We start from the raw sequence: 71898 nt of genomic DNA on the forward strand, positions 1-71898 counted from the left end.
TTGCACATTGGAGGACCCCTGCAAAACCAAGCGTGAGGTTATGGCATTGATGTCATGTGTGCTATCCACATCCTGGTTCTGAACTGTGAAACGTCATGCGGTGCTGAACATTTTGAAACAGCTTGGCTCGTGGAATTACTCTTTGATCAAAACTGATACATTAATGAAATTGTTGCACTAATGAATTATTTGGAAACTAAAATCTGATTAAGGGAAAGTTACACACTTTTTTCTGTGCGCGCAATCAACAGCCTATTTGTGCATGCCCAACAGAATGCACATTGTGGTGCGGGGACTGCCATATTGTTTCATCATTTTCCCATAAGGTGTTGACATTTTTGCAGTTGTAAAGCTAATTTCCTGCAATTTTACACATTTTGCTATATGAGTGAGAGACTAATAAATTCAATGGGGGCCTGTCATGCCAAATACTGTCTTCCAATGCGTCGCAATAGGATTCGATCAACTATTAGCGTCCATTGCTATATCAACGGTGTGATTACCTAGTCATTGGATTTTTGGAGATCACAGCCTAAATTGTGTTCTTTTCTTCGTCGCTACGCAAACAAGGCTGATTTCTGCGACAATTTCGCTGTTTAAACAAGCTTTGTTTAGCTAATAACATGGAAACGTTCATTCAAACTACTTTTTGGGGTACCTCGTCAACATTACATGAAATCCATGTCTTAAACGTTGCTACGTTTCAGAAATGGCAACGAATACGTGTATTCTGCATAACACATTAAAGTTACTTACCTTATAGATCACAAAGTAAGCTGATGTCCACTCCATTCAGATGTAAATCCTTTTGATTCAGTCACTGGCTTGTCTGGCTGTCATGTTTATATTTTAACCTGCCCTTATCTACACTGAAATAATCTTATTTCAGTAGTCCACTATTATGATTCATCCAGCCCCCATCTAATTAATACACCCTTGTGGTTGTACATACATATATATATATATATCAACAATGAATAACCTGGAACAAATAAATACCATCAAAGGATACCTTACAGCTTCCAATAATGAAGACCTTGTGAAACCCAACCTGTCAATATTTTAATACATTAACTTTGATCGTTTTTGGTAGAGTTGTGTCATGAATTTCTTTTCACAGATTTTCTGTACACTCAAATGGCAATCATAGAATAAAATACTGAATTCTGGTTTGTGGAATATAGAGGAGGTGGTTGCTGTGTGGGTGGGAGGTTCTGCCTGTCCCTTGTTCTCAACGTTGAGAACAGGAGCAGAGTTAAAGGGAACAGGGTAGGAGACAGATGACACATAAACAACCAAACACACAGGTTACACTGAGAAAATGTAATGGATGGGTGCAGTGTTAGAAATGGGAGATATGTACTTCAACACTTTTGGAAGGTATTGCCTAACTTGTCCCACTCCGACTCAGAGCACAGAGAATCAAACTGATCCGAACTCACTGGTTCTGGTGGATGGGATACCTCCTGGGGGGCTCGGCTAGTCGATGGTCCTAAAGTCATTTGGAGAGATAAATTGAAGAGGTACATTTTATTACGCTCAGCATAACTACAATTTCTTGCTTTTCTCAAATGTCAACCAAAACTTAACTTACTTTGTCTATCGAGCTTCCCTGAAGTGTCGGGCGTCAGGGCTTTCAGTGGTCGACTGATTGTTGGCTTCCACCGAGGTAACCCTAGGAAGACAGAAAAAAATATCAGCATTAGGGAAACTAAAAGTAGCTTCAGGTTGTTTTGTATGCAAATAGTTGTGAGATCTTTTATATTCACTTTAACAGATGGTGACCCCAGCTAGGAGCGAAAGAGCAGCAAGCGTTTCCCCAGGTCTCGCCTTCCTTTCGTCCTTCTTCCAAACCAAGTAATTTGCCCAGACGTCGTAGCACTTGGTCCCCTTCTTGATTCTGCTCCGGTAGTTCTCCTTCTGTTTCTCCTGCGCCTCATCCATGTTCAGTCTCACCTTGATTGATAACAGGAATAAATAGAATTATATTTCCTAGGAAGGTGGTCCTCAAAAGGCGTTCTGATCTGGTTTGAAAACATACACCGGATCCCGTCCGTACTCGGTGGAGTCCTGGATGCTGCTGTCGTGTGCAAAGAGAGACTTACCTTCAGGTTGTTCTCGCATCCTTCCTGGTACCAATCAAGGGACTTGCCCATGGCAGTCTTGAGGGTCTGGTTGGTCCAGTCACCAAACCTGGAGGAGGGGGTAGGAAAGCGATATCTATTGACAATATAACATATTGACTTATGTACCATGGAAAACAAAAAAAAAAACATTCCAGCGTTCATGACCTCGGTCACTCAAGGATGACCGTGGGTGTTGAAGATGTCCACCATCGCCTTGGAGGTGGCCTCGCCAGTCTCGTCCTTGATGTATATCATACAAAACAATCTGTTTTTGGTTCCAAGCACCTTTAATGGTTTACAGAAGGGAATTGAGTTAAGCACGTCCTCTTTCTTCCCTTACTGACCCTAATGGGTATTGCCTCCACCCACTTAGTAAAGTGATCACCTTCACTTCATTACTATGATCATGGTGATGCAATTATACTAGCTAGCTGTGCACGGAGGGAATAAACACATCACACTGCGCATCATGCGATTCCATATGAAATGGATTTCTAAAGGATTTCTTTTACATCAGAAGATTTCACAAAGTGCAGAGACAATCTGATATCTTTCCGACAGATAAGACCTAAACCAGGCCAGAACTTGTCCGTGTAGACCAATTTGGGTTTCCAATCTCTCCAAAAGAATGTGGTGATCGATGGTATCAAAAGCAGCACTAAGATCTAGGAGCACGAGGAAAGATGCAGAGCCTCGGTCTGACATCATTAAAAGGTAATTTACCACCTTCACAAGTGCAGTCTCAGTGCTATGATGGGGTCTAAAACCAGACTGAAGCGTTTCGTATACATTGTTTGTCTTCAGGAAGGCAGTGAGTTGCTGCGCAACAGCTTTTTCAATTTTTTTTGAGGGGAATGGAAGATTCGATATAGGCCAATAGTTTTTATATTTTCTGGGTCAAGGTTTGGCTTTTTCAAGTGAGGCTTTATTACTGCCACTTTTAGTGAGTTTGGTACACATCCGGTGGATAGAGAGCCGTTTATTATGTTCAACATAGGAGGGCCAAGCACAGGAAGCAGCTCTTTCAGTAGTTTAGTTGTAATAGGGTCCAGTATGCAGCTTGAAGGTTTAGAGGCCATGATTATTTTCATCATTGTGTCAAGAGATATAGTACTTAAACACTTTAGTGTCTCCCTTGATCCTAGGTCCTGGCAGAGTTGTGCAGACTCAGGACAACGGAGATTTGGAGGAATACGCAGATTTAAAGAGGACTCCGTAATTTGCTTTCTAATGATCATGATCTTTTCCTCAAAGAAGTTCATGAATTTATTACTGCTGAAGTGAAAGCCATCCTCTCTTGGGGAATGCTGCTTTTTAGTTAGCTTTGCGACAGTATACATTTTTTTGGGGGGATTGTTCTTATTTTCCTCAATTAAGTTGGAAAAATAGGATGATCAAGCAGCAGTGAGGGCTCTTCGATAATGCACGGTACTGTCTTTCCAAGCTAGTCGGAAGACTTCCAGTTTGGTGTGGCGCCATTTCCGTTCCAATTTTCTGGAAGCTTGCTTCAGAGCTCGTGTATTTTCTGTATACCAGGGAGCTAGTTTCTTATGACAAATATTTTAGTTTTTAGGGTGTAACTCCATCTAGGGTATTGCGCAAAGTTAAATTGAGTTCCTCAGTTAGGTGGATAACTGATATTTGTCCTCTGATGTCCTTGGGTAGGCAGAGAGAGTCTGGAAGGGCATCAAGTTATCTTCGGGTTGTCTGAGAATTTATAGCACGACTTTTGATGCTCCCTGTTTGGGGTCTGAGCAGATTATTTGTTGCAATTGCAAACGTAATAAAATGGTGGTCCGATAGTCCAGGATTATGAGGAAAAACATTAAGATCCACAACACTTATTCCACGGGACAAAACTAGGTCCAGAGTATGACTGTGGCAGTGAGTAGGTCCAGAGACATGTTGGAGAAAACCCACTGAGTCGATGGCTCCGAAAGCCTTTTGGAGTGGGTCTGTGGACTTTTCCATGTGAATATTAAAGTCACCAAAAATTAGAAAATTATCTGCTGTGACTACAATGTCCGATAGGAATTCAGGGAACTCAGTGAGGAACGCTGTATATGGCCCAGGAGGCCTGTAAACAGTAGCTATAAAAAGTGACTGAGTAGGCTGCATAGATTTCATGACTAGAAGCTCAAAAGACGAAAACGTCATTTTTTTTGTAAATTGAAATTTGCTATTGTAAATGTTAGCAACACCTCCGCCTTTGCGGGATGCACGGGGAATATGGTCACTAGTGTAACCAGGAGGTGAGGCCTCATTTAACACAGTAAATTCATCAGGCTTAAGCCATGTTTCAGTCAGGCCAATCACATCAAGATTATCAGTGATTAGTTCATTGACTACAACTGCCTTTGAAGTGAGGGATCTAACATTAAGTAGCCCTATTTTGAGATGTGAGGTATCACCATCTCTTCCAATAATGGCAGGAATGGAGGTCTTTATTCTAGTGAGATTGCGAAGGTGAACACCGCCATGTTTAGTTTTGCCCAACCTAGGTCGAGGCACAGACACGGTCTCAATGGGGATAGCTGAGCTGACTACACTGACTGTGCTAGTGGCAGACTCCACTAAGCTGGCAGGCTGGCTAACAGCCTGCTGCCTAGCCTGCACCCTATTTCATTGTGGAGCTAGAGGAGTTAGAGCCCTGTCTATGTTCGTAGATAAGATGAGAGCACCCCTCCAGCTAGGATGGAGTCCGTCACTCAGCAGGCCAGGCTTGGTCCTGTTTGTGGGTGAGACCCAGAAAGAGGGCCAATTATCTACAAATTCTCTTTTGGGAGGGACAGAAAACAGTTTACCCAGCAATTGAGTTGAGACTGCTGTACAGCTCATCACTCCCCCTAACTGGGAGGGGGCCAGATACAATTACGCGATGCCGACATCTTTCTAGCTGATTTACACACTGAAGCTATGTTGCGGTTGGTGATCTCTGACTGTTTCATCCTAACATTGTTGGTGCCGACGTGGATAACAATCTCTATACTCGCCAGTTTTAGCCAGCACCATCTTCAGATTAGCCTTAACGTCGGTAGCCCTACCCCCTGGTAAAGAGTATGATCGCTGGATGATTCATTTTAAGTCTAATACTGCCTTAAGCATGCTGCAAGGAGGCATGAGAACTGCAGATGTGGCCAGGGCAATAAATTGCATTGTCCGTGCAGTGAGACAGGACCGACCTCGCAGTGGCAGACCACATGTAACACCTGCACAGGATGGCAACTGCCCGAGCTACACTAGGAAGGTACAAACCCTCCGACGGGCCGCAAAAGGCTGGACTGAGGTCTTGTAGGCCTGTTGTAAGGCAGGTCCTCAAATTACCCAGACATCACCTATGGGCACAAACCCACCCTCGCTGGACCAGACAGGACTGAAAAAAGCTCTTCACTGACTAGTCGCGGATTTGTCTCACCAGGGTTGATGGTCAGAATCGCATTTATCGTCTAAGGAATGAGCGTTACTCCAAGGTCCGTCATGGTCTGGGGCGGTGTGTCACAGCATCGGCGACTGAGGTTGTCGTCATAGCAGGCAATCAACGCTGTGCAGTACAGGGAAGACATCCTCCTCCCTCATGTGGTACCCTTCCTGCAGGCTCATCCTGACATGACAACCCCACCAGCCATACTGCTAGTTCTGTGGGTGATTTCCTGCAAGACAGGAATGCCAGTGTTAAGCGAAGTGCCCGGATCTCAATCCCATTGAGCACGTCTGGGACCTGTTGGATTGGCGGGTGAGGACTAGGGCCATTCCCCCCCCAGAATTGTCAAGGAACTTGCAGGTGCATTCGTGAAAGAGTGGGGTAACATCTCACAGCAAGAACTGGCAACTCTGGTGCAGTCCATGAGGAGAAGCACTGCAGTACTTAATGCAGCTGGTGGCCACACCAGATACTGAATTAATGTCTGTCATGTTCAGAAATATTTAAACATGTTTACTGAAAATTAACACAGTTGACAGTGAGACTACTTTTTGGGTCCTAAGAGAATTCTATTCTTCAAGAAACAATATCAAAGAATTGAAATGCCCACTGGACACCCAGACCGCATCTTCAAGAAACAAAGTCAATCAATGTTTAATAACGACTCATGAGACTAAATACGTACACCCGTTTTATTGACAACAAGCTACAATAATTCCACAACAAGTCAAACATATTTTACAGCAACAAATACCTTCAAAGTAATTCACTATAACATGAAACATTTGCAGTTAGGATGCTGACACCGGAGCAGCATTTTTGGTTTCAATTGATAGTTTGAAGGATTAAACAGGTTCTTATGGAGCACACGGAGGGATAGCTCTTCCCACATGATTCATCGTTCCAGCCGTTTTCAGCTTAAGAGGAAACACGAAATAGAAAAGTAAGTCACATTTATTTGTTAAACGTACTCTGAAAAAGTTGAATTTGATGAATGATAATGGGCTTACTGTACCTCCAAAGTTAATCTGAATACATGGCTCTCTGGCACCATAGTGGTTATTCGGCTCCCCTTCAGCCCAGCTCTCGTGATCAAATTTGGAGCCGTCACTCCAGAACCATAGCCTGTCCTGTGGGGAAGTAGTGAGATCTCAGATGTGCTTGCTGAACAACTTCTAAATTCCAACATACTCATGGTCTTTACTCCACCAAAACTGTAAAAGCCACCACTACCAAAAACGTGCAGACTGACACTGGAACTGTGGGTGAAAAAAACCCACAAGTGTTGATACCACAACCACATTTCTAAAAATCCCAATGCATTTCCATAGCCATAGACTTGACCGGTAAAAAAAAACCCAGCCTACAACCGTTTAAAGACTGAATCTGCATTAGGGGGGAAACAGCGCCACTGGCCACCATTATCATTTTTGGTCGCTGAGCAGCGTCGCGCAGCATGGTTAGAAACAAAATAGCAGTAACTTATTTGTTATATGTCGCAAACTGACGGGTCACCATTAAGGCTTCCAGATTTAAAACATGGCCAGACCGATATGGAATAGGTTGCCTTTTGATACCATGCTATAGTACTCACTCCAGCCCACTGTGTCAGTGGATACTGCAATGGGCATTCTTTTTGTACATCTGTAAGATCTTCCAAACCAGGTTCTTTTTTTATATAGACACTTTCTTAAAAACTACACCGACCTATCAACTTAACAAATGTCAGATACAACCTTAATCCCAAGGTCTCAAATGGAACAAGCCACCTAGTAAGTTGTTTCTGCGCCATAGCAAAGAGGAAGAGTCGAGAAGAGCGAGAAGGATAACTACGGCCAAAATCTGCCTTCTCAAGCGGGTAGCGTTTTTGTATGGCCGTCAATAAGATGTCGAATTTCATTGACGACAAATATAATGGCTTATTTGAGCAAATATACGTTTTGTAATGCTTAGGTTGTTACGAGTACTGATACAAGTAGCACACATGACATGCCAGAAACTGAGAAAACCATTTATATCAGAGTTGTGCCTGTCACACTGGAATCTGCTCTCTCATAGGCTAGAATGGTCCCACCTGATCTGCCCGACTGCATTCCATTGCAGACTCTACACATGGTTAGAGGCCAATGGAGTATCCGGTCAATATAATGGATCATCTGTGGCAATTGCTTTGGAGTTGAAATATCCAAGTATTCTTTCGAGATGATCAACTCAAATCTAGACCTACATCACACAGTATTTCTTTCACTTTTGACAATGACTTCACACGAGGCCTTAGTCACATGACATGCCTAAATACTTATAACCACTAGGCTAATAAATCACATGTGTGAACAAGTGTTGCGATTGTGTGTGTGTCCCGTTACTTGCTAAATGTCAATGAGCGTTGTCACCATCTTTCCTCTGCTGTACCTCAAACTGTGGTCATTACCAGCTGAGAAACTGGCGAGTTGATTACTCTTGGCACAGAGTTGTCTGAGCAGTGTCTTAACACCTACTCTGAGCTGATTATGACAACTGGGTACCTTTATTATGACAACTGGGTACCTTTTCCACCTTTGCCTGAACAGCATCATATCCGCCAATCCAGGTAAGAGGGAAACTGCCAGTATTGATCAACACCACCGCCTGTAGAAATCGGAACTCTTCATAGCTGTGCACAGATGCCAGGTTTGCGCCAAGGTACTTCACAGTGTTGCGCACAGGTTTCAGTTTTTCTCCAAGTAACTGACAGTGGCGCTAGAGCAAGCAGTACACAGAGACAAAGACATGTCATAATGGAAGTATTAGTCAGTTGTCCAGTCTGAGAATTTGTCTTCTGGACTCAAATATTGCCATCGGAACTAATGTTCTATTAACAGGCTCTTAGAGATTAGTTAACCCATGCCCTGTGGGTTCTAATAGACAACAGGGCCCAACTCCACACAAATATTGCAAAGCCTATAGACATTATTAATTACAGCATATTTTACATGAAGCGCCTGTTAAAATAAGGCCAAAGACCCTTAACTAAAAAAGCCAGTTCATTTCAATTGTAGAGGGTAAGCATTATACCTCTGCTTTGGGCCATGTCATTGCAGTTTTGACAAACATGAAGCAGCGTGAATTAAATTGGAACCAGCCTCTGGGGCATGGGTTTCTTTGTTCTGCTGCAAATTTCACCAAATCATCTGAAAGGAGAAGACAGGGAGTGTTACGAAATTGCAGCCGACTTTAAAGGATAGTCGAGACTGACTGACATACAAATCCCCTTGCATCATAAATAACATTTGTAGAGCAGTCATACCACAACAAAATATACACAATGAATGATGTAAAGCACACTCATTCCACAGAGCACCGAGTATCTACAGGTTTTAGAACTCCCCTCACCTGGTTGTCTTCATTGAAAGGTAAACCACCTGCATATACTAGGCACTCTGTGGAATGAGTTCGACACTCGTGATGTAAAGTGTGAAGCTGACTCTTACTTGCTATGTTCGCAGTCATTATGTCGCCCAGTGTAAAGGCAGCGCTGAGAAGCAGTAGAAGGGTCAACATCGCCATGGTGATAGTCTCCTGACACACACACACACACACACGAGAGAAGCCATCAGTGTTTCCCCAACCTCTGCTCGAGCACCCCAGTAAGTCCACTTATCACATTCAACTAATGAAGGGCTGAGGAATACCAGCTATCATCTCTTCCACCACATACAGTAGATTAGCCTGGCACACAGGAATGTTTGACTCCAAATGGCACTACATAGGGAATTGAAAGCATCTGATAGTCACCATCTACTTAAGTTAAGGAGAAGTCTATGCTCTTGGGTTCTCCCCAAAACAGCACCCTAGCTAACTAACCCCGATGCATGGCACACCTAGTAAGACACCATTTGGGATGAAATCTGATACAGTACTATGTTGAACTCTCACCTGCAGTCTGGTCATGTCAGCGCTCTGTTTGTGAGTTGAGTTCTACCGCTTCCTGCTCTCCTTTTTTAAGGACCCATCCAGTCAGACCCCTCCCTCTCTCATCCTTTAACCGTTCAAATAATCAACTAATCATCAAGCTTTTATCATTTGAATCAGCTGTGTTGTGTTAGGGTAAAAACCAAAACGTACACCCCTTGGGCATAGCCACGGGAAGAAGTTTGGTGGTGCAGGGTACTTTTAATGAACGTTATTTTCAATTGGGGTGCTGGAAAAATATCTTTGCCTGTGCTACAGGCGCTCTATTGGTCCACTATGATAGCACTACTTTTGTGAAAATGTAACAAATCTATAAAAAGTTAACATATATATAAATATATATTCAGTACCAGTCAAAAGTTTGGACACACCTACTCATTCAAGGGTTTTTTCTTTATTTTTACTATTTTCTTTGTAGAATAATAGTGAAGACATCAAAACTGTGAGATAACACATATGGAATCATGTAGTAACCAAAAGAAGTGTTAAACAAAACCAAATATATTTTAGATTCTTCAAAGTAGCCACCTTTTGCCTTGATGACAGCTTTGCACACTCTTGGCATTCTCTCAACCAGCTTCACCTGGTATGCTTTCTTAAAGGACATCCCACATACGCTGATCACTTGTTGGCTGCTTTTCCTTATCTCTGTGGTCCAACTCATCCCAAACCATCTCAATTTGGTTGAGGTTGGGTGATTGTGGTGGTCAGGGAGGTCTGATGCAGCACTACATCACTATACCTTATTGCCAAATAGCCCGTGCACAGCATGTTGGGTCATTTTACTATTGAAAAACAAATGACAGTCCCACTAAGCGCAAACCAGATGGGATGGTGTATCGCTGCAGAATGCTGTGGTAGACATGCTGGTTAAGCGTGCCTTGAATTCTAAATAAAACACAGACAGTGTCACCAGCAAAGCACCGTCACACCTCCTCCACCATGCTTCACGGTGGGAACCACACATGCGGAGATCATCCATTCACCTACTCTGCGTCTCACAACGACACACTAATCAGACCAAAGGACAGATTTCCACCGGTCTAATGTTCATTGCTCGTGTTCCTTGGCCCAAGCAAGTCTCTTGTTCTTATCGGTGTCCTTTAGGAGTGGTTTCTTTGCAGCAATTCGACATAAAGGCCTGATTCACGCAGTCTCCTCTGAACAGTTGATGTTGAGATGTGTCTGTTACTTGAACTCTGTGAAGCATTTATTCGGGCTGCAATTTCTGAGGCTGGTAACTCTAATGAACTTATCCTCTGCAGCAAAGGTAACTCTGGGTCTTCCTTTCCTGTGGCGGTCCTCATAAGAGCCAGTTTCATCATAGCGCTTGATGGTTTTTGCGACTGCACTTGAAGAAACTATCAAAGTTCTTGAAATGTTCCGCATTGACTGACCTTCATGTCTTAAAGTAATGATGGACTGTCATTTCTCTTTGCTTTTTTGAGCTGTTATTGTCAGATAAATGGACTTAGCCCTATTTGGTAAAAGACCATCTTCTGTATACCAGCCCTACCTTGTCACAACACAACTGACTGGCTCAAACACATTAAGAAGGAATGAAATTCCAAAATGCACACCTGTTAACTGAAATGCATTCCAGGTGACTACCTCATGAAGCTGGATAAGAGAATACCAAGAGTGTGCAAAGCTGTCATCAAGGCAAAGGGTGGCTAATTTGAAGAATCTCACATATAAAACAAATTTTGATTTGTTTAACACTTTTTTGGTTACTACATGATTCCATGTGTGTTATTTCATAGTTTTGATGTCGTCATTATTATTCTACAATGTAGAAAATAGTACAAATAAAGAAAAACCTTGGAATGAGTAGGTGTGTCTAAACTTTTGTCTGGTACTATATATGTATGCTCTTTACTTGTCAGTGTTCCAAATGGGGACATTATTTGTATTTTTACCTAAACATGCAAACACCATCAGATAGAATTCATAGCAGGCAGTCCACTGGGTTAGTCAGATTTCATTAAATATAACAGAACAGATGAACTGGCGAGACACTCACTCTCATGGAATGGGTTGCCAAAAAGAACTAAATGAAAGCCACACTCCCAGATCTGTTTATGCTGTTCTGCCAAGGCTATCACTGTTACGTTCACAGCAAAAATGCAGTCAAAATACAGTTGAAATGCAGCTGATATTTTGATGCTTCTAAATACCTGGATACCACCTGCATAAATAGCAATTTCTGTTAAGCTCGTTCCTACCCTGCTCCTGTATTTCTTTCGACCAGTAGCATTGCTAGTGCATCTCTCTCTCTACCAGAGTCTACCCCATTATAAGAACCCCAACAATAACTGCTAAAAGCCCATGTAAGCCTGTTGGCCGTTTGGCATGTAGGAGATGACGGAATTTGCTTTTGGAAAAAGTTGAGGCTTTTTGAGACTGGCTTGAACGGGTCTTAGCAGAGCATGTGTATGAGCATCAACAAGCCTTGTTACCATGTACCCTTTGAGAATGAATGAACCAATTGTTACTTCACACAAACATATGTACCAGATTCCTTTTGGGAAATTCATTTGGGTAGTTTTATTTGCACATTGGAGGACCCCTGCAAAACCAAGCGTGAGGTTATGGCATTGATGTCATGTGTGCTATCCACATCCTGGTGCTGAACTGTGAAACGTCATGCGGTGCTGAACATTTTGAAACAGCTTGGCTCGTGGAATTACTCTTTGATCAAAACTGATACATTAATGAAATTGTTGCACTAATGAATTATTTGGAAACTAAAATCTGATTAAGGGAAAGTTACACACTTTTTTCTGTGCGCGCAATCAACAGCCTATTTGTGCATGCCCAACAGAATGCACATTGTGGTGCGGGGACTGCCATATTGTTTCATCATTTTCCCATAAGGTGTTGACATTTTTGCAGTTGTAAAGCTAATTTCCTGCAATTTTACACATTTTGCTATATGAGTGAGAGACTAATAAATTCAATGGGGGCCTGTCATGCCAAATACTGTCTTCCAATGCGTCGCAATAGGATTCGATCAACTATTAGCGTCCATTGCTATATCAACGGTGTGATTACCTAGTCATTGGATTTTTGGAGATCACAGCCTAAATTGTGTTCTTTTCTTCGTCGCTACGCAAACAAGGCTGATTTCTGCGACAATTTCGCTGTTTAAACAAGCTTTGTTTAGCTAATAACATGGAAACGTTCATTCAAACTACTTTTTGGGGTACCTCGTCAACATTACATGAAATCCATGTCTTAAACGTTGCTACGTTTCAGAAATGGCAACGAATACGTGTATTCTGCATAACACATTAAAGTTACTTACCTTATAGATCACAAAGTAAGCTGATGTCCACTCCATTCAGATGTAAATCCTTTTGATTCAGTCACTGGCTTGTCTGGCTGTCATGTTTATATTTTAACCTGCCCTTATCTACACTGAAATAATCTTATTTCAGTAGTCCACTATTATGATTCATCCAGCCCCCATCTAATTAATACACCCTTGTGGTTGTACATACATATATATATATATATCAACAATGAATAACCTGGAACAAATAAATACCATCAAAGGATACCTTACAGCTTCCAATAATGAAGACCTTGTGAAACCCAACCTGTCAATATTTTAATACATTAACTTTGATCGTTTTTGGTAGAGTTGTGTCATGAATTTCTTTTCACAGATTTTCTGTACACTCAAATGGCAATCATAGAATAAAATACTGAATTCTGGTTTGTGGAATATAGAGGAGGTGGTTGCTGTGTGGGTGGGAGGTTCTGCCTGTCCCTTGTTCTCAACGTTGAGAACAGGAGCAGAGTTAAAGGGAACAGGGTAGGAGACAGATGACACATAAACAACCAAACACACAGGTTACACTGAGAAAATGTAATGGATGGGTGCAGTGTTAGAAATGGGAGATATGTACTTCAACACTTTTGGAAGGTATTGCCTAACTTGTCCCACTCCGACTCAGAGCACAGAGAATCAAACTGATCCGAACTCACTGGTTCTGGTGGATGGGATACCTCCTGGGGGGCTCGGCTAGTCGATGGTCCTAAAGTCCTTTGGAGAGATAAATTGAAGAGGTACATTTTATTACGCTCAGCATAACTACAATTTCTTGCTTTTCTCAAATGTCAACCAAAACTTAACTTACTTTGTCTATCGAGCTTCCCTGAAGTGTCGGGCGTCAGGGCTTTCAGTGGTCGACTGATTGTTGGCTTCCACCGAGGTAACCCTAGGAAGACAGAAAAAAATATCAGCGTTAGGGAAACTAAAAGTAGCTTCAGGTTGTTTTGTATGCAAATAGTTGTGAGATCTTTTATATTCACTTTAACAGATGGTGACCCCAGCTAGGAGCGAAAGAGCAGCAAGCGTTTCCCCAGGTCTCGCCTTCCTTTCGTCCTTCTTCCAAACCAAGTCATTTGCCCAGACGTCGTAGCACTTGGTCCCCTTCTTGATTCTGCTCCGGTAGTTCTCCTTCTGTTTCTCCTGCGCCTCATCCATGTTCAGTCTCACCTTGATTGATAACAGGAATAAATACAATTATATTTCCTAGGAAGGTGGTCCTCAAAAGGCGTTCTGATCTGGTTTGAAAACATACACTGGATCCCGTCCGTACTCGGTGGAGTCCTGGATGCTGCTGTCGTGTGCAAAGAGAGACTTACCTTCAGGTTGTTCTCGCATCCTTCCTGGTACCAATCAAGGGACTTGCCCATGGCAGTCTTTAGGGTCTGGTTGGTCCAGTCACCAAACCTGGAGGAGGGGGTAGGAAAGCGATATCTATTGACAATATAACATATTGACTTATGTACCATGGAAAACAAAAAAAAAACATTCCAGCGTTCATGACCTCGGTCACTCAAGGATGACCGTGGGTGTTGAAGATGTCCACCATCGCCTTGGAGGTGGCCTCGCCAGTCTCGTCCTTGATGGGTATCATACAAAACAATCTGTTTTTGGTTCCAAGCACCTTTAATGGTTTACAGAAGGGAATTGAGTTAAGCACGTCCTCTTTCTTCCCTTACTGACCCTAATGGGTATTGCCTCCACCCACTTAGTAAAGTGATCACCTTCACTTCATTACTATGATCATGGTGATGCAATTATACTAGCTAGCTGTGCACGGAGGGAATAAACACATCACACTGCGCATCATGCGATTCCATATGAAATGGATTTCTAAAGGATTTCTTTTACATCAGAAGATTTCACAAAGTGCTTATACACAGTGGATTTTGAGGGTGCAACAGGTCAGCACATCAGGAGTAAACGTCAGTTGGCTTTTCATAGCCGAGCACGGAGGTCGAGAGAGTCGAAAACAGCACGTCCGATGAACAGGTCCTTGTTCCATATCCGCAGGCAGAACAGTTGAAACCAGTTGGCTCTAATAAGTATATCTGGTACTCACGTCTATACCTAGCGAGAGTTTGGAAACGCAAAGCTACATTCTGCGATTCGAACCACCAAACGGCTGCCCCACTACTTGGTATACAGGGAACGGATGGGGTAGGGAAATGTAACACTAATATTCACCGACAGTGCTCTGACATCCATGTGATAATTTTCAACTTTTAAAACCTATACACACACTGTTCTTTTACGTTAGTGTTCGTGGAGTGAAAAACTCAGCAACAACAAAAAAACATCCCTTTTTCAGGACCCTGTCTTTCAAAAATAATTGGTAAAAATCCAAATAACTTCACAGATCTTCATTGTAAAGGGTTTAAACACCGTTTTCCCACACTTGTTAATGAACATGCACCTGTGGAACCTTCATTAAGACACTAACAGCTTACAGATGGTAGGCAATTAAGGTCAGTTATGAAAATGTAGGACACTAAAGAGGCCTTTCTACTGACTCTGAAGGACACCAAAAGAAAGATGCCCTAGACCTAGAACAAGCATCTCTGTTTTGTCTGAGTTTAAAAGTAGAACGTTTGCAGCCATCCACTTCCTTATGTCTGAAACACAGGCTTATAGTGAGGGCAATTTTGGGGCTTCACCATGTTTCATTGAAATGTACAGCTGTATGTCATCCGCATAGCAGTGAAACTTAACATTATGTTTTCGAATGACATCCCCAAGAGGTAAAATATATAGTGAAAACAATAGTTGTCCTAAAACGGAACCTTGATGAACACCAACATTTACAGTTGATTTGTCAGAGGACAAACCATTCACAGAGACAATCTGATATCTTTCCGACAGATAAGACCTAAACCAGGCCAGAACTTGTCCGTGTAGACCAATTTGGGTTTCCAATCTCTCCAAAAGAATGTGGTGATCGATGGTATCAAAAGCAGCACTAAGATCTAGGAGCACGAGGAAAGATGCAGAGCCTCGGTCTGACATCATTAAAAGGTAATTTACCACCTTCACAAGTGCAGTCTCAGTGCTATGATGGGGTCTAAAACCAGACTGAAGCGTTTCGTATACATTGTTTGTCTTCAGGAAGGCAGTGAGTTGCTGCGCAACAGCTTTTTCAAATTTTTTTGGGGGGAATGGAAGATTCGATATAGGCCAATAGTTTTTTATATTTTCTGGGTCAAGGTTTGGCTTTTTCAAGTGAGGCTTTATTACTGCCACTTTTAGTGAGTTTGGTACACATCCGGTGGATAGAGAGCCGTTTATTATGTTCAACATAGGAGGGCCAAGCACAGGAAGCAGCTCTTTCAGTAGTTTAGTTGTAATAGGGTCCAGTATGCAGCTTGAAGGTTTAGAGGCCATGATTATTTTCATCATTGTGTCAAGAGATATAGTACTTAAACACTTTAGTGTCTCCCTTGATCCTAGGTCCTGGCAGAGTTGTGCAGACTCAGGACAACGGAGATTTGGAGGAATACGCAGATTTAAAGAGGACTCCGTAATTTGCTTTCTAATGATCATGATCTTTTCCTCAAAGAAGTTCATGAATTTATTACTGCTGAAGTGAAAGCCATCCTCTCTTGGGGAATGCTGCTTTTTAGTTAGCTTTGCGACAGTATACATTTTTTTGGGGGGATTGTTCTTATTTTCCTCAATTAAGTTGGAAAAATAGGATGATCAAGCAGCAGTGAGGGCTCTTCGATAATGCACGGTACTGTCTTTCCAAGCTAGTCGGAAGACTTCCAGTTTGGTGTGGCGCCATTTCCGTTCCAATTTTCTGGAAGCTTGCTTCAGAGCTCGTGTATTTTCTGTATACCAGGGAGCTAGTTTCTTATGACAAATATTTTTAGTTTTTAGGGTGTAACTCCATCTAGGGTATTGCGCAAAGTTAAATTGAGTTCCTCAGTTAGGTGGTTAACTGATATTTGTCCTCTGATGTCCTTGGGTAGGCAGAGAGAGTCTGGAAGGGCATCAAGTTATCTTCGGGTTGTCTGAGAATTTATAGCACGACTTTTGATGCTCCCTGTTTGGGGTCTGAGCAGATTATTTGTTGCAATTGCAAACGTAATAAAATGGTGGTCCGATAGTCCAGGATTATGAGGAAAAACATTAAGATCCACAACACTTATTCCACGGGACAAAACTAGGTCCAGAGTATGACTGTGGCAGTGAGTAGGTCCAGAGACATGTTGGAGAAAACCCACTGAGTCGATGGCTCCGAAAGCCTTTTGGAGTGGGTCTGTGGACTTTTCCATGTGAATATTAAAGTCACCAAAAATTAGAAAATTATCTGCTGTGACTACAATGTCCGATAGGAATTCAGGGAACTCAGTGAGGAACGCTGTATATGGCCCAGGAGGCCTGTAAACAGTAGCTATAAAAAGTGACTGAGTAGGCTGCATAGATTTCATGACTAGAAGCTCAAAAGACGAAAACGTCATTTTTTTTGTAAATTGAAATTTGCTATTGTAAATGTTAGCAACACCTCCGCCTTTGCGGGATGCACGGGGAATATGGTCACTAGTGTAACCAGGAGGTGAGGCCTCATTTAACACAGTAAATTCATCAGGCTTAAGCCATGTTTCAGTCAGGCCAATCACATCAAGATTATCAGTGATTAGTTCATTGACTACAACTGCCTTTGAAGTGAGGGATCTAACATTAAGTAGCCCTATTTTGAGATGTGAGGTATCACCATCTCTTCCAATAATGGCAGGAATGGAGGTCTTTATTCTAGTGAGATTGCGAAGATGAACACCGCCATGTTTAGTTTTGCCCAACCTAGGTCGAGGCACAGACACGGTCTCAATGGGGATAGCTGAGCTGACTACACTGACTGTGCTAGTGGCAGACTCCACTAAGCTGGCAGGCTGGCTAACAGCCTGCTGCCTAGCCTGCACCCTATTTCATTGTGGAGCTAGAGGAGTTAGAGCCCTGTCTATGTTCGTAGATAAGATGAGAGCACCCCTCCAGCTAGGATGGAGTCCGTCACTCAGCAGGCCAGGCTTGGTCCTGTTTGTGGGTGAGTCCCAGAAAGAGGGCCAATTATCTACAAATTCTCTTTTGGGAGGGGCAGAAAACAGTTTAACCAGCGATTGAGTTAAGACTCTGCTGTAGAGCTCATCACTCCCCCTAACCGGGAGGGGGCCAGAGACAATTACGCGATGCCGACACATCTTTCTAGCTGATTTACACACTGAAGCTATGTTGCGGTTGGTGATCTGACTGTTTCATCCTAACATTGTTGGTGCCGACGTGGATAACAATCTCTATACTCGCCAGTTTTAGCCAGCACCATCTTCAGATTAGCCTTAGCGTCGGTAGCCCTACCCCCTGGTAAACAGTGTATGATCGCTGGATGATTCATTTTAAGTCTAATACTGCCTTAAGCATGCTGCAAGGAGGCATGAGAACTGCAGATGTGGCCAGGGCAATAAATTGCATTGTCCGTGCAGTGAGACAGGACCGACCTCGCAGTGGCAGACACATGTAACACCTGCACAGGATGGCAACTGCCCGAGCTACACTAGGAAGGCACAAACCCTCCGACGGGCCGCAAAAGGCTGGACTGAGGTCTTGTAGGCCTGTTGTAAGGCAGGTCCTCACCAGACATCACCTACGGGCACAAACCCACCCTCGCTGGACCAGACAGGACTGAAAATAAAAAGCTCTTCACTGACTAGTCGCAGATTTGTCTCACCAGGGGTGATGGTCAGAATCGCATTTATCGTCTAAGGAATGAGCGTTACTCCAAGGTCCGTCATGGTCTGGGGCAGTGTGTCACAGCATCGTCGGACTGAGGTTGTCGTCATAGCAGGCAATCAACGCTGTGCAGTACAGGGAAGACATCCTCCGCCCTCATGTGGTACCCTTCCTGCAGGCTCATCCTGACATGACAACCCCACCAGCCATACTGCTAGTTCTGTGGGTGATTTCCTGCAAGACAGGAATGCCAGTGTTCAGCGAAGAGCCCGGATCTCAATCCCATTGAGCACGTCTGGGACCTGTTGGATCGGCAGGTGAGGGCTAGGGCCATTCCCATAGCCCCAGAATTGTCCAGAAACTTGCAGGTGACTTCGTGGAAGAGTGGGGTAACATCTCACAGCAAGAACTGGCAACTCTGGTGCAGTCCATGAGGAGATGCACTGCAGTACTTAATGCAGCTGGTGGCCACACCAGGTACTGTCTGTTATGGTCATATACACTGCTCAAAAAATAAAGGGAACACTTAAACACAATGTAACTCCAAGTCAATCACACTTCTGTGAAATCAAACTGTCCACTTAGGAAGCAACACTGATTGACAATAAATTTCACATGCTGTTGTGCAAATGGAATAGACAACAGGTGGAAATTATAGGCAATTAGCAAGACACCCCCAATAAAGGAGTGGTTCTGCAGGTGGGGACCACAGACCACTTCTCAGTTCCTATGCTTCCTGGCTGATGTTTTCGTCACTTTTGAATGCTGGCGGTGCTTTCACTCTAGTGGTAGCATGAGACGGAGTCTACAACCCACACAAGTGGCTCAGGTAGTGCAGCTCATCCAGTATGGCACATCAATGCGAGCTGTGGCAAGAAGGTTTGCTGTATCTGTCAGAGTAGTGTCCAGAGCATGGAGGCACTACCAGGAGACAGGCCAGTACATCAGGAGACGTGGAGGAGGCTGTAAGAGGGCAACAACCCAGCAGCAGGACCGCTACCTCCGCCTTTGTTCAAGGAGGCGCAGGAGGAGCACTGCCAGAGACCTGCAAAATGACCTCCAGCAGGCCGCAAATGTGCATGTGTCTGCTCAAACGGTCAGAAACAGACTCCGTGAGGGTGGTATGAGGGTCCGACGTCCACAGGTGGGGGTTGTGCTTACAGCCCAACACCGTGCAGGACATTTGGCATTTGCCTGAGAACACCAAGATTGGCAAATTCGCCACTGGCGCCCTGTGCTCTTCACAGATGAAAGCAGGTTCACACTGAGCACATGTGACAGCGTCTGGAGACCCCGTGGAGAGCGTTCTGCTGCCTGCAACATCCTCCAGCATGACCGGTTTGGCGGTGGGTCAGTCATGGTGTGGGGTGGAATTTCTTTGTGGGGCCGCACAGCCCTCCATGTGCTCACCTGACTGCCATTAGGTACCGAGATGAGATCCTCAGACCCCTTGTGAGACCATATGCTGGTGCGGTTGGCCGTGTGTTCCTCCTAATGGAAGACCTCATGTGGCTGAAGTGTGTCAGCAGTTCCTGCAAGAGGAAGGCATTGATGCTATCGACTGGCCCGCCCGATCCCCAGACCTGAATCCAATTGAGCACGTCTCGCTCCATCCACCAACGCCACAATGCACCACAGACTGTCCAGGAGTTGGCGGATGCTTTAGTGCAGGTCTGGGAGGAGATCCCTCAGGAAACCATCCGCCACCTCATCAGGAGTATGCCCAGGTGTTGTGGCGAGGTCATACAGGCACGTGGAGGCCACACACACTGAGCCTCATTTTGACTTGTTTTAAGGACAAAGTTGGATCAGCCTGTAGTGTGGTTTTCCACTAGTTGTAAGTGTGACTCCAAATCCAGACCGCCATGGGTTGATAAAGTGGATTTCCATTGATTATTTTTGTGTGATTTTGTTGTCAGCATTCTCAACTATGTAAAGAAAAAAAGTATTTAATTCAGATCTAGGATGTGTTATTTTAGTGTTCCCTTTATTTTTTGAGCAGTGTATATTTAAACATGTTTACTGAAAATTAACAGTTGACAGTGAGACTACTTTATAGGTCCTAAGAGAATTCTATTCTTCAAGAAACAATATCAAAGAATTGAAATGCCCACTGGACACCCAGACCGCATCTTCAAGAAACAAAGTCAATCAATGTTTAATAACGACTCATGAGACTAAATACGTACACCCGTTTTATTGACAACAAGCTACAATAATTCCACAACAAGTCAAACATATTTTACAGCAACAAATACCTTCAAAGTAATTCACTATAACATGAAACATTTGCAGTTAGGATGCTGACACCGGAGCAGCATTTTTGGTTTCAATTGATAGTTTGAAGGATTAAACAGGTTCTTATGGAGCACACGGAGGGATAGCTCTTCCCACATGATTCATCGTTCCAGCCGTTTTCAGCTTAAGAGGAAACACGAAATAGAAAAGTAAGTCACATTTATTTGTTAAACGTACTCTGAAAAAGTTGAATGATAATGGGCTTACTGTACCTCCAAAGTTCATCTGAATACATGGCTCTCTGGCACCATAGTGGTTATTCGGCTCCCCTTCAGCCCAGCTCTCGTGATCAAATTTGGAGCCGTCACTCCAGAACCATAGCCTGTCCTGTGGGGAAGTAGTGAGATCTCAGATGTGCTTGCTGAACAACTTCTAAATTCCAACATACTCATGGTCTTTACTCCACCAAAACTGTAAAAGCCACCACTACCAAAAACGTGCAGACTGACACTGGAACTGTGGGGTGAAAAAACCCACAAGTGTTGATACCACAACCACATTTCTAAAAATCCCAATGCATTTCCATAGCCATAGACTTGACCGGTAAAAAAAACCCAGCCTACAACCGTTTAAAGACTGAATCTGCATTAGGGGGGAAACAGCGCCACTGGCCACCATTATCATTTTTGGTCGCTGAGCAGCGTCGCGCAGCATGGTTAGAAACAAAATAGCAGTAACTTATTTGTTATATGTCGCAAACTGACGGGTCACCATTAAGGCTTCCAGATTTAAAACATGGCCAGACCGATATGGAATAGGTTGCCTTTTGATACCATGCTATAGTACTCACTCCAGCCCACTGTGTCAGTGGATACTGCAATGGGCATTCTTTTTGTACATCTGTAAGATCTTCCAAACCAGGTTCTTTTTTTATATAGACACTTTCTTAAAAACTACACCGACCTATCAACTTAACAAATGTCAGATACAACCTTAATCCCAAGGTCTCAAATGGAACAAGCCACCTAGTAAGTTGTTTCTGCGCCATAGCAAAGAGGAAGAGTCGAGAAGAGCGAGAAGGATAACTACGGCCAAAATCTGCCTTCTCAAGCGGGTAGCGTTTTTGTATGGCCGTCAATAAGATGTCGAATTTCATTGACGACAAATATAATGGCTTATTTGAGCAAATATACGTTTTGTAATGCTTAGGTTGTTACGAGTACTGATACAAGTAGCACACATGACATGCCAGAAACTGAGAAAACCATTTATATCGGAGTTGTGCCTGGCACACTGGAATCTGCTCTCTCATAGGCTAGAATGGTCCCACCTGATCTGCCCGACTGCATTCCATTGCAGACTCTACACATGGTTAGAGGCCAATGGAGTATCCGGTCAATATAATGGATCATCTGTGGCAATTGCTTTGGAGTTGAAATATCCAAGTATTCTTTCGAGATGATCAACTCAAATCTAGACCTACATCACACAGTATTTCTTTCACTTTTGACAATGACTTCACACGAGGCCTTAGTCACATGACATGCCTAAATACTTATAACCACTAGGCTAATAAATCACATGTGTGAACAAGTGTTGCGATTGTGTGTGTGTCCCGTTACTTGCTAAATGTCAATGAGCGTTGTCACCATCTTTCCTCTGCTGTACCTCAAACTGTGGTCATTACCAGCTGAGAAACTGGCGAGTTGATTACTCTTGGCACAGAGTTGTCTGAGCAGTGTCTTAACACCTACTCTGAGCTGATTATGACAACTGGGTACCTTTATTATGACAACTGGGTACCTTTATTATGACAACTGGGTACCTTTTCCACCTTTGCCTGAACAGCATCATATCCGCCAATCCAGGTAAGAGGGAAACTGCCAGTATTGATCAACACCACCGCCTGTAGAAATCGGAACTCTTCATAGCTGTGCACAGATGCCAGGTTTGCGCCAAGGTACTTCACAGTGTTGCGCACAGGTTTCAGTTTTTCTCCAAGTAACTGACAGTGGCGCTAGAGCAAGCAGTACACAGAGACAAAGACATGTCATAATGGAAGTATTAGTCAGTTGTCCAGTCTGAGAATTTGTCTTCTGGACTCAAATATTGCCATCGGAACTAATGTTCTATTAACAGGCTCTTAGAGATTAGTTAACCCATGCCCTGTGGGTTCTAATAGACAACAGGGCCCAACTCCACACAAATATTGCAAAGCCTATAGACATTATTAATTACAGCATATTTTACATGAAGCGCCTGTTAAAATAAGGCCAAAGACCCTTAACTAAAAAAGCCAGTTCATTTCAATTGTAGAGGGTAAGCATTATACCTCTGCTTTGGGCCATGTCATTGCAGTTTTGACAAACATGAAGCAGCGTGAATTAAATTGGAACCAGCCTCTGGGGCATGGGTTTCTTTGGTCTGCTGCAAATTTCACCAAATCATCTGAAAGGAGAAGACAGGGAGTGTTACGAAATTGCAGCCGACTTTAAAGGATAGTCGAGACTGACTGACATACAAATCCCCTTGCATCATAAATAACATTTGTAGAGCAGTCATACCACAACAAAATATACACAATGAATGATGTAAAGCACACTCATTCCACAGAGCACCGAGTATCTACAGGTTTTAGAACTCCCCTCACCTGGTTGTCTTCATTGAAAGGTAAACCACCTGCACATACTAGGCACTCTGTGGAATGAGTTCGACACTCGTGATGTAAAGTGTGAAGCTGACTCTTACTTGCTATGTTCGCAGTCATTATGTCGCCCAGTGTAAAGGCAGCGCTGAGAAGCAGTAGAAGGGTCAACATCGCCATGGTGATAGTCTCCTGACACACACACACACGAGAGAAGCCATCAGTGTTTCCCCAACCTCTGCTCGAGCACCCCAGTAAGTCCACTTATCACATTCAACTAATGAAGGGCTGAGGAATACCAGCTATCATCTCTTCCACCACATACAGTAGATTAGCCTGGCACACAGGAATGTTTGACTCCAAATGGCACTACATAGGGAATTGAAAGCATCTGATAGTCACCATCTACTTAAGTTAAGGAGAAGTCTATGCTCTTGGGTTCTCCCCAAAACAGCACCCTAGCTAACTAACCCCGATGCATGGCACACCTAGTAAGACACCATTTGGGATGAAATCTGATACAGTACTATGTTGAACTCTCACCTGCAGTCTGGTCATGTCAGCGCTCTGTTTGTGAGTTGAGTTCTACCGCTTCCTGCTCTCCTTTTTTAAGGACCCATCCAGTCAGACCCCTCCCTCTCTCATCCTTTAACCGTTCAAATAATCAACTAATCATCAAGCTTTTATCATTTGAATCAGCTGTGTTGTGTTAGGGCAAAAACCAAAACGTACACCCCTTGGGCATAGCCACGGGAAGAAGTTTGGTGGTGCAGGGTACTTTTAATGAACGTTATTTTCAATTGGGGTGCTGGACAAATATCTTTGCCTGTGCTACAGGCGCTCTATTGGTCCACTATTATAGCACTACTTTTGTGAAAATGTAACAAATATATATATATATATATATACACAGTACCAGTCAAAAGTTTGGACACACCTACTCATTCAAGGGTTTTTCTTTATTTTTACTATTTTCTTTGTAGAATAATAGTGAAGACATCAAAACTGTGAAATAACACATATGGAATCATGAAGTAACCAAAAGAAGTGTTAAACAAAACCAAATATATTTTAGATTCTTCAAAGTAGCCACCTTTTGGCTTGATGACAGCTTTGCACACTCTTGGCATTCTCTCAACCAGCTTCACCTGGTATGCTTTTCCAACATTCTTATAGGACATCCCACATATGCTGAGCACTTGTTGGCTGCTTTTCCTTAACTATGCGGTCCAACTCCTCCCAAACCATCTCAATTGGGTTGAGGTTGGGTGATTGTGGAGGTCAGGGCAGTCTGATGCAGCACTACATCACTCTACCTTATTGGTCAAATAGCCCGTACACAGCCTGGAGGTATGTTGGGTCATCGTACTGTTGAAAAACAAATGACAGTCCCACTAAGCGCAAACCAGATGGGATGGTGTATCGCTGCAGAAGGCTGTGGTAAACATGCTGGTTAAGCGTGCCTTGAATTCTAAATAAAACACAGACAGTGTCACCAGCAAAGCACCGTCACACCTCCTCCTCCATGCTTCACGGTGGGAACCACACATGCGGAGATCATCCGTTCACCTACTCTGCGTCTCACAAAGACACACTAATCAGACCAAAGGACAGATTTCCACTGGTCTAATGTCCATTGCTCGTGTTCCTTGGCCCAAGCAAGTCTCTTTTTCTTATCGGTGTCCTTTAGGAGGGGTTTCTTTGCAGTAATTCGACATTAAGGCCTGATTCACGCAGTCTCCTCTGAACATGTCTGTTACTTTAACTCTGTGAAGCATTTATTTAGCTGCAATTTCTGAGGCTGGTAACTCTAATGAACTTATCCTCTGCAGCAAAGGTAACTCTGGGTCTTCCTTTCCTGTGCGCTTGATGGTTTTTGCAACTGCACTTGAAGAAACTATCAAAGTTCATGAAATGTTCCGCATTGACTGACCTTCATGTCTTAAAGTAATGATGGACTGTCATTTCTCTTTGCTTATTTGAGCTGTTCTTATCAAATAAATGGACTTAGCCCTATTTGGTAAAAGACCATCTTCTGTATACCAGCCCTACCTTGTCACAACACAACTGACTGGCTCAAACACATTAAGAAGGAAAGAAGTTCCACAAATTCACTTTAAACAAGGCACAACTGTTAACTGAAATGCATTCCAGGTGACTACCTCATGAAGCTGGATAAGAGAATACCAAGAGTGTGCAAAGCTGTCATCAAGGCAAAGGGTGGCTACTTTGAAGAATCTCAAATAGAAATAGATTTAACACTTTTTTAGGTTACTACATGATTCCATATGTGTTATTTCATAGTTTTGATGTCATCATTATTATTCTACAATGTAGAAAATAGTACAAATAAAGAAAACCCTGGAATGAGTAGGTGTGTCTAAACTTTTGTCTGGTACTATATATGTATGCTCTTTACTTGTCAGTGTTCCAAATGGGGACATTATTTGTATTTTTACCTAAACCTGCAAACACCATCAGATAGAATTCATAGCAGGCAGTGCACTGGGTTAGTCAGATTTTGATTAAGTATAACAGAACAGATAAATTGGCGAGACATTCACTCTCATGGGATGGGTTGCCAAAAAGAACTAACTGAAAGCCACACTCCCAGATCTGTTTATGCTGTTCTGCCAAGGCTATCACTGTTACGGTTCACAGCAAAAATGCAGTCAAAATACAGTTGAAATGCAGCTGATATTTTGATGCTTCTATATCCCTGGATATCACCTGCATGAATAGCAATTTCTGTTAAGCTCGTTCCTACCCTGCTCCTGTATTTTTTTCAAACATCGACCAGTAGCATTGCTAGTGCATCTCTCTCTCTACCAGAGTCTACCCCATTATAAGAACCCCAACAATAACTGCTAAAAGCCCATGTAAGCCTGTTGGCCGTTTGGCATGTAGGAGATGACGGAATTTGCTTTTGGAAAAAGTTGAGGCTTTTTGACACTGGCTTGAACGGGTCTTAGCAGAGCATGTGTATGAGCATCAACAAGCCTTGTTACCATGTACCCTTTGAGAATGAATGAACCAATTGTTACATCACACAAACATAAGTACCAGATTCATTTTGGGAAATTCATTTGGGTAGTTTTCTTTGCACATTGGAGGATCCTGCAAAACCAAGTGTGAGGTTATGGCATTGATGTCATGTGTGCTATCCACATCCTGGTGCTGAACATTTTGAAACAGCTTGGCTCGTGGAATTACTCTTTGATCCAAACTGATACATTAATGAAATTGCTGCACTAATGAATTATTTGGAAACTAAAATCTGATTAAGGGAAAGTCCCACACATTTTTTTCTGTGCGCGCAGTCAGCCTATTTGTGCATGCCCAACAGAATGCACATTGTGGTGCGGGGACTGCCATATTGTTTCATCATTTTGCCATAAGGCGTAGAGCCATTTTTGAGTGAGAGACTAATAAAACCAATACTGTCCCCCACTGCGTCGCAATAGGATTCGATCAACTATTAGCGTCCATTGCTATATCAACGGTGTGATTACCTAGTCATTGGAATTTTGGAGATCAGAGCCTAAATTGTGTTCTTTTCTTCGTCGCTATGCAAACATGGCTGATTTCCGCGACAATTTCGCTGTTTAAGCAAGCTTTGTTTAGCTAATAACATGGAAAGATTAAGTCAAACTACTTTTTGGGTACCTCGTCAACATTACAACATGAAATCCTTATGTCTTAAATGTTGCTCCGTTTAGGAAATGTCAAAGAAACCGTGTATTCTGCTTGACACAATATCACAAAGTAAGCCCATGTCCACTCCACAAATATGTAAATCCTCTTGATGCCGTCACTGGCTTGTCTGGCTGTCATGTTTTTATTTTAACCTGCCCTTATCTACACTGAAATAATATAATTTCAGTAGTCCTCTATTATGATTCATTTTTCCTCTCTATCACATAGCTCATTAAATACACCCTTGTGGTTGAATATATATCTCTTGTTGGTCCTAGGATACAACAATGAATAATCTGGAACAAATAAATACCATCAAAGGATACCTTACAGCTTCCAATAATGAACACCTTGTGAAACAGCTGTGAAAACCAACCTGTCAATATTTTAATACATAAACTTTGATCGTTTTTGGTACAGTTGTGTCATGAATTTATTTTCTCTACACCGACAATCAGACTAAAATACTGAATTCTGGTGCGTGGAATATAGAGGAGGTGGATGTGTGTGGGTGGGAGGTTCTGCCTGTCCCTTGTTCTCAACAGGCAGCCAGTCTCAGAAGGGGGACTTGAAGAGGGAGACTGCAAAGTCCATTCACTGCTGCTCTCTTGAGAACAGGAGCAGGGTAGGAGACAGACACAGAAACAAGCAAACACACAGGTTACACTGAGAAAATGTAATGGATTGGTGCAGTGTTAGATATGGGAGATATGTACTGCTCAACACTTTTGGAAGGTATAGCCTCCATGGTCCCCCTCCGCACAGAGAATCAAACTGATCCAAACTCACTGGTTCTGGTAGATGGGATACCTCCTGGGGGGCTCGGCCAGTCGATGGTCCTAAAATGACTTCAGCCGATGGTCCTAAAATTACTTTCTTGCTTTTCTCAAATGTCAACCAAAACTTTACATACTTTGTCTATCGAGCTTCACTGAAGTGTAGGGCGTCAGGGCTTTCAGTGGTCGACTGTCCAACTGTGGAAGATTGTTGGCTTCCACCGAGGTAACCCTAGGAAGACAGAGGAAAAATATCAGTGTTAGGGAAACTAAAAGTAGTTTCAGGTCATTTGTATGCAAATAGTTGTGAGATCTTTTATATTCACATTAACAGATGGTGACCCCAGCTAGGAGCGAAAGAGCAGCGAGGTTCTCTCAGGTCTCTCCTTCCTTCCTTCCTTCCGTCCTTCTTCCAAACCAAGTCATTTGCCCAGACGTCGTAGCACTTGGTCCCCTTCTTGATTCTGCTCCGGTAGCTCTCCTTCTGTTTCTCCTGCGCCTCGTCCATGTTCAGTCTCACCTTGATTGAGAACAGGAATAAATACAACTATATTTCCTAGGAAGGTGGTCCTCAAAAGGCGTTCTGATCTGGTTTGAAAACATCCACCGGCTCGCGTCCGTACTCGGTGGAGGCCTAGATGCTGCTGTCGTGTGCAAAGAGAGACTTACCTTCAGGTTGTTCTCGCATCCTTCCTGGTACCAATCAAGGGACTTGCCCATGGCAGTCTTGAGGGTCTGGTTGGTCCAGTCACCAAACCTGGAGGAGGGGGTAGGAAAGTGATATCTATTGACAATGTAACATATTGAAATATGTACCATGGAAAAACAAATTGTAAAAAAAAATTAAAACCATTCCTGCGTTCATGACCTCGGTCACTCAAGGATGACCGTGGGTGTTGAAGATGTCCACCATCGCCTTGGAGGTGGCCTCGCCAGTCTCGTCACAAAAACCTTTAATGGTTTACAGAAGGGAATTGAGTTAAGCACGTCCTCTTTCTTCCCTTACTTACCCTAATGGGTATTGCCTCCACCCACTTAGTAAAGTGATCACCTTCACTTCATTACTATGATCATGGTGATGCAATTATACTAGCTAGCTGTGCACGGAGGGAATAAACACATCACACTGCGCATCATGCGATTCCATATGAAATGCATTTCTAAAGCCCTTTTTACATCAGAAGATTTCACAAAGTGCTTATACACAGTGGTTGTAGAGGGTGCAACAGGTCAGCACATCAGGAGTAAACGTAAGTTGGCTTTTCATAGCCGAGCACGGAGGTCGAGAGAGTCGAAAACAGCACGTCCGATGAACAGGTCCGTGTTCCATATCCGCAGGCAGAACAGTTGAAACCAGTTGGCTCCAATAAGTATATCAGGTACTCACGTCTATACCTAGCGAGAGGTTGGAAACGCAAAGCTACATTCTGCGATTCGAACCACCAAACAGCTGCCCCACTACTTGGTATACAGGGAACGGATGGGGTAGGGAAATGTAACACTAATATTCACCGACAGCGCTCTGACATCCACGTGATAATTTTCAACTTTTAAAAGCTATACACACTATTCGTTTACGTTAGTGTTTGTGAAGTGATAAACTCAGCAACAGCAAAAAAAACATCCCTTTTTCAGGACCCTGTCTTTCAAAGATAATTGGTAAAAATCCAAATAACTTCACAGATCTTCATTGTAAAGGGTTTAAACACAGTTTTCGCACACTTGTTAATGGACATGCACCTGTGGAACCGTCATTAACCTGTTGAGGGTAGGGGGCAGTATTTGCACGGCCGGATAAAAAACGTACCCGATTTAATCTGGTTATTACTACTGCCCAGAAACTAGAATATGCATATAATTATTGGCTTTGGATAGAAAACACCCTAAAGTTTCTAAAACTGTTTGAATGGTGTCTGTGAGTATAACAGAACTCATATGGCAGGCAAAAACCTGAGAAGATTCTGTACAGGAAGTGGCCTGTTTGACAATTTCTTGGCCTTCTACATTCTCTTTATTGAAAACTGAGGATCTCTGCTGTAACGTGACACTTCCTACGGCTCCCATAGGCTCTCAGAAGGCGGGAAAAAGCTGAATGATGTCTTTGGAGCCCCAGACTGAAAAACATTAGCGCCTTTGGTAAGTGGCCCATCAGAATACAATGGGACTGAGGCGCATGCACGAGGTGACCCCATGTTTTTATTTTCTCTGTCTTTGAACCTAAACGCGGTTTCCCGGTCGGAATATTATCGCTTTTTTTACGAGAAAAATGGCATAAAAATTGATTTTAAACAGCGGTTGACATGCTTCGAAGTACGGTAATGGAATATTTAGAAATGTTTTGTCACGAAACGCGTCGGGCGCGTCACCCTTCTTTACCCTTCGGATAGTGTCTTGAACGCACGAACAAAACAGAGGATATTTGAACATAACTATGGATTATTTTGAACCAAACCAACATTTGTTATTGAAGTAGAAGTCCTGGGAGTGCATTCTGACAAAGAACAGCAAAGGTAATAACATTTTTCTTATAGTAAATCTGACTTTGGTGAGGGCTAAACTTGGTGGGTGTCTAAATAGCTCTAAATAGCTAGCCCTGTGATGCCGGGCTATCTACTCAGAATATTGCAAAATGTGCTTTCACCGAAAAGCTATTTTAAAATCGGACATAGCGAGTGCATAGAGGAGTTCTGTATCTATAAATCTTAAAATAATTGTTATGTTTTTTGTGAACGTTTATCGTGAGTAATTTAGTAAATTCACCGGAAGTTTGCGGGGGGTATGCTAGTTCTGAACGTCACATGCTAATGTAAAAAGCTGGTTTTTGATATAAATATGAACTTGATTGAACAAAACATGCATGTATTGTATAACATAATGTCCTAGGATTGTCATCTGATGAAGATCCTCAAAGGTTAGTGCTGCATTTAGCTGTGGTTTGGGTTTATGTGACATTATATGCTAGCTTGAAAAATGGGTGTCTGATTATTTCTGGCTGGGTACTCTGCTGACATAATCTAATGTTTTGCTTTCGTTGTAAAGCCTTTTTGAAATCGGACAGTGTGGTTAGATTAACCTCTCTAGGACCGGCGGTACGAATTCGTCCCACCTACGTAACAGCCAGTTGAATCCTGTGGCGCGATTTTCAAAACCTTTGAAATGCTATTACTTCAATTCAGACAAGACTCTCGTTAATCTAACCACACTGTCCGATTTCAAAAAGGCTTTACAACGAAAGCAAAACATTAGATTATGTCAGCAGAGTACCCAGCCAGAAATAATCAGATACCCATTTTTCAAGCTTTGCGACAGTATACATTTTTTGGGGGGGATTGTTCTTATTTTCCTCAATTAAGTTGGAAAAATAGGATGATCAAGCAGCAGTGAGGGTTCTTCGATAATGCACGGTACTGTCTTTCCAAGCTAGTCGGAAGACTTCCAGTTTGGTGTGGCGCCATTTCCGTTCCAATTTTCTGGAAGCTTGCTTCAGAGCTCGTGTATTTTCTGTATACCAGGGAGCTAGTTTCTTATGACAAATGTTTTTAGTTTTTAGGGGTGCAACTCCATCTAGGGTATTGCGCAAAGGTAAATTGAGTTCCTCAGTTAGGTGTTTAACTGATATTTGTCCTCTGATGTCCTTGGGTAGGCAGAGAAAGTCTGGAAGGGCATCAAGGAATCTTCGGGTTGTCTGAGAATTTATAGCACGACTTTTGATGCTCCCTGTTTGGGGTCTGAGCAGATTATTTGTTGCAATTGCAAACGTAATAAAATGGTGGTCCGATAGTCCAGGATTATGAGGAAAAACATTAAGATCCACAACACTTATTCCACGGGACAAAACTAGGTCCAGAGTATGACTGTGGCAGTGAGCAGGTCCAGAGACATGTTGGACAAAACCCACTGAGTCGATGGCTCCGAAAGCCTTTTGGAGTGGGTCTGTGGACTTTTCCATGTGAATATTAAAGTCACCAAAAATTAGAATATTATCTGCTGTGACTACAATGTCCGATAGGAATTCAGGGAACTCAGTGAGGAACGCTGTATATGGCCCAGGAGGCCTGTAAACAGTAGCTATAAAAAGTGACTGAGTAGGCTGCATAGATTTCATAACTAGAAGCTCAAAAGACGAAAACGTCATTTTTTTTGGTAAATTGAAATTTGCTATTGTAAATGTTAGCAACACCTCCGCCTTTGCGGGATGCACGGGGAATATGGTCACTAGTGTAACCAGGAGGTGAGGCCTCATTTAACACAGTAAATTCATCAGGCTTAAGCCATGTTTCAGTCAGGCCAATCACATCAAGATTATGATCAGTGATTAGTTCATTGACTATAACTGCCTTTGAAGTGAGGGATCTAACATTAAGTAGCCCTATTTTGAGATGTGAGGTATCACGATCTCTTCCAATAATGGCAGGAATGGAGGTCTTTATTCTAGTGAGATTGCGAAGATGAACACCGCCATGTTTAGTTTTGCCCAACCTAGTTCGAGGCACAGACACGGTCTCAATGGGGATAGCTGAGCTGACTACACTGACTGTGCTAGTGGCAGACTCCACTAAGCTGGCAGGCTGGCTAACAGCCTGCTGCCTAGCCTGCACCCTATTTCATTGTGGAGCTAGAGGAGTTAGAGCCCTGTCTATGTTCGTAGATAAGATGAGAGCACCCCTCCAGCTAGGATGGAGTCCGTCACTCAGCAGGCCAGGCTTGGTCCTGTTTGTGGGTGAGTCCCAGAAAGAGGGCCAATTATCTACAAATTCTCTTTTGGGAGGGGCAGAAAACAGTTTAACCAGCGATTGAGTTAAGACTCTGCTGTAGAGCTCATCACTCCCCCTAACCGGGAGGGGGCCAGAGACAATTACGCGATGCCGACACATCTTTCTAGCTGATTTACACACTGAAGCTATGTTGCGGTTGGTGATCTGACTGTTTCATCCTAACATTGTTGGTGCCGACGTGGATAACAATCTCTATACTCGGCAGTTTTAGCCAGCACCATCTTCAGATTAGCCTTAGCGTCGGTAGCCCTACCCCCTGGTAAACAGTGTATGATCACTGGATGATTCATTTTAAGTCTAATACTGCCTTAAGCATGCTGCAAGGAGGCATGAGAACTGCAGATGTGGCCAGGGCAATAAATTGCATTGTCCGTGCAGTGAGACAGGACCGACCTCGCAGTGGCAGACACATGTAACACCTGCACAGGATGGCAACTGCCCGAGCTACACTAGGAAGGCACAAACCCTCCGACGGGCCGCAAAAGGCTGGACTGAGGTCTTGTAGGCCTGTTGTAAGGCAGGTCCTCACCAGACATCACCTACGGGCACAAACCCACCCTCGCTGGACCAGACAGGACTGAAAATAAAAAGCTCTTCACTGACTAGTCGCAGATTTGTCTCACCAGGGGTGATGGTCAGAATCGCATTTATCGTCTAAGGAATGAGCGTTACTCCAAGGTCCGTCATGGTCTGGGGCAGTGTGTCACAGCATCGTCGGACTGAGGTTGTCGTCATAGCAGGCAATCAACGCTGTGCAGTACAGGGAAGACATCCTCCGCCCTCATGTGATACCCTTCCTGCAGGCTCATCCTGACATGACAACCCCACCAGCCATACTGGTAGTTCTGTGGGTGATTTCCTGCAAGACAGGAATGCCAGTGTTCAGCGAAGAGCCCGGATCTCAATCCCATTGAGCACGTCTGGGACCTGTTGGATCGGCAGGTGAGGGCTAGGGCCATTCCCATAGCCCCAGAATTGTCCAGAAACTTGCAGGTGACTTCGTGGAAGAGTGGGGTAACATCTCACAGCAAGAACTGGCAACTCTGGTGCAGTCCATGAGGAGATGCACTGCAGTACTTAATGCAGCTGGTGGCCACACCAGGTACTGTCTGTTATGGTCATATACACTGCTCAAAAAATAAAGGGAACACTTAAACACAATGTAACTCCAAGTCAATCACACTTCTGTGAAATCAAACTGTCCACTTAGGAAGCAACACTGATTGACAATAAATTTCACATGCTGTTGTGCAAATGGAATAGACAACAGGTGGAAATTATAGGCAGCAAGACACCCCCAATAAAGGAGTGGTTCTGCAGGTGGGGACCACAGACCACTTCTCAGTTCCTATGCTTCCTGGCTGATGTTTTCGTCACTTTTGAATGCTGGTGGTGCTTTCACTCTAGTGGTAGCATGAGACGGAGTCTACAACCCACACAAGTGGCTCAGGTAGTGCAGCTCATCCAGTATGGCACATCAATGCGAGCTGTGGCAAGAAGGTTTGCTGTATCTGTCAGCGTAGTGTCCAGAGCATGGAGGCACTACCAGGAGACAGGCCAGTACATCAGGAGACGTGGAGGAGGCTGTAAGAGGGCAACAACCCAGCAGCAGGACCGCTACCTCCGCCTTTGTTCAAGGAGGCGCAGGAGGAGCACTGCCAGAGACCTGCAAAATGACCTCCAGCAGGCCGCAAATGTGCATGTGTCTGCTCAAACGGTCAGAAACAGACTCCGTGAGGGTGGTATGAGGGTCCGACGTCCACAGGTGGGGGTTGTGCTTACAGCCCAACACCGTGCAGGACATTTGGCATTTGCCTGAGAACACCAAGATTGGCAAATTCGCCACTGGCGCCCTGTGCTCTTCACAGATGAAAGCAGGTTCACACTGAGCACATGTGACAGCGTCTGGAGACCCCGTGGAGAGCGTTCTGCTGCCTGCAACATCCTCCAGCATGACCGGTTTGGCGGTGGGTCAGTCATGGTGTGGGGTGGAATTTCTTTGTGGGGCCGCACAGCCCTCCATGTGCTCACCTGACTGCCATTAGGTACCGAGATGAGATCCTCAGACCCCTTGTGAGACCATATGCTGGTGCGGTTGGCCGTGGGTTCCTCCTAATGGAAGACCTCATGTGGCTGAAGTGTGTCAGCAGTTCCTGCAAGAGGAAGGCATTGATGCTATCGACTGGCCCGCCCGATCCCCAGACCTGAATCCAATTGAGCACATGTCTCGCTCCATCCACCAACGCCACAATGCACCACAAACTGTCCAGGAGTTGGCGGATGCTTTAGTGCAGGTCTGGGAGGAGATCCCTCAGGAAACCATCCGCCACCTCATCAGGAGCATGCCCAGGCTTTGTAGGGAGGTTATACAGAAACGTGGAGGCCACACACACACACACACACACACACACACACTACTGAGCCTCATTTTGACTCCAAATCCAGACCTCCATGGGTTGATAAAGTGAATTTCCATTGATTATTTTTGTGTGATTGTTGTTAGCACAGTCAACTATGTAAAGAAAGTATTTAATAATATTTCATTCAGATCTAGGATGTGTTATTTTAGTGGTCCCTTTCTTTGAGCAGTGTATATTTAAACATGTTTACTGAAAATTAACACAGTTGACAGTGAGACTACTTTTTGGGTCCTAAGAGAATTGTATTCTTCAAGAAACAATGTCAAAGAATTGAAATGCCCACTGGACACCCAGACCGCATCTTCAAGAAACAAAATCAATCAATGTTTAATAACGACTCATGAGACTAAATACGTACACCCGTTTTATTGACAACAAGCTACAATAATTCCACAACAAGTCAAACATATTTTACAGCAACAAATACCTTCAAAGTAATTCACTATAACATGAAACATTTGCAGTTAGGATGCTGACACCGGAGCAGCATTTTTGGTTTCAATTGATAGTTTGAAGGATTAAACAGGTTCTTATGGAGCACACGGAGGGATAGCTCTTCCCACATGATTCATCGTTCCAGCCGTTTTCAGCTTAAGAGGAAACACGAAATAGAAAAGTAAGCCACATTTATTTGTTAAACGTACTCTGAAAAAGTTGAATTTGATGAATGATAATGGGCTTACTGTACCTCCAAAGTTCATCTGAATACATGGCTCTCTGGCACCATAGTGGTTATTCGGCTCCCCTTCAGCCCAGCTCTCGTGATCAAATTTGGAGCCGTCACTCCAGAACCATAGCCTGTCCTGTGGGGAAGTAGTGAGATCTCAGATGTGCTTGCTGAACAACTTCTAAATTCCAACATACTCATGGTCTTTACTCCACCAAAACTGTAAAAGCCACCACTACCAAAAACGTGCAGACTGACACTGGAACTGTGGGGTGAAAAAACCCACAAGTGTTGATACCACAACCACATTTCTAAAAATCCCAATGCATTTCCATAGCCATAGACTTGACCGGTAAAAAAAACCCAGCCTACAACCGTTTAAAGACTGAATCTGCATTAGGGGGGAAACAGCGCCACTGGCCACCATTATCATTTTTGGTCGCTGAGCAGCGTCGCGCAGCATGGTTAGAAACAAAATAGCAGTAACTTATTTGTTATATGTCGCAAACTGACGGGTCACCATTAAGGCTTCCAGATTTAAAACATGGCCAGACCGATATGGAATAGGTTGCCTTTTGATACCATGCTATAGTACTCACTCCAGCCCACTGTGTCAGTGGATACTGCAATGGGCATTCTTTTTGTACATCTGTAAGATCTTCCAAACCAGGTTCTTTTTTTATATAGACACTTTCTTAAACTACACCGACCTATCAACTTAACAAATGTCAGATACAACCTTAATCCCAAGGTCTCAAATGGAACAAGCCACCTAGTAAGTTGTTTCTGCGCCATAGCAAAGAGGAAGAGTCGAGAAGAGCGAGAAGGATAACTACGGCCAAAATCTGCCTTCTCAAGCGGGTAGCGTTTTTGTATGGCCGTCAATAAGATGTCGAATTTCATTGACGACAAATATAATGGCTTATTTGAGCAAATATACGTTTTGTAATGCTTAGGTTGTTACGAGTACTGATACAAGTAGCACACATGACATGCCAGAAACTGAGAAAACCATTTATATCAGAGTTGTGCCTGTCACACTGGAATCTGCTCTCTCATAGGCTAGAATGGTCCCACCTGATCTGCCCGACTGCATTCCATTGCAGACTCTACACATGGTTAGAGGCCAATGGAGTATCCGGTCAATATAATGGATCATCTGTGGCAATTGCTTTGGAGTTGAAATATCCAAGTATTCTTTCGAGATGATCAACTCAAATCTAGACCTACATCCAACAGTATTTCTTTCACTTTTGACAATGACTTCACACGAGGCCTTAGTCACATGACATGCCTAAATACTTATAACCACTAGGCTAATAAATCACATGTGTGAACAAGTGTTGCGATTGTGTGTGTCCCCCATTACTTGCTAAATGTCAATGAGCGTTGTCACCATCTTTCCTCTGCTGTACCTCAAACTGTGGTCATTACCAGCTGAGAAACTGGCGAGTTGATTACTCTTGGCACAGAGTTGTCTGAGCAGTGTCTTAACACCTACTCTGAGCTGATTATGACAACTGGGTACCTTTTCCACCTTTGCCTGAACAGCATCATATCCGCCAATCCAGGTAAGAGGGAAACTGCCAGTATTGATCAACACCACCGCCTGTAGAAATCGGAACTCTTCATAGCTGTGCACAGATGCCAGGTTTGCGCCAAGGTACTTTACAGTGTTGCGCACAGGTTTCAGTTTTTCTCCAAGTAACTGACAGTGGCGCTAGAGCAAGCAGTACACAGAGACAAAGACATGTCATAATGGAAGTATTAGTCAGTTGTCCAGTCTGAGAATTTGTCTTCTGGACTCAAATATTGCCATCGGAACTAATGTTCTATTAACAGGCTCTTAGAGATTAGTTAACCCATGCCCTGTGGGTTCTAATAGACAACAGGGCCCAACTCCACACAAATATTGCAAAGCCTATAGACATTATTAATTACAGCATATTTTACATGAGGCGCCTGTTAAAATAAGGCCAAAGACCCTTTAACTAAAAAAGCCAGTTCATTTCAATTGTAGAGGGTAAGCATTATACCTCTGCTTTGGGCCATGTCATTGCAGTTTTGACAAACATGAAGCAGCGTGAATTAAATTGGAACCAGCCTCTGGGGCATGGGTTTCTTTGGTCTGCTGCAAATTTCACCAAATCATCTGAAAGGAGAAGACAGGGAGTGTTACGAAATTGCAGCCGACTTTAAAGGATAGTCGAGACTGACTGACATACAAATACCCTTGCATCATAAATAACATTTGTAGAGCAGTCATACCACAACAAAATATACACAATGAATGATGTAAAGCACACTCATTCCACAGAGCACCGAGTATCTACAGGTTTTAGAACTCCCCTCACCTGGTTGTCTTCATTGAAAGGTAAACCACCTGCATATACTAGGCACTCTGTGGAATGAGTTCGACACTCGTGATGTAAAGTGTGAAGCTGACTCTTACTTGCTATGTTCGCAGTCATTATGTCGCCCAGTGTAAAGGCAGCGCTGAGAAGCAGTAGAAGGGTCAACATCGCCATGGTGATAGTCTCCTGACACACACACACACACACACACACACACACGAGAGAAGCCATCAGTGTTTCCCCAACCTCTGCTCGAGCACCCCAGTAAGTCCACTTATCACATTCAACTAATGAAGGGCTGAGGAATACCAGCTATCATCTCTTCCACCACATACAGTAGATTAGCCTGGCACACAGGAATGTTTGACTCCAAATGGCACTACATAGGGAATTGAACGCATCTGATAGTCACCATCTACTTAAGTTAAGGAGAAGTCTATGCTCTTGGGTTCTCCCCAAAACAGCACCCTAGCTAACTAACCCCGATGCATGGCACACCTAGTAAGACACCATTTGGGATGAAATCCGATACAGTACTATGTTGAACTCTCACCTGCAGTCTGGTCATGTCAGCGCTCTGTTTGTGAGTTGAGTTCTACCACTTCCTGCTCTCCTTTTTTAAGGACCCATCCAGTCAGACCCCTCCCTCTCTCATCCTTTAACCGTTCAAATAATCAACTAATCATCAAGCTTTTATCATTTGAATCAGCTGTGTTGTGTTAGGGTAAAAACCAAAACGTACACCCCTTGGGCATAGCCACGGGAAGAAGTTTGGTGGTGCAGGGTACTTTTAATGAACGTTATTTTCAATTGGCGTGCTGGAAAAATATCTTTGCCTGTGCTACAGGCGCTCTATTGGTCCACTATGATAGCACTACTTTTGTGAAAATGTAACAAATATATATATATATATACACAGTACCAGTCAAAAGTTTGGACACACCTACTCATTCAAGGGTTTTCTTTATTTTTACTATTTTCTTTGTAGAATAATAGTTAAGACATCAAAACTGTGAAATAACACATATGGAATCATGTAGTAACCAAAAGAAGTGTTAAACAAAACCAAATATATTTTAGATTCTTCAAAGTAGCCACCTTTTGCCTTGATGACAGCTTTGCACACTCTTGGCATTCTCTCAACCAGCTTCACCTGGTATGCTTTTCCAACATTCTTAAAGGACATCCCACATATGCTGAGCACTTGTTGGCTGCTTTTCCTTAACTATGTGGTCCAACTCCTCCCAAACCATCTCAATTGGGTTGAGGTTGGGTGATTGTGGAGGTCAGGGCAGTCTGATGCAGCACTACATCACTCTACCTTATTGGTCAAATAGCCCGTACACAGCCTGGTGGTATGTTGGGTCATCGTACTGTTGAAAAACAAATGACAGTCCCACTAAGCGCAAACCAGATGGGATGGTGTATCGCTGCAGAAGGCTGTGGTAAACATGCTGGTTAAGCGTGCCTTGAATTCTAAATAAAACACAGACAGTGTCACCAGCAAAGCACCGTCACACCTCCTCCTCCATGCTTCACGGTGGGAACCACACATGCGGAGATCATCCGTTCACCTACTCTGCGTCTCACAAAGACACACTAATCAGACCAAAGGACAGATTTCCACTGGTCTAATGTCCATTGCTCGTGTTCCTTGGCCCAAGCAAGTCTCTTTTTCTTATCGGTGTCCTTTAGGAGGGGTTTCTTTGCAGCAATTCGACATTAAGGCCTGATTCACGCAGTCTCCTCTGAACATGTGTCTGTTACTTGAACTCTGTGAAGCATTTATTTGAGCTGCAATTTCTGAGGCTGGTAACTCTAATGAACTTATCCTCTGCAGCAAAGGTAACTCTGGGTCTTCCTTTCCTGTGCGCTTGATGGTTTTTGCGACTGCACTTGAAGAAACTATCAAAGTTCATGAAATGTTCCGCATTGACTAACCTTCATGTCTTAAAGTAATGATGGACTGTCATTTCTCTTTGCTTATTTGAGCTGTTCTTATCAAATAAATGGACTTAGCCCTATTTGGTAAAAGACCATCTTCTGTATACCAGCCCTACCTTGTCACAACACAACTGACTGGCTCAAACACATTAAGAAGGAAAGAAGTTCCACAAATTCACTTTAAACAAGGCACACCTGTTAACTGAAATGCATTCCAGGTGACTACCTCATGAAGCTGGATAAGAGAATACCAAGAGTGTGCAAAGCTGTCATCAAGGCAAAGGGTGGCTACTTTGAAGAATCTCAAATAGAAATAGATTTAACACTTTTTTAGGTTACTACATGATTCCATATGTGTTATTTCATAGTTTTGATGTCGTCATTATTATTCTACAATGTAGAAAATAGTACAAATAAAGAAAACCCTGGAATGAGTAGGTGTGTCTAAACTTTTGTCTGGTACTATATATGTATGCTCTTTACTTGTCAGTGTTCCAAATGGGGACATTATTTGTATTTTTACCTAAACCTGCAAACACCATCAGATAGAATTCATAGCAGGCAGTGCACTGGGTTAGTCAGATTTTGATTAAGTATAACAGAACAGATAAATTGGCGAGACATTCACTCTCATGGGATGGGTTGCCAAAAAGAACTAACTGAAAGCCACACTCCCAGATCTGTTTATGCTGTTCTGCCAAGGCTATCACTGTTACGGTTCACAGCAAAAATGCAGTCAAAATACAGTTGAAATGCAGCTGATATTTTGATGCTTCTATATCCCTGGATATCACCTGCATGAATAGCAATTTCTGTTAAGCTCGTTCCTACCCTGCTCCTGTATTTTTTTCAAACATCGACCAGTCGCATTGCTAGTGCATCTCTCTCTCTACCAGAGTCTACCCCATTATAAGAACCCCAACAATAACTGCTAAAAGCCCATGTAAGCCTGTTGGCCGTTTGGCATGTAGGAGATGACGGAATTTGCTTTTGGAAAAAGTTGAGGCTTTTTGAGACTGGCTTGAATGGGTCTTAGCAGAGCATGTGTATGAGCATCAACAAGCCTTGTTACCATGTACCCTTTGAGAATGAATGAACCAATTGTTACATCACACAAACATAAGTACCAGATTCATTTTGGGAAATTCATTTGGGTAGTTTTCTTTGCACATTGGAGGATCCTGCAAAACCAAGTGTGAGGTTAAGTCATTGATGTCATGTGTGCTATCCACATCCTGGTGCTGAACTGTGAAACGTCATGCGGTGCTGAACATTTTGAAACAGCTTGGCTCGTGGAATTACTCTTTGATCCAAACTAATACATTAATGAAATTGCTGCACTAATTAATTATTTGGAAACTAAAATCTGATTAAGGGAAAGTCCCAAACACTTTTTTCTGTGCGCGCAGTCAGCCTATTTGTGCATGCCCAACAGAATGCACATTGTGGTGCGGGGACTGCCATATTGTTTCATCATTTTGCCATAAGGCGTAGAGCCATTTTTGAGTGAGAGACTAATAAAACCAATACTGTCCCCCACTGCGTCGCAATAGGATTCGATCAACTATTAGCGTCCATTGCTATATCAACGGTGTGATTACCTAGTCATTGGAATTTTGGAGATCACAGCCTAAATTGTGTTCTTTTCTTCGTCGCTATGCAAACATGGCTGATTTCCGCGACAATTTCGCTGTTTAAGCAAGCTTTATTTAGCTAATAACATGGAAAGATTAAGTCAAACTACTTTTTGGGTACCTCGTCAACATTATAACATGAAATCCTTATGTCTTAAATGTTGCTCCATTTAGGAAATGTCAAAGAAACCGTGTATTCTGCTTGACACAATATCACAAAGTAAGCCCATGTCCACTCCACAAATATGTAAATCCTCTTGATTCCGTCACTGGCTTGTCTGGCTGTCATGTTTTTATTTTAACCTGCCCTTATCCACACTGAAATAATATAATTTCAGTAGTCCTCTATTATGATTCATTTTTCCTCTCTATCACATAGCTCATTAAATACACCCTTGTGGTTGAATATATATATCTCTTGTTGGTCCTAGGATACAACAATGAATAATCTGGAACAAATAAATACCATCAAAGGATACCTTACAGCTTCCAATAATGAACACCTTGTGAAACAGCTGTGAAAACCAACCTGTCAATATTTTAATAGATAAACTTTGATCGTTTTTGGTACAGTTGTGTCATGAAGTTATTTTCTGTACACCGACAATCAGACTAAAATACTGAATTCTGGTGCGTGGAATATAGAGGAGGTGGATGTGTGTGGGTGGGAGGTTCTGCCTGTCCCTTGTTCTCAACAGGGAGCCAGTCTCAGAAGGGGGACTTGAAGAGGGAGACTGCAAAGTCCAGGCACTGCTGCTCTCTTGAGAACAGGAGCAGGGTAGGAGACAGACACAGAAACAAGCAAACACACAGGTTACACTGAGAAAATGTAATGGATTGGTGTAGTGTTAGAAATGGGAGATATGTACTGCTCAACACTTTTGGAAGGTATAGCCTCCATGGTCCCCCTCCGCACAGAGAATCAAACTGATCCAAACTCACTGGTTCTGGTAGATGGGATACCTCCTGGGCGGCTCGGCCAGTCGATGGTCCTAAAATGACTTCAGTCGATGGTCCTAAAATTAATTTCTTGCTTTTCTCAAATGTCAACCAAAACTTTACATACTTTGTCTATTGAGCTTCACTGAAGTGTAGGGCGTCAGGGCTTTCAGTGGTCGATTGTCCAACTGTGGAAGATTGTTGGCTTCCACCGAGGTAACCCTAGGAAGACAGAGGAAAAGTGTCAGTGTTAGGGAAATTAAAAGTAGTTTCAGGTCATTTGTATGGAAATAGTTGTGAGATCTTTTATATTCACTTTAACAGATGGTGACCCCAGCTAGGAGCGAAAGAGCAGCGAGGTTCTCTCAGGTCTCGCCTTCCTTCCTTCCTTCCGTCCTTCTTCCAAACCAAGTCATTTGCCCAGACGTCGTAGCACTTGGTCCCCTTCTTGATTCTGCTCCGGTAGCTCTCCTTCTGTTTCTCCTGCGCCTCGTCCATGTTCAGTCTCACCTTGATTGAGAACAGGAATAAATACAGCTATATTTCCTACGAAGGTGGTCCTCAAAAGGCGTTCTGATCTGGTTTGAAAACATCCACCGGCTCGCGTCCGTACTCGGTGGAGGCCTAGATGCTGCTGTCGTGTGCAAAGAGAGACTTACCTTCAGGTTGTTCTCGCATCCTTCCTGGTACCAATCAAGGGACTTGCCCATGGCAGTCTTGAGGGTCTGGTTGGTCCAGTCACAAAACCTGGAGGAGGGGGTAGGAAAGCGATATCTATTGACAATGTAACATATTGAAATATGTACCATGGAAAAACAAATTGTAAAAAAAAATGAAAACCATTCCAGCGTTCATGACCTCGGTCACTCAAGGATGACCGTGGGTGTTGAAGATGTCCACCATTGCCTTGGAGGTGGCCTCGCCAGTCTCGTCCTTGATGGGTATCATACAAAACAATCTGTTTTTGGTTCCAAGCACCTTTAATGGTTTACAGAAGGGAATTGAGTTAAGCACGTCCTCTTTCTTCCCTTACTGACCCTAATGGGTATTGCCTCCACCCACTTAGTAAAGTGATCACCTTCACTTCATTACTATGATCATGGTGATGCAATTATACTAGCTAGCTGTGCACGGAGGGAATAAACACATCACACTGCGCATCATGCGATTCCATATGAAATGCATTTCTAAAGCCCTTTTTACATCAGAAGATTTCACAAAGTGCTTATACACAGTGGTTGTAGAGGGTGCAACAGGTCAGCACATCAGGAGTAAACGTAAGTTGGCTTTTCATAGCCGAGCACGGAGGTCGAGAGAGTCGAAAACAGCACGTCCGATGAACAGGTCCGTGTTCCATATCCGCAGGCAGAACAGTTGAAACCAGTTGGCTCTAATAAGTATATCTTGTACTCACGTCTATACCTAGCGAGAGGTTGGAAACGCAAAGCTACATTCTGCGATTCGAACCACCAAACAGCTGCCCCACTACTTGGTATACAGGGAACGGATGGGGTAGGGAAATGTAACACTAATATTCACCGACAGCGCTCTGACATCCACGTGATAATTTTCAACTTTTAAAAGCTATACACACTATTCGTTTACGTTAGTGTTTGTGAAGTGATAAACTCAGCAACAACAAAAAAACATCCCTTTTTCAGGACCCTGTCTTTCAAAGATAATTCGTAAATATCCAAATAACTTCACAGATCTTCATTGTAAAGGGTTTAAACACAGTTTTCCCACACTTGTTAATGAACATGCACCTGTGGAACCGTCATTAAGACACTAACAGCTTACAGATGGTAGGCAATTAAGGTCAGTTATGAAAACGTAGGACACTAAAGAGGCCTTTCTACTGACTCTGAAAGACACCAAAAGAAAGATGCCCAGGGTCCCTGCTCATCTGCGTGAACGTGCCTTAAGCATGCTGCAAGGAGGCATGAGGACTGCAGATGTGGCAAGGGCAATAAATTGCATTGTCCGTGCAGTGAGACAGGACCGACCTCGCAGTGGCAGACCACGTGTAACACCTGCACAGGATCGGAACATCACACCTGCGGGACAGGTACAGGATGGCAACTGCCCGAGCTACACTAGGAAGGCACAAACCCTCCGACGGTCCGCTATAGGCTGGACTGAGGTCTTGTAGGCCTGTTGTAAGGCAGGTCCTCACCAGACATCACCTACGGGCACAAACCCACCCTCGCTGGACCAGACAGGACTGAAAATAAAAAGCTCTTCACTGACTAGTCGCGGATTTGTCTCACCAGGGGTGATGGTCAGAATCGCGTTTATTGTCTAAGGAATGAGCGTTACTCCAAGGTCCGTCATGGTCTGGGGCGGTGTGTCACAGCATCGTCGACTGAGGTTGTCGTCATAGCAGGCAATCAATGCTGTGCAGTACAGGGAAGACATCCTTCCTGCAGACTCATCCTGACATGACAACCCCACCAGCCATACTGCCATACAGTTCTGTGGGTGATTTCCTGCAAGACAGGAATGCCAGTGTTCAGCGAAGAGCCCGGATCTCAATCCCATTGAGCACGTCTGGGACCTGTTGGATCGGCAGGTGAGGGCTAGGGCCATTCCCATAGCCCCAGAATTGTCCAGAAACTTGCAGGTGACTTCGTGGAAGAGTGGGGTAACATCTCACAGCAAGAACTGGCAACTCTGGTGCAGTCCATGAGGAGATGCACTGCAGTACTTAATGCAGCTGGTGGCCACACCAGGTACTGTCTGTTATGGTCATATACACTGCTCAAAAAATAAAGGGAACACTTAAACACAGTGTAACTCCAAGTCAATCACACTTCTGTGAAATCAAACTGTCCACTTAGGAAGCAACACTGATTGACAATAAATTTCACATGCTGTTGTGCAAATGGAATAGACAACAGGTGGAAATTATAGGCAATTAGCAAGACACCCCCAATAAAGGAGTGGTTCTGCAGGTGGGGACCACAGACCACTTCTCAGTTCCTATGCTTCCTGGCTGATGTTTTGGTCACTTTTGAATGCTGGCGGTGCTTTCACTCTAGTGGTAGCATGAGACGGAGTCTACAACCCACACAAGTGGCTCAGGTAGTGCAGCTCATCCAGGATGGCACATCAATGCGAGCTGTGGCAAGGTTTGCTGTATCTGTCAGCGTAGTGTCCAGAGCATGGAGGCACTACCAGGAGACAGGCCAGTACATCAGGAGACGTGGAGGAGGCTGTAAGAGGGCAACAACCCAGCAGCAGGACCGCTACCTCCGCCTTTGTTCAAGGAGGAGCAGGAGGAGCACTGCCAGAGATCTGCAAAATGACCTCCAGCAGGCCGCAAATGTGCATGTGTCTGCTCAAACGGTCAGAAACAGACTCCGTGAGGGTGGTATGAGGGTCCGACGTCCACAGGTGGGGGTTGTGCTTACAGCCCAACACCGTGCAGGACATTTGGCATTTGCCTGAGAACACCAAGATTGGCAAATTCGCCACTGGCGCACTGTGCTCTTCACAGATGAAAGCAGGTTCACACTGAGCACATGTGACAGCGTCTGGAGACCCCGTGGTGAGCGTTCTGCTGCCTGCAACATCCTCCAGCATGACCGGTTTGGCGGTGGGTCAGTCATGGTGTGGGGTGGAATTTCTTTGTGGGGCCGCACAGCCCTCCATGTGCTCACCTGACTGCCATTAGGTACCGAGATGAGATCCTCAGACCCCTTGTGAGACCATATGCTGGTGCGGTTGGCCGTGGGTTCCTCCTAATGGAAGAACTCATGTGGCTGAAGTGTGTCAGCAGTTCCTGCAAGAGGAAGGCATTGATGCTATCGACTGGCCCGCCCGATCCCCAGACCTGAATCAAATTGAGCACATGTCTCGCTCCATCCACCAACGCCACGTTGCACCACAGACTGTCCAGGAGTTGGCGGATGCTTTAGTGCAGGTCTGGGAGGAGATCCCTCAGGAAACCATCCGCCACCTCATCAGGAGTATGCCCAGGCGTTGTAGGGAGGTCATACACGCTACTGAGCCTCATTTTGACTTGTTTTAAGGACATTAAAGTTGGATCAGCCTGTAGTGGTTTTCCACTTTAGTTTTGAGTGTGACTCCAAATCCAGACCTCCATGGGTTGATAAAGTGGATTTCCATTGATTATTTTTGTGTGATTGTTGTCAGCACATTCAACTATGTAAAGAAATTATTTAATATTTCATTCAGATCTAGGATGTGTTATTTTAGTGGTCCCTTTATTTGAGCAGTGTATATTTAAACATGTTTACTGAAAATTAACACAGTTGACAGTGAGACTACTTTTTGGGTCCTAAGATAATTCTATTCTTCAAGAAACAATATCAAAGAATTGAAATGCCCACTGGACACCCAGACCGCATCTTCAAGAAACAAAGTCAATCAATGTTTAATAACGACTCATGAGACTAAATACGTACACCCGTTTTATTGACAACAAGCTACAATAATTCCACAACAAGTCAAACATATTTTACAGCAACAAATACCTTCATAGTAATTCACTATAACATGAAACATTTGCAGTTAGGATGCTGACACCGGAGCAGCATTTTTGGTTTCAATTGATAGTTTGAAGGATTAAACAGGTTCTTATGGAGCACACGGAGGGATAGCTCTTCCCACATGATTCATCGTTCCAGCCGTTTTCAGCTTAAGAGGAAACACGAAATAGAAAAGTAAGTCACATTTATTTGTTAAACGTACTCTGAAAAAGTTGAATTTGATGAATGATAATGGGCTTACTGTACCTCCAAAGTTCATCTGAATACATGGCTCTCTGGCACCATAGTGGTTATTCGGCTCCCCTTCAGCCCAGCTCTCGTGATCAAATTTGGAGCCGTCACTCCAGAACCATAGCCTGTCCTGTGGGGAAGTAGTGAGATCTCAGATGTGCTTGCTGAACAACTTCTAAATTCCAACATACTCATGGTCTTTACTCCACCACCAAAACCGTAAAAGCCACCACTACCAAAAACGTGCAGACTGACACTGGAACTGTGGGGTGAAAAAACCCACAAGTGTTGATACTACAACCACATTTCTAAAAATCCCAATGCATTTCCAGACTTGACCGGTGAAAAAAAGACTGAATCTGCATTAGGGGGGAAACAGCGCCACTGGCCACCATTATCATTTTTGGTCGCTGAGCAGCGTCGCGCAGCATGGTTAGAAACAAAATTTTTAAAAAATAGCAAAAATTGTTATATGTCGCAAACTGACGGGTCACCATTAAGGCTTCCAGATTTAAAACATGGCCAGACCGATATGGAATAGGTTGCCTTTTGATCCCATGCTGTAGTACTCACTCCAGCCCACTGTGTCAGTGGATACTGCAATGGGCATTCTTTTGGTACATCTGTAAGATCTTCCAAACCAGGTTCTTTTTTTATATAGACACTTTCTTAAAAACTACACCGACCTATCAACTTAACAAATGTCAGATACAACCTTAATCCCAAGGTCTCAAATGGAACAAGCCACCTAGTAAGTTGTTTCTGCGCCATAGCAAAGAGGAAGAGTCGAGAAGAGCGAGAAGGATAACTACGGCCAAAATCTGCCTTCTCAAGCGGGTAGCGTTTTTGTATGGCCGTCAATAAGATGTCGAATTTCATTTTGTGTGTGTCCCCCGTTACTTGCTAAATGTCAATGAGCGTTGTCACCATCTTTCCTCTGCTGTACCTCAAACTGTGGTCATTACCAGCTGAGAAACTGGCGAGTTGATTACTCTTGGCACAGAGTTGTCTGAGCAGTGTCTTAACACCTACTCTGAGCTGATTATGACAACTGGGTACCTTTTCCACCTTTGCCTGAACAGCATCATATCCGCCAATCCAGGTAAGAGGGAAACTGCCAGTATTGATCAACACCACCGCCTGTAGAAATCGGAACTCTTCATAGCTGTGCACAGATGCCAGGTTTGCGCCAAGGTACTTTACAGTGTTGCGCACAGGTTTCAGTTTTTCTCCAAGTAACTGACAGTGGCGCTAGAGCAAGCAGTACACAGAGACAAAGACATGTCATAATGGAAGTATTAGTCAGTTGTCCAGTCTGAGAATTTGTCTTCTGGACTCAAATATTGCCATCGGAACTAATGTTCTATTAACAGGCTCTTAGAGATTAGTTAACCCATGCCCTGTGGGTTCTAATAGACAACAGGGCCCAACTCCACACAAATATTGCAAAGCCTATAGACATTATTAATTACAGCATATTTTACATGAGGCGCCTGTTAAAATAAGGCCAAAGACCCTTTAACTAAAAAAGCCAGTTCATTTCAATTGTAGAGGGTAAGCATTATACCTCTGCTTTGGGCCATGTCATTGCAGTTTTGACAAACATGAAGCAGCGCGAATTAAATTGGAACCAGCCTCTGGGGCATGGGTTTCTTTGGTCTGCTGCAAATTTCACCAAATCATCTGAAAGGAGAAGACAGGGAGTGTTACGAAATTGCAGCCGACTTTAAAGGATAGTCGAGACTGACTGACATACAAATCCCCTTGCATCATAAATAACATTTGTAGAGCAGTCATACCACAACAAAATATACACAATGAATGATGTAAAGCACACTCATTCCACAGAGCACCGAGTATCTACAGGTTTTAGAACTCCCCTCACCTGGTTGTCTTCATTGAAAGGTAAACCACCTGCATATACTAGGCACTCTGTGGAATGAGTTCGACACTCGTGATGTAAAGTGTGAAGCTGACTCTTACTTGCTATGTTCGCAGTCATTATGTCGCCCAGTGTAAAGGCAGCGCTGAGAAGCAGTAGAAGGGTCAACATCGCCATGGTGATAGTCTCCTGACACACACACACACACACACACACACACACACACACACGAGAGAAGCCATCAGTGTTTCCCCCAACCTCTGCTCGAGCACCCCAGTAAGTCCACTTATCACATTCAACTAATGAAGGGCTGAGGAATACCAGCTATCATCTCTTCCACCACATACAGTAGATTAGCCTGGCACACAGGAATGTTTGATTCCAAATGGCACTACATAGGGAATTGAAAGCATCTGATAGTCACCATCTACCTAAGTTAAGGAGAAGTCTATGCTCTTGGGTTCTCCCCAAAACAACACCCTAGCTAACTAACCCCGATGCATGGCATAACTAGTAAGACACCATTTGGGATGAAATCCGATACAGTGCTATGTTGAACTCTCACCTGCAGTCTGGTCATGTCAGCGCTCTGTTTGTGAGTTGAGTTCTACCACTTCCTGCTCTCCTTTTTTAAGGACCCATCCAGTCAGACCCCTCCCTCTCTCATCCTTTAACCGTTCAAATAATCAACTAATCATCAAGCTTTTATCATTTGAATCAGCTGTGTTGTGTTAGGGCAAAAACCAAAACGTACACCCCTTGGGCATAGCCACGGGAAGAAGTTTGGTGGTGCAGGGTACTTTTAATGAACGTTATTTTCAATTGGGGTGCTGGAAAAATATCTTTGCCTGTGCTACAGGCGCTCTATTGGTCCACTATGATAGCACTACTTTTGTGAAAATGTAACAAATCTATAAAAAGTTAACATATATATATATAAATATATATTGAGTTCCAGTCAAAAGTTTGGACACACCTACTCATTCAAGGGTTTTTCTTTATTTTTATTATTTTCTTTGTAGAATAATAGTGAAGACATTAAAACTGTTAAATAACACATATGGAATCATGTAGTAACCAAAAGAAGTGTTAAATAAAACCAAATATATTTTAGATTCTTCAAAGTAGCCACCTTCGCACACTCTTGGCATTCTCTCAACCAGCTTCACCTGGTATGCTTTTCCAACCTTCTTAAAGGACATCCCACATATGCTGATCACTTGTTGGCTGCTTTTCCTTAACTCTGTGGTCCAACTCATCCCAAACCATCTCAATTGGGTTGAAGTTGGGTGATTGTGGAGGTCAGGGCGGTCTGATGCAGCACTACATCACTCTACCTCTGTGTCACGGAGGCTCTCCGCACTGCTAAAGCTAACTCTCTCTCCTCTGCTTTCATCCTTCTAGACCTATCTGCTGCCTTTGATACTGTGAACCATCAGATCCTCCTCTCCACCCTCTCCGAGTTGGGCATCTCCGGCGCAGCCCACGCTTGGATTGCGTCCTACCTGACAGGTCGCTCCTACCAGGTGGCGTGGCGAGAATCTGTCTCCGCACCACGTGCTCTCACCACTGGTGTCCCCCAGGGCTCTGTTCTAGGCCCTCTCCTATTCTTGCTATACACCAAGTCACTTGGCTCTGTCATATCCTCACATGTTCTCTCCTATCATTGCTATGCAGACGACACACAATTAATCTTCTCCTTTCCCCCTTCTGATAACCAGGTGGCGAATCGCATCTCTGCATGTCTGGCAGACATATCAGTGTGGATGACGGATCACCACCTCAAGCTGAACCTCAGCAAGACGGAGCTGCTCTTCCTCCCGGGGAAGGACTGCCCTTTCCATGATCTCGCCATCACGGTTGACAACTCCATTGTGTCCTCCTCCCAGAGTGCTAAGAACCTTGGGGTGACCCTGGACAACACCTTGTCGTTCTCCACTAACATCAAGGCGGTGACCCGATCCTGTAGGTTCATGCTCTACAACATTCGCAGAGTACGACCCTGCCTCACACAAGAAGCGGCGCAGGTCCTAATCCAGGCACTTGTCATCTCCCGTCTGGATTACTGCAACTCGCTGTTGGCTGGGCTCCCTGCCTGCGCCATTAAACCCCTACAACTCATCCAGAATGCCGCAGCCTGTCTGGTGTTCAATCTTCCCAAGTTCTCTCACGTCACCCCGCTCCTCCGCTCTCTCCACTGGCTTCCAGTTGAAGCTCGCATCTGCTACAAGACCATGGTGCTTGCCTAAGGAGCTGTGAGGGGAACGGCACCTCCGTACCTTCAGGCTCTGATCAGGCCCTACACCCAAACAAGGGCACTGCGTTCATCCACCTCTGGCCTGCTGGCCCCCTACCTCTGCGGAAGCACGGTTCCCGTTCAGCCCAGTCAAAACTGTTCGCTGCTCTGGCACCCCTATGGTGGAACAAGCTCCCTCACGACGCCAGGACAGCGGAGTCAATCACCACCTTCCGGAGACACCTGAAACCCCACCTCTTTAAGGAATACCTAGGATAGGATAAAGTAATCCTTCTAACCCCCCCCCCTTAAAAGATTTAGATGCACTATTGTAAAGTGGTTGTTCCACTGGATATCATAAGGTGAATGCACCAATTTGTAAGTCGCTCTGGATAAGAGCATCTGCTAAATGACTTAAATTTAAATGTAAATGTACCTTATTGTAGCCCGTACACAGCCTGGAGGTATGTTGGGTCATCGTACTGTTGAAAAACAAATGACAGTCCCACTAAGCGCAAACCAGATGGGATGGTGTATCACTGCAGAATGCTGTGGTAGACATGCTGGTTAAGCGTGCCTTGAATTCTAAATAAAACACAGACAGTGTCACCAGCAAAGCACCGTCACACCTCCTCCTCCATGCTTCACGGTATGAACCACACATGCAGAGATCATCTGTTCACCTACTCTGCGTCTCACAAAGACACACTAATCAGACCAAAGGACAGATTTCTACCGGTCTAATGTCCATTGCTCGTGTTTCTTGGCCCAAGCAAGTCTCTTGTTCTTGAAATAACACATATGGAATCATGTAGTAACCAAAAAAAGTGTTAAACAAATACATCTATTTCTAATTGAGATTGTTCAAATTAGCCACCCTTTGCCTTGATGACAGCTTTGCACACTCTTGGCATTCTCTTATCAAATCAAATGTATTTATATAGCCCTTCTTACATCAGCTGATATCTCAAAGTGCTGTACAGAAACCCAGCCTAAAACCCCAAACAGCAAGCAATGCAGGTGTAGAAGCACGGTGGCTAGGAAAAACTCCCTAGAAATGCCAAAACCTAGGAAGAAACCTAGAGAGGAACCAGGCTATGAGGGGTGGCCAGTCCTCGTCTGGCTGTGCCGGGTGGAGATTATAACAGAACATGGCCAAGATGTTCAAATGTTCATAAATGACCAGCATGGTCAAATAATAATAATCACAGTTGTCGAGAGTGCAAGAAGTCAACACCTCAAGAGTAAATTTCAGTTGGCTTTTCATAGCCGATCATTGAGAGTATCTCTACCGCTCCTGCTGTCTCTAGAGAGTTGAAAACAGCAGGTCTGGGACAGGTAGCACGTCCGGTGAACAGGTCAGGGTTCCATAGCCGCAGGCAGAACAATTGAAACTGGAGCAGCAGCACGGCCAGGTGGACTGGTGTCGTGTCTTTGGCTATGCCGGATTAAGTGACATGACATGCTAACCTATAAAATTCTTTCTCTGTAATTAATGTTACCTGATTAAGCTAATCATGTAAATGTAATTAACTAGAAAGTCGGGGCACCACGGAAGAACGTTTATAGAGCTGTTATCTTCCGAATAAACTCTTAAAATACTTAGTAATATTTTACATCGATAGCAGTCAATATTAACCCTTATCTTATTGTCAGTCTCATAATGAAAGTGGTAAATTCTTGGTTATCTTCACGAACCCTGGCTAACAAGTTGAATCAGCAATACAAAATTGGGTTTAATTATTTATTTACTAAATACCTAAATTAATCACACAGAATTACAAATACACCGAATACAAATGATGTCATACATGATGGCTGGTTACACAAAGGAAAGGGGGTTGGGCTTGAATGAAAGAGCGGGAAGATTTAGGAACAAAGAAACAGCAGCTATGCTATCGTAAATACATTATCTTATGCATTCTAAATTACCGCCCATTTGGAAAAGGAAAATGCAATAAATATTTACTCTGAGCTGCGCTTCGGTAGATTGGTCGTAGATGCTGGCCGGGTTGGCCAACAGATCTTCCTGTCCTCGGAAGAATGTCTCTGGTGGTAAATTGGATACGTGGTGGTATCTTCGTCCGTCTGTTAGACTGGATCCGTCATCCGTCCTTTCCTAGCCCACGTCTACAGCGGCCGCTGCTAACTCAACGGCTAGGAAGTATCACTTCTGTAGTGAATAAGCTCAAAGTTCATACCATTCGCCACCAAAGCTCACGCCGAGGTTGGCTTAGTTCTGTACTTGACATGTGTGTCCTTCTAACGTAGAGGCTGCAGACCTCACGTACTGGAACAACTGGTTATCTTTTCGTCAAAGGCTTATATAGTGGAGAGGGGGAAGGATGTGTTTCATCGTTTATAACCCCTGTCTCTTCACAGGGGTGGGCCACTGATCAAGCAGGGCACTTTCCTTATGAAAACCCAATTATCTCATTTGGAAGCTAAAATTACATTTAATCTCCTAACAAACAATTTCAATATCAAACATTTCAATTGCATAACAATTCCATGTGACTCTGATAACTAGAGGGTGTATACTTTCTCAGGTACAGTTTATGTCGCCCTGTCATCAGTCATAATGTCTCAGATGACAACCGAACTGACATCCATACTCATTACGTTCCCAAGCATATTTCCAACTGGTTTTATTACCAAAATATGGTTCCTTTCCCCATTTGTTTGATGTTCCCAGACTCTCTATATTTAACAGGACAGCAGTCCTTCAGGACAGCAGTACTTCAGTAGGGTCAGAGAGGGGAAGGGAGAAAGGTATTTATGGGGGGGGGTCATAAACCTTACCCACAGGCCAACGTCATGACAGTCCCCCATGTTGGATTCAATCTTACGATTAACCTGCATGTTGTAAACCAACATAAAAATGAACGTGGGTTGTCCTGGTTGTAGATCATCGTTGTGGTCCCCATCTGGCGGTTGACCCGGGTAGGTTGTCTGCAAATGAAGACGTCCGCTCCAAGGCTGGGCAGCAGATGTCCAGTTGGTGGTTGCTATTGCAGTCCCCCCTCTGGTGGTCGACAAGGGTAGGGTCTCTGCAAATGAAGATGTCCGTTCCATGGCTCGGCAGCGGATGTCCGGATTGGGATCGCCGTTCCGGACCCGTCGTCTGCTCGTCCAGACTGGAATATCTGGGCAGTAACTTAGGCAGATGTTAACAACGCACACACACTCATGAAATATATCATTACATTTCCTCCCAAATGAGCGGCGTTGTGGCACTAACTGATAGTTGTATGGGGGAGTTGTTTATGGCTTTATCACTTTCTATGTGCCGAAGAAAATGAAACAAAATGAATGAAAGCATAAACAAAACAAAATATAGTTATGCCACCTTAACCTCTCTAGGACCGGCGGGACGAATTCGTCCCACCTACGTAACAGCCAGTTGAATCCTGTGGCGCGATTTTCAAATACCTTTGAAATGCTATTACTTCAATTTCTCAAACATATGACTATTTTACAGCTATTTAAAGACAAGACTCTCGTTAATCTAACCACACTGTCCGATTTCAAAAAGGCTTTACAACGAAAGCAAAACATTAGATTATGTCAGCAGAGTACCCAGCCAGAAATAATCAGACACCCATTTTTCAAGCTAGCATATAATGTCACAAAAACCCAGAAGACAGCTAAATGCAGCACTAACCTTTGATGATCTTCATCAGATGACACACCTAGGAAGTTATGTTATACAATACATGCATGTTTTGTTCAATCAAGTTCATATTTATATCAAAACACAGCTTTTTACATTAGCATGTGACGTTCAGAACTAGCATACCCCCCGCAAACTTCCGGCGAATTTACTAACAATTTACTAAATTACTCATGATAAACGTTCACAAAAAGCATAACAATTATTTTAAGAATTATAGATACATTACTCCTCTATGCATTCGATATGTCCGATTTTAAAATAGCTTTTCGGTGAAAGCACATTTTGCAATATTCTAAGTAGATAGCCCGGCATCACAGGGCTAGCTATTTAGACACCCACCAAGTTTAGCCTTCACCAAAGTCAGATTTACTATTAGAAAAGTTTGATTACCTTTCCTGTTCTTCGTCAGAATGCACTCCCAGGACTTCTACTTCAAAAACAAATGCAGGTTTGGTCCAAAATAATCCATAGTTATGTTCCAACAGCGACGTTTTGTTTGTGCGTTCTAGACACTATCTCAATGGTAAATCACGGTCATGCGCACGGCGCATTTCGTGACAAAAGATTTCTAAATATTTCATTACCGTACTTCGAAGCATGTCAACCGCTGTTTAAAATCAATTTTTATGCCATTTTTCTCGTAAAAAAGCGATAATATTCCGACCGGGAATCTGCAATTAGGTAAACAGCCGAAAGAAAATACAGCACAGGGTCGAATCGGGCACGCGCCTAAGCCCTTTGTCCTCTGATCGGCCACTTGGCAAAGGCGATTATGTGTTTCAGCCTGGGGCTGCCTCGACATCGTTCAGGTTTTTCCCGGGCTCTGAGAGCCTATTGGAGCCGTAGGAAGTGTCACGTTACAGCTAAGATCCTGACTCTTCAATAAACAGAAGCAAGAACAACAACACCTTGTCAGACAGGTCACTTCCTGCATGAAATCTTCTCAGGTTTTTGCCTGCCATAGGAGTTCTGTTATACTCACAGACACCATTCAAACAGTTTTAGAAATTTTAGGGTGTTTTCTATCCATATATAACAAGTATATGCATATTCTAGTTACTGGTTAGGATTAGTAACCAGATTAAATCGGGTACGTTTTTTATCCGGCCGTGTAAATACTGCCCCCTAGCCCCAACAAGTTAATCCTACCTGGGTAGGCTATCTGGGTATTAAACTTGAATTAACCTGGGAGGTTGCTTCATCCAGGTTAATATGGGAAGTTTAAACGTGTCTCATTTGGTTGCAAGAACATTAACCTCTTATGGCTAGGGGGCAGTACTTTCACGGCTGGATAAAAAACATACCCGATTTAATCTGATTATTAGTCCTGCCCAGAAACTAAAATATGCATATAATTATTAGCTTTGGATAGAAAACACTCCAAAGTTTCTAAAACTGTTTGAATGGTGTCTGTGAGTATAACAGAACTCCTATGGCAGGCAAAAACCTGAGAAGGTTCTGTTCAGGAAGTACCCTGTCTGAACATTTCTTGCCCTTGTTGATTCTCTCTATCTATTACAAGGGATCTCTGCTGTTACGTGACACTTCCCACGTCTCCAATGGGCTCTCAGAGCCCGGGAAAAACAGGAATGACGTTATTCAAAGTCCTGGCTGAAACACACGAGAGCAAAAGCTAAGTGCTCTATCAGAGGAGAAAGCCTTAGGCTCGTGACCTGCCCCGCCCCCGTCTTTCGGTTTTTCCCTCAGTTTACAGACCTGCAGATTCCCGGTCGGAATATTATCGCTTTTCTATGAGATAAATTGCATAAAAATTGGTTTTAAACAGCGGTTGACATGCTTCGAAGTACGGTAATGGAATATTTAGAATTTTTTTGTCACGTTCTGCGCCATGCGCACGACCGTGATTTACCATTGGGATAGTGTCTAGAACGCACGAACAAAACGTCATTGATGGAACATAACGATGGATTATTTGGGACCAAACCAACATTTGTTATTGAAGTAGACGTCCTGGGAGTGCATTCTGACGAAGAACAGGAAAGGTAAGACCATTTTTCTTATAGGAAATGTGATTTTGGTGAAGGCTAAACTGGGTGGGTGTCTAAATAGCTAGCCCTGTGATGCCGGGCTATGTACTTAGAATATTGCAAAATGTGCTTCATCCGAAAAGCTATTTTAAAATCGGACATATCGAGTGCATAGAGGAGTTCTGTATCTATAATTCTTAAAATAATTGTTATGCTTTTTGTGAACGTTTATCGTGAGTAATTTAGTAAATTCACCGGGAGTGTTCGGTGGGAATGCTAGTTCTGAACGTCACATGCTAATGTAAATAGCTGGTTTTTGATATAAATATGAACTTGATTGAACAGACATGCATGTATTGTATAACATAATGTCCTAGGATTGTCATCTGATGAAGATCCTCAAAGGTTAGTGCTGCATTTAGCTGTGGTTTTGTTTTTTGTGACATTATATGCTAGCTTGAAATATGGGTGTCTGATTATTTCTGGCTGGGTACTCTGCTGACATAATCTAATGTTTTGCTTTCGCTGTAAAGCCTTTTTGAAATCGGACAGTGTGGTTAGATTAATGAGATTCTTGTCTTTAAATAGCTGTAAAATAGTCATATGTTTGAAAAATTGAAGTTTTCGGATTTTAGAGGAGTTTGTATTTCACGCCACGCCCATCATTGGATATTGGAGCAGACGTTCCGCTAGCGGAACATCTAGATGTAAGAGGTTTTAAGGTATGTTCAACAATTTAACTTATTAAATTGAATGAGATGATAATCCATACAATCTCCATTGATTGGATATCATAAGTGTAAACAGTAGATCAAATGTTGGGAACACTCCCCACTATGGTACACTTCTTTCTGGCCGAAGCCACATGGGATTCCCGCGGGGGCGGGACTTCTGTCAGTACTGGATTACTGAATGGGTTTTGCAAAAACCAAATTTTACTGATTGATCAATTTTAATGATAAATCAAACCTGTATAGGCTATTTGGGATTTAAACTTTAATTAACCTGAGAGGTTTATTCATCTAGGTTAATGTGGAAAAAAGATTACAATGTCTCATTTAGAAAACTAATCAATTTGGATATTATTTAAAAGATCCACTTGAGAATGTAAATCTGGCAATTTCACTTATTAGTTCAATTGGATAAGACATCGATATCCGTCTGGATATCATGAGTAACGACTTGAGTGTCACCTGACTAATTCTTCTTGAAGGAAAGTACTGGTGACTCTTCAGAGGTCCCTGCTGGCACACGCTGAAATCAAGCGGAAGTACCCAGGGCGGGACTTCCATTCAGCAAGGCGGAGGATTTACAATGTGGCACATAACAAAATGGCTGTTTTCCCTTTTGTTAGCTTAGCATCTCGAGCAAGCTAATGCTACTTGATGCCTGAAAAATGCACAACATAGGATTCCCTTGGCAAGGGAAAGGTTTTACTTATAACGTATTATGTTCAAACCCTTTTCGGCGATATTTGACGATGTTTTAACCGGAACTCGCGGCAAACAACGAAATGCACCGTGGTCTACTCGCATCGAAACGCGAGAGAGACAGAGAGATACTTATCGCTGGTCAAGCTAATCTCTCCTAAATTTCAATCGGCTGGCTCTTTGTCCTCACTCGAGAAATTAATAATGACCTAGCCAACACGCGTCTGAAACACGCGAGGCAGAAATAGGCCAGCGTTTGGCCAAACGCGCTATATGTCTGATAGCTTTATCAGCCCTCATACAGAACTGTATAGTTTATGCTACCCACTGACTACCTCAGAGCACAACACGGAGGCGATTCTCCAGAGCACACACGCACCAATAATTCCGGTCTACAATTCCCATAATGTATATAATAAACTTGGTATATTATGTAATCTGCTTTTAAATTTTATATAGGCTGAATCAAAATGAAAGCGTCATCCTATTTTAGATTCCTCGCACGGGGCATCATATGTTTTATCAAAATGACCCAAACGTGCGTCCTAGTTTTAGAGTCCACACAGGGTGCGCCAAATATGTCTATTCAGACCCTTTTCGGATCATTGAACAATGTTAAATTCTTAGGAAGCAGAGTATACTCTGGGCTAACAAGTTGAATCAGCAATACAAAATTGTGTTTAATTATTTATTTACTAAATACCTAAACTAATCACACAGAATTACAAATACACCCAATACAAATGATGTCATACATGATGGCTGGTTACACAAAGGAAAGGGGGTTGGGCTTGAATGAAAGAGCGGGAAGATTTAGGAACAAATAAACAGCAGCTATGCTATCGTAAATACATTATCTTATGCATTCTAAATTACCGCCCATTTGGAAAAGGAAAATGCAATAAATATTTACTCTGAGCTGCGCTTCGGTAGATTGGTCGTAGATGCTGGCCGGATTGGCCAACAGATCTTCCTGTCCTCGGAAGAATGTCTCTGGTGGTAAATTGGATACGTGGTGGTATCTTCGTCCGTCTGTTAGACTGGATCCGTCATCCGTCCTTTCCTAGCCCACGTCTACAGCGGCCGCTGCTAACTCAACGGCTAGGAAGTATCACTTCTGTAGTGAATAAGCTCAAAGTTCATACCATTCGCCACCAAAGCTCACGCCGAGGTTGGCTTAGTTCTGTACTTGACATGTGTGTCCTTCTAACGTAGAGGCTGCAGACCTCACGTACTGGAACAACTGGTTATCTTTTCGTCAAAGGCTTATATAGTGGAGAGGGGGAAGGATGTGTTTCATCGTTTATAACCCCTGTCTCTTCACAGGGGTGGGCCACTGATCATGCAGGGCACTTTCCTTATGAAAACCCAATTCTCTCATTTGGAAGCTAAAATTACATTTAATCTCCTAACAAACAATTTCAACATCAAACATTTCAATTGCATAACAATTCCATGTGACTCTGATAACTAGAGGGTGTATACTTTCTCAGGTACAGTTTATGTCGTCCTGTCATCAGTCATAATGTCTCAGATGACAACCGAACTGACATCCATACTCATTACGTTCCCAAGCATATTTCCAACTGGTTTTATTACCAAAATATGGTTCCTTTCCCCATTTGTTTGATGTTCCCAGACTCTCTATATTTAACAGGACAGCAGTCCTTCAGGACAGCAGTCCTTCAGTAGGGTCAGAGAGGGGAAGGGAGAAAGGTATTTATGGGGGGGGTCATAAACCTTACCCACAGGCCAACGTCATGACACTGGGGACAGCAAGGAGTCATCATGTCAGGTAGTCCTGAGGCATGGTCCTTGGGCTCAGGTCCTCCGAGAGAGAGAAAGAAAGAGAGAAAGAGAGAATTAGAGAGAGCATACTTAAATTCACACAGGACACCGGATAAGACAGGAGAAATACTCCAGATATAGCAGACTGGCCCTAGCCCCCCGACACAAACTACTGCAGCATAAATACTGGAGGCTGAGACAGGAGGGGTCAGGAGACACTGTGGCCCCATCCGACGATACCCCCGGACAGGGCCAAACAGGAAGGATATAACCCCACCCACTTTGCCAAAGCACAGGCCCACACCACTAGAGGGATATCTCCAACCACCAACTTACCATCCTGAGACAAGGCCGAGTATAGCCCACAAAGATCTCCGCCACGGCACAACCCAAGGAGGGGCACCAACCCAGACAGGAAGACCACGTCAGTGACTCAACCCATTCAAGTGACGCACCCCACCTAGGGACGGCATGGAAGAACACCAATAAGCCAGTGACTCAGCCCCTGTAATAGGGTTAGAGGCAGAGAATCCCAGTGGAGAGAGGGGAACCGGCCAGGCAGAGACAGCAAGGGCGGTTCGTTGCTCCAGAGCCTTTCCGTTCACCTTCACACTCCTGGGCCAGACTACACTCAATCATAGGACCCACTGAAGAGATGAGTCTTCAGTAAAGACTTAAAGGTTGAGACAGAGTCTGCATCTCTCACATGGGTAGGCAGACTATTCCATAAAAATGGAGCTCTATAGGAGAAAGCCCTGCCTCCAGCTGTTTGCTTAGAAATTCTAGGGACAATTAGGAGGCCTGCGTCTTGTGACCGTAGCGTACGTGTAGGTATGTACGGCAGGACCAAATCGGAAAGATAGGTAGGAGCAAGCCCATGTAATGCTTTGTAGGTTAGCAGTAAAACCTTGAAATCAGCCCTTGCCTTAACAGGAAGCCAGTGTAGGGAGGCTAACACTGGAGTAATATGATCACATTTTTTGGTTCTAGTCAGGATTCTAGCAGCCGTATTTAGCACTAACTGAAGTTTATTTAGTGCTTTATCTGGGTAGCCGGAAAGTAGAGCTTTGCAGTAGTCCAACCTAGAAGTAACAAAAGCATGGATTCATTTTTCTGCATCATTTTTGGACAGAAAGTTTCAGATTTTTGCAATGTTAGGTAGATGGAAAAAAGCTGCCCTTGAAACAGTCTTGATATGTTCTTCAAAAGAGAGATCAGGGTCCAGAGTAACGCCGAGGTCCTTCAGTTTTATTTGAGACGACTGTACAACCATCAAGATTAATTGTCAGATTTAACAGAAGATCTCTTTGTTTCTTGGGACCTAGAACAAGCATCTCTGTTTTGCCCGAGTTTAAAAGTAGAAAGTTTGCAGCCATCCACTTCCTTATGTCTGAAACACAGGCTTCTAGCGAGGGCAATTTTGGGGCTTCACCATGTTTCATTGAAATGTACAGCTGTGTGTCATCCACATAGCAGTGAAATTTAACATTATGTTTTCGAATGACATCCCCAAGAGGTAAAATATATAGTGAAAACAATAGTGGTCCTAAAACGGAACCTTGAGGAACACCGAAATGTACAGTTGATTTGTCAGAGGACAGACCATTCACAGCGACAAACATATCTTTCCGACAGATAAGATCTAAACCAGGCCAGAACTTGTCCGTGTAGACCAATTTGGGTTTCCAATCTCTCCAAAAGAATGTGGTGATCGATGGTATCAAAAGCAGCACTAAGATCTAGGAGCACGAGGACAGGTGCAGAGCCTCGGTCTGACATCATTAAAAGGTCATTTACCACCTTCACAAGTGCAGTCTCAGTGCTATGATGGGGTCTAAAACCAGACTGAAGCGTTTCGTATACATTGTTTGTCTTCAGGAAGGCAGTGAGTTGCTGCCCAACAGCTTTTTTTTTTTAAATTGAGAGGAACGGGAGATTCAATATAGGCCGATAGTTTTTATATTTTCTGGGTCAAGGTTTGGCTTTTTCAAGAGAGGCTTTATTACTGCCACTTTTAGTGAGTTTGGTACACATCCGGTGGATAGAGAGCCGTTTTATTATGTTCAACATAGGAGGGCCAAGCACAGGAAGCAGCTCTTTCAGTAGTTTAGTTGGAATAGGGTCCAGTATGCAGCTTGAAGGTTTAGAAGCCATGATTATTTTCATCATTGTGTCAAGAGATATAGTACTAAAACACTTTAGTGTCTCCCTTGATCCTAGCTCCTGGCAGAGCTGTGCAGACTCAGGACAACGGAGCTTTGGAGGAATACGCAGACTTAAAGAGGAATCCGTAATTTGCTTTCTAATGATCATGATCTTTTCCTCAAAGAAGTTCATGAATTTATTACTGCTGAAGTGAAAGCCATCCTCTCTTGGGGAATGCTGCTTTTTAGTTAGCTTTGCGACAGTATCAATTTTTTGGGGGGGATTGTTCTTATTTTCCTCAATTAAGTTGGAAAAATAGGATGATCAAGCAGCAGTGAGGGCTCTTCGATAATGCACGGTACTGTCTTTCCAAGCTAGTCGGAAGACTTCCAGTTTGGTGTGGCGCCATTTCCGTTCCAATTTTCTGGAAGCTTGCTTCAGAGCTCGTGTATTTTCTGTATACCAGGGAGCTAGTTTCTTATGACAAATATTTTTAGTTTTTAGGGTGTAACTCCATCTAGGGTATTGCGCAAAGGTAAATTGAGTTCCTCAGTTAGGTGTTTAACTGATATTTGTCCTCTGATGTCCTTGGGTAGGCAGGGAAAGTCTGGAAGGGCATCAAGGAATCTTCGGGTTGTCTGAGAATTTATAGCACGACTTTTGATGCTCCCTGTTTGGGGTCTGAGCAGATTATTTGTTGCAATTGCAAACGTAATAAAATGGTGGTCCGATAGTCCAGGATTATGAGGAAAAACATTAAGATCCACAACACTTATTCCACGGGACAAAACTAAGTCCAGAGTATGACTGTGGCAGTGAGCAGGTCCAGAGACATGTTGGACAAAACCCACTGAGTCGATGGCTCCGAAAGCCTTTTGGAGTGGGTCTGTGGACTTTTCCATGTGAATATTAAAGTCACCAAAAATTAGAAAATTATCTGCTGTGACTACAATGTCCGATAGGAATTCAGGGAACTCAGTGAGGAACGCTGTATATGGCCCAGGAGGCCTGTAAACAGTAGCTATAAAAAGTGACTGAGTAGGCTGCATAGATTTCATGACTAGAAGCTCAAAAGACGAAAACGTCATTTTTTTTGTAAATTGAAATTTGCTATTGTAAATGTTAGCAACACCTCCGCCTTTGCGGGATGCACGGGGAATATGGTCACTAGTGTAACCAGGAGGTGAGGCCTCATTTAACACAGTAAATTCATCAGGCTTAAGCCATGTTTCAGTCAGGCCAATCACATCAAGATTATCAGTGATTAGTTCATTGACTACAACTGCCTTTGAAGTGAGGGATCTAACATTAAGTAGCCCTATTTTGAGATGTGAGGTATCACCATCTCTTCCAATAATGGCAGGAATGGAGGTCTTTATTCTAGTGAGATTGCGAAGGTGAACACCGCCATGTTTAGTTTTGCCCAACCTAGGTCGAGGCACAGACACGGTCTCAATGGGGATAGCTGAGCTGACTACACTGACTGTGCTAGTGGCAGACTCCACTAAGCTGGCAGGCTGGCTAACAGCCTGCTGCCTAGCCTGCACCCTATTTCATTGTGGAGCTAGAGGAGTTAGAGCCCTGTCTATGTTCGTAGATAAGATGAGAGCACCCCTCCAGCTAGGATGGAGTCCGTCACTCAGCAGGCCAGGCTTGGTCCTGTTTGTGGGTGAGACCCAGAAAGAGGGCCAATTATCTACAAATTCTCTTTTGGGAGGGACAGAAAACAGTTTACCCAGCAATTGAGTTGAGACTGCTGTAGAGCTCATCACTCCCCCTAACTGGGAGGGGGCCAGATACAATTACGCGATGCCGACATCTTTCTAGCTGATTTACACACTGAAGCTATGTTGCGGTTGGTGATCTCTGACTGTTTCATCCTAACATTGTTGGTGCCGACGTGGATAACAATCTCTATACTCGCCAGTTTTAGCCAGCACCATCTTCAGATTAGCCTTAACGTCGGTAGCCCTACCCCCTGGTAAAGAGTGTATGATCGCTGGATGATTCATTTTAAGTCTAATACTGCCTTAAGCATGCTGCAAGGAGGCATGAGAACTGCAGATGTGGCCAGGGCAATAAATTGCATTGTCCGTGCAGTGAGACAGGACCGACCTCGCAGTGGCAGACCACATGTAACACCTGCACAGGATGGCAACTGCCCGAGCTACACTAGGAAGGTACAAACCCTCCGACGGGCCGCAAAAGGCTGGACTGAGGTCTTGTAGGCCTGTTGTAAGGCAGGTCCTCAAATTACCCAGACATCACCTATGGGCACAAACCCACCCTCGCTGGACCAGACAGGACTGAAAAAAGCTCTTCACTGACTAGTCGCGGATTTGTCTCACCAGGGTTGATGGTCAGAATCGCATTTATCGTCTAAGGAATGAGCGTTACTCCAAGGTCCGTCATGGTCTGGGGCGGTGTGTCACAGCATCGGCGACTGAGGTTGTCGTCATAGCAGGCAATCAACGCTGTGCAGTACAGGGAAGACATCCTCCTCCCTCATGTGGTACCCTTCCTGCAGGCTCATCCTGACATGACAACCCCACCAGCCATACTGCTAGTTCTGTGGGTGATTTCCTGCAAGACAGGAATGCCAGTGTTAAGCGAAGTGCCCGGATCTCAATCCCATTGAGCACGTCTGGGACCTGTTGGATTGGCGGGTGAGGACTAGGGCCATTCCCCCCCCAGAATTGTCAAGGAACTTGCAGGTGCATTCGTGAAAGAGTGGGGTAACATCTCACAGCAAGAACTGGCAACTCTGGTGCAGTCCATGAGGAGAAGCACTGCAGTACTTAATGCAGCTGGTGGCCACACCAGATACTGAATTAATGTCTGTCATGTTCAGAAATATTTAAACATGTTTACTGAAAATTAACACAGTTGACAGTGAGACTACTTTTTGGGTCCTAAGAGAATTCTATTCTTCAAGAAACAATATCAAAGAATTGAAATGCCCACTGGACACCCAGACCGCATCTTCAAGAAACAAAGTGAATCAATGTTTAATAACGACTCATGAGACTAAATACGTACACCCGTTTTATTGACAACAAGCTACAATAATTCCACAACAAGTCAAACATATTTTACAGCAACAAATACCTTCAAAGTAATTCACTATAACATGAAACATTTGCAGTTAGGATGCTGACACCGGAGCAGCATTTTTGGTTTCAATTGATAGTTTGAAGGATTAAACAGGTTCTTATGGAGCACACGGAGGGATAGCTCTTCCCACATGATTCATCGTTCCAGCCGTTTTCAGCTTAAGAGGAAACACGAAATAGAAAAGTAAGTCACATTTATTTGTTAAAAGTACTCTGAAAAAGTTGAATGATAATGGGCTTACTGTACCTCCAAAGTTCATCTGAATACATGGCTCTCTGGCACCATAGTGGTTAGTCGGCTCCCCTTCAGCCCAGCTCTCGTGATCAAATTTGGAGCCGTCACTCCAGAACCATAGCCTGTCCTGTGGGGAAGTAGTGAGATCAGATGTGCTTGCTGAACAACTTCTAAATTCCAACATACTCATGGTCTTTACTCCACCACCAAAACTGTAAAAGCCACCACTACCAATAATTTGCAGACTGACACTGGAACTGTGGGGTGAAAAAAACCCACAAGTGTTGATACTACAACCACATTTCTAAAAATCCCAATGCATTTCCATAGACTTGACCGGTGAGAAAAAAAAAAACCAGCCTACAACCGTTTAAAGACTGAATCTGCATTAGGGGGGAAACAGCGCCACTGGCCACCATTATCATTTTTGGTCGCTGAGCAGCGTCGCGCAGCATGGTTAGAAACAAAATAAAAAAAAATAGCAAAAATTGTTATATGTCGCAAACTGACGGGTCACCATTAAGGCTTCCAGATTTAAAACATGGCCAGACCGATATGGAATAGGTTGCCTTTTGATACCATGCTATAGTACTCACTCCAGCCCACTGTGTCAGTGGATACTGCAATGGGCATTCTTTTTGTACATCTGTAAGATCTTCCAAACCAGGTTCTTTTTTTATATAGACACTTTCTTAAAAACTACACCGACCTATCAACTTAACAAATGTCAGATACAACCTTAATCCCAAGGTCTCAAATGGAACAAGCCACCTAGTAAATTGTTTCTGCGCCATAGCAAAGAGGAAGAGTCGAGAAGAGCGAGAAGGATAACTACGGCCAAAATCTGCCTTCTCAAGCGGGTAGCGTTTTTGTATGGCCGTCAATAAGATGTCGAATTTCATTGACGACAAATATACGTTTTGTAATGCTTAGGTTGTTACGAGTACTGATACAAGTAGCACACATGACATGCCAGAAACTGAGAAAACCATTTATATCGGAGTTGTGCCTGTCACACTGGAATCTGCTCTCTCATAGGCTAGAATGGTCCCACCTGATCTGCCCGACTGCATTCCATTGCAGAACTCTACACATGGTTAGAGGCCAATGGAGTATCCGGTCAATTAATGGATCATCTGTGGCAATTGCTTTGGAGTTGAAATATCAAGTATTCTTTCGAGATGATCAACTCAAATTAGACCTACATCCAACAGTATTTCTTTCACTTTTGACAATGACTTCACACGAGGCCTTAGTCACATGACATGCCTAAATACTTATAACCACTAGGCTAATAAATCACATGTTGTGAACAAGTGTTGCGATTGTGTGTGTCCCCCGTTACTTGCTAAATGTCAATGAGGCGTTGTCACCATCTTTCCTCTGCTGTACCTCAAACTGTGGTCATTACCAGCTGAGAAACTGGCGAGTTGATTACTCTTGGCAACAGAGTTGTCTGAGCAGTGTCTTAACACCTACTCTGAGCTGATTATGACCACTGGGTACCTTATTATGACAACTGGGTACCTTTTCCACCTTTGCCTGAACAGCATCATATCCGCCAATCTCAGTTAAGGGGAAACTGCCAGTATTGATCAACACCACCGCCTGTAGAAATCGGAACTCTTCATAGCTGTGCACAGATGCCAGGTTTGCGCCAAGGTACTTTACAGTGTTGCGCACAGGTTTCAGTTTTTCTCCAAGTAACTGACAGTGGCGCTAGAGCAAGCAGTACACAGAGACAAAGACATGTCATAATGGAAGTATTAGTCAGTTGTCCAGTCTGAGAATTTGTCTTCTGGACTCAAATATTGCCATCGGAACTAATGTTCTATTAACAGGCTCTTAGAGATTAGTTAACCCATGCCCTGTGGGTTCTAATAGACAACAGGGCCCCAACTCCACACAAATATTGCAAAGCCTATAGACATTATTAATTACAGCATATTTTTACATGAGGCGCCTGTTAAATAAGGCCAAAGACCCTTTAACTAAAAAAGCCAGTTCATTTCAATTGTAGAGGGTAAGCATTATACCTCTGCTTTGGGCCATGTCATTGCAGTTTTGACAAACATGAAGCAGCGCGAATTAAATTGGAACCAGCCTCTGGGGCATGGTTTCTTTGGTCTGCTGCAAATTTCACCAATCATCTGAAAGGAGAAGGAAGGGAGTGTTACGAAATTGCAGCCGACTATTAAAGGATAGTCGAGACTGACTGACATACAAATCCCCTTGCATCATAAATAACATTTGTAGAGCAGTCATACCACAACAAAATATACACAATGAATGATGTAAAGCACACTCATTCCACAGAGCACCGAGTATCTACAGGTTTTAGAACTCCCCTCACCTGGTTGTCTTCATTGAAAGGTAAACCACCTGCTATACTAGGGCACTCTGTGGAATGAGTTCGACACTCGTGATGTAAAGGTGAAGCTGACCTCTTACTTGCTATGTTCGCAGTCATTATGTCACCCAGTGTAAAGGCAGTGCTGGAGAAGCAGTAGAAGGGTCAAACATCGCCATGGTGATAGTCTCCTGGACACAACGAGAGAAGCCATCAGTGTTTCCCCCAACCTCTGCTCGAGCACCCCAGTAAGTCCACTTATCACATTCAACTAATGAAGGGCTGAGGAATACCAGCTATCATCTCTTCCACCAACATACAGTAGATTAGCCTGGCACAAGAATGTTTGACTCCAAATGGCACTACATAGGGAATTGAAAGCATCTGATAGTCACCATCTACTTAAGTTAAGGAGAAGTCTATGCTCTTGGGTTCTCCCCAAAACAGCACCCTAGCTAACTAACCCCGATGCATGGCACACCTAGTAAGACACCATTTGGGATGAAATCGATACAGTACTATGTTGAACTCTCACCTGCAGTCTGGTCCTGTCAGCGCTCTGTTTGTGAGTTGAGTTCTACCGCTTCCTGCTCTCCTTTTTTAAGGACCCATCCAGTCAGACCCCTCCCTCTCTCATCCTTTAACCGTTCAAATAATCAACTAATCATCAAGCTTTTATCATTTGAATCAGCTGTGTTGTGTTAGGGTAAAAACCAAAACGTACACCCCTTGGGCATAGCCACGGGAAGAAGTTTGGTGGTTGCAGGGTACTTTAAATGAACGTTATTTTCAATTGGGGTGCTGGAAAATATCTTTGCCTGTGCTACAGGCGCTCTATTGGTCCACTATGATAGCACTACTTTTGTGAAATGTAACAAATATATATATATATACACAGTACCAGTCAAAAGTTTGGACACACCTACTATTCAAGGGTTTTCTTTATTTTTACTATTTTCTTTGTAGAATAATAGTTAATACATCAAAACTGTGAAATAACACATATGGAATCATGTAGTAACCCAAAAGAAGTGTTAAACAAAACCAAATATATTTTAGATTCTTCAAAGTAGCCACCTTTGCCTTGATGACAGCTTTGCACACTCTTGGCATTCTCTCAACCAGCTTCACTGGTATGCTTTTCCAACATTCTTAAAGGACATCCCACATATGCTGAGCACTTGTGGCTGCTTTTTCCTTAACTATGTGGTCCAACTCCTCCCAAACCATCTCAATTGGGTTGAGGTTGGGTGATTGTGGAGGTCAGGGCAGTCTGATGCAGCACTACATCACTCTACCTTATTGGTCAAATAGCCCGATACACAGCCTGGTGGTATGTTGGGTCATCGTACTGTTGAAAAACAAATGACAGTCCCACTAAGCGCAAACCAGATGGGATGGTGTATCGCTGCAGAAGGCTGTGGTAAACATGCTGGTTAAGCGTGCCTTGAATTCTAAATAAAACACAGACAGTGTCACCAGCAAAGCACCGTCACACCTCCTCCTCCATGCTTCACGGTGGGAAACCACACATGCGGAGATCATCCGTTCACCTACTCTGCTGTCTCACAAAGACACACTAATCAGACCAAAGGACAGATTTCCACTGGTCTAATGTCCCTTGCTCGTGTTCCTTGGCCCAAGCAAGTCTCTTTTTCTTATCGGTGTCCTTTAGGAGGGGTTCTTTGCAGCAATTCGACATAAGGCCTGATTCACGCAGTCTCCTCTGAACATGTGTCTGTTACTTGAACTCTGTGAAGCATTTTATTTGAGCTGCAATTTCTGAGGCTGGGTAACTCTAATGAACTTATCCTCTGCAGCAAAGGTAACTCTGGGTCTTCCTTTCCTGTGCGCTTGATGGTTTTTTGCGACTGCACTTGAAGAACTATCAAAGTTCATGAAATGTTCCGCCATTATGACTAACCTTCATGTCTTAAAGTAATGATGGACTGTCATTTCTCTTTGCTTATTTGAGCTGTTCTATCAAATAAATGGACTTAGCCCTATTTGGTAAAAGACCATCTCTGTATACCAGCCCTACCTTGTCACAACACAACTGACTGGCTCAAACACTTAAGAAGGAAAGAAGTTCCACAAATTCACTTTAAACAAGGACACCTGTTAACTGAATGCCTTCCAGGTGACTACCTCATGAAGCTGGATAAGAGAATACCAAGAGTGTGCAAGCTGTCATCAAGGCAAAGGGTGGCTACTTTGAGAATTCAAATAGAAATAGATTTAACACTTTTTTTAGGTTACTACATGATTCCATATGTGTATTTCATAGTTGATGTCGTCATTATTATTCTACAATGTAGAAAATAGTACAAATAAAGAAACCCCTGGAATGAGTAGGTGTGTCTAAACTTTTTGTCTGGTACTATATATGTATGCTCTTTACTTGTCCAGTGTTCCAATGGGGACATTATTTGTATTTTTTACCTAAACCTGCAAACACCCATCAGATAGAATTCATAGCAGGCAGTGCACTGGGTTAGTCAGATTTTGATTAAGTATAACAGAACAGATAAATGGCGAGACATTCCCTCTCATGGGATGGGTTGCCAAAAAGAACTAACTGAAAGCCACACTCCAGATCTGTTTATGCTGTTCTGCCAAGGCTATCACTGTTACGGTCACAGCAAAAAATGCAGTTCAAATACAGTTGAAATGCAGCTGATCTTTTGAGGCTTCTATCCCTGGATATACCTGCATGAATAGCAATTTCTGTTAAGCTCGTTCCTTCACCCTGCTCCTGTATTTTTTTTCAAACATCGACCAGTCGCATTGCTAGTGCATCTCTCTTCTCTACCAGAGTCTACCCCATTATAAGAACCCCAACAATAATGCTAAAAGCCCATGTAAGCCTGTTGGCCGTTTTGGCATGTAGGAGATGACGGAATTTGCTTTGGAAAAAGTTGAGGCTTTTTTAGACTGGCTGAATGGGTCTTAGCAGAGCATGTGTATGAGCATCAACAAGCCTTGTTACCATGTACCCTTTGAGAATGAATGAACAATTGTTACATCACACAAACATAAGTACCAGATTCATTTTGGGAAATCATTTGGGTAGTTTTCTTTGCACATTGGAGGATCCTGCAAACCAAGGTGTGAGGTTAAGTCATTGATGTCATGTGTGCTATCCACATCCTGGTGCTGAACTGTGAACGTCATGCGGTGCTGAACATTTGAAACAGCTTGGCTCGTGGAATTACTCTTTGATCCAAACTAATACATTAATGAAATTGCTGCACTAATTAATTATTGGAAACTAAAATCTGATTAAGGGAAAGTCCCAACACTTTTTTCTGTGCGCGCAGTCAGCCTATTTGTGCATGCCCAACAGAATGCACATTGTGGTGCGGGGACTGCCCATATTGTTTCATCATTTTGCCATAAGGCGTAGAGCCATTTTTGAGTGAGAGACTAATAAAACCAATACTGTCCCCACTGCGTCGCAATAGGATCGATCAACTATTAGCGTCCATTGCTATATCAACGGTTGTGATTACCTAGTCATTGGAATTTTGGAGATCACAGCCTAAATTGTGTTCTTTTCTTCGTCGCTATGCAAACATGGCTGATTTCCGCGACAATTTCGCTGTTAAGCAAGCTTTATTAGCTAATAACATGGAAAGATTAAGTCAAACTACTTTTTGGGTACCTC

General features: G+C 43.5%; 3 protein-coding genes and 3 long non-coding RNA genes across 6 annotated transcripts; all 6 read right to left on the reverse strand.

Annotated features, from left to right (window-relative positions):
* Positions 1–6225: 6225 nt before the first annotated feature.
* Positions 6226–9756, reverse strand: LOC115156887 (ladderlectin-like). The gene is made up of 6 exons (XM_029704689.1): positions 9463–9756; positions 9018–9105; positions 8602–8717; positions 8095–8286; positions 6563–6677; positions 6226–6464 (listed from the first exon to the last, which is right to left on the reverse strand). Exons 1-6 carry the CDS (start codon positions 9475–9477, stop codon positions 6373–6375), a joined length of 618 nt encoding a protein of 205 aa, XP_029560549.1. The 5' UTR covers positions 9478–9756; the 3' UTR covers positions 6226–6372.
* Positions 9757–13823: 4067 nt separating this feature from the next.
* On the reverse strand, positions 13824–14656 carry LOC115156897 (uncharacterized). The gene is made up of 2 exons (XR_003868343.1): positions 14155–14656; positions 13824–14005 (listed from the first exon to the last, which is right to left on the reverse strand). It is a non-coding gene; the product is annotated as an uncharacterized LOC115156897 (long non-coding RNA).
* Positions 14657–20738: 6082 nt separating this feature from the next.
* LOC115156878 (ladderlectin) lies at positions 20739–24115 on the reverse strand. Its single transcript, XM_029704679.1, has 6 exons — positions 23982–24115; positions 23543–23630; positions 23127–23242; positions 22620–22811; positions 21067–21181; positions 20739–20977 (listed from the first exon to the last, which is right to left on the reverse strand). The coding sequence occupies exons 1-6, from the start codon at positions 23994–23996 to the stop codon at positions 20886–20888; spliced, it is 618 nt and encodes a 205-aa protein (XP_029560539.1). The 5' UTR covers positions 23997–24115; the 3' UTR covers positions 20739–20885.
* An 11479-nt stretch (positions 24116–35594) lies between these two features.
* LOC115157726 (secretory phospholipase A2 receptor) lies at positions 35595–49961 on the reverse strand. Its single transcript, XM_029706174.1, has 13 exons — positions 49836–49961; positions 49372–49459; positions 48956–49071; positions 48448–48639; positions 47404–47518; positions 47215–47305; positions 43303–43390; positions 38680–38703; positions 38225–38312; positions 37809–37924; positions 37301–37492; positions 35794–35908; positions 35595–35695 (listed from the first exon to the last, which is right to left on the reverse strand). Exons 1-13 carry the CDS (start codon positions 49848–49850, stop codon positions 35604–35606), a joined length of 1332 nt encoding a protein of 443 aa, XP_029562034.1. The 5' UTR covers positions 49851–49961; the 3' UTR covers positions 35595–35603.
* A 15604-nt stretch (positions 49962–65565) lies between these two features.
* Positions 65566–67451, reverse strand: LOC115156894 (uncharacterized). Its single transcript, XR_003868340.1, has 3 exons — positions 67409–67451; positions 65894–66008; positions 65566–65804 (listed from the first exon to the last, which is right to left on the reverse strand). It is a non-coding gene; the product is annotated as an uncharacterized LOC115156894 (long non-coding RNA).
* A 105-nt stretch (positions 67452–67556) lies between these two features.
* Positions 67557–67998, reverse strand: LOC115156895 (uncharacterized). Its single transcript, XR_003868341.1, has 2 exons — positions 67918–67998; positions 67557–67600 (listed from the first exon to the last, which is right to left on the reverse strand). It is a non-coding gene; the product is annotated as an uncharacterized LOC115156895 (long non-coding RNA).
* Positions 67999–71898: the final 3900 nt, after the last annotated feature.

This window comes from Salmo trutta, chromosome 21 (assembly GCF_901001165.1).
Source record: "Salmo trutta chromosome 21, fSalTru1.1, whole genome shotgun sequence".
Taxonomy (NCBI): domain Eukaryota; kingdom Metazoa; phylum Chordata; class Actinopteri; order Salmoniformes; family Salmonidae; genus Salmo; species Salmo trutta.

Bases quoted from the DNA above. Each gene is read 5' to 3' on its own strand.
- LOC115156887 (XM_029704689.1), bottom strand. The intron at 8,718-9,017 runs GTAAGAGTCAGC...TTCTCCTTTCAG, and splicing joins AATGACTGCGAACATAGCAA to ATGATTTGGTGAAATTTGCA. The intron at 8,287-8,601 runs GTATAATGCTTA...TGCTTGCTCTAG, and splicing joins TGACATGGCCCAAAGCAGAG to CGCCACTGTCAGTTACTTGG.
- LOC115156878 (XM_029704679.1), bottom strand. The intron at 23,243-23,542 runs GTAAGAGTCAGC...TTCTCCTTTCAG, and splicing joins AATGACTGCGAACATAGCAA to ATGATTTGGTGAAATTTGCA. The intron at 20,978-21,066 runs GTACAGTAAGCC...TTTCCTCTTAAG, and splicing joins TATTCAGATGAACTTTGGAG to CTGAAAACGGCTGGAACGAT.
- LOC115157726 (XM_029706174.1), bottom strand. The intron at 43,391-47,214 runs AAACCAAAAATG...CCCCTCCTCCAG, and splicing joins ATCCTTCAAACTATCAATTG to GTTTTGTGACTGGACCAACC. The intron at 37,925-38,224 runs GTAAGAGTCAGC...TTCTCCTTTCAG, and splicing joins AATGACTGCGAACATAGCAA to ATGATTTGGTGAAATTTGCA.